This window comes from Mustela lutreola, chromosome 8 (genome assembly GCF_030435805.1).
Source record: "Mustela lutreola isolate mMusLut2 chromosome 8, mMusLut2.pri, whole genome shotgun sequence".
Lineage (NCBI taxonomy): Eukaryota > Metazoa > Chordata > Mammalia > Carnivora > Mustelidae > Mustela > Mustela lutreola.
In genome coordinates this window covers 14,439,316-14,511,404 of record NC_081297.1, presented here as the reverse complement: position 1 = coordinate 14,511,404, position 72,089 = coordinate 14,439,316, and the positions used below count along the sequence as shown (strand labels likewise).

Sequence of the window (72,089 nt, the reverse complement as noted above, 5' to 3'; positions counted from 1 at the left end):
AAAAAAAAGCATCTATAAAAGGAGATCTTTTGAATTCTAAGATTGATTTACATTTTAGGTAAACTTGCACTTGGCACAACATAGGTCCAGATTGACATCGAGGTCACTGATTTCTCTTTTACCCTCATTTGGCTGATTTTTATCTGGAATGCCGTGGATAGTTGTGAAAAATTGTGCAAGTAACTCACAAAAAAGTTTTAAAACGTGCGTAGTTGAAGCGATCACTTTCGTTCCCCATGTATCAATGTTACACAGACATATCAGTTATAGCCCAATTATTTATACTCCAGTTTTTATTTCCGTGGTGAATTATTTTTTATTATTAATATCTTAAAGCATCGCTAACGCTCGTTAAGCCCTTAGAACGTGCATAACAACAACCGGTTTAAACTAAAATCTATTGTCATATGTGTCTAAAAATTAAAATTTATCAATCCTAAGCAATACTTTAGGTCGACTATCCCCTGTAAAATTATTTCTGCTTTCCTGCATCTATGAAAGTTTACATAATACAAGTGAAAAAAAATTGTACTTACCTGCTGGGACCTCTGTAACTTTCCCATTAAAATACCCAAGAAGATACACAAAGGGACGAAAACTGGAAACAGAATGGGAAAGTAAGGAAGGGTGGTGGTAAAACAACAACAACAACAACAACAAAAACCCTACAAAGTTGAAAGACAATTGCGCTATTCTATCTCTGGGGGTGCGCTGAGTCAGGGACACATTCTGGGCTCTGTGTGCTGTGAATTCTAAACTAAAGCAGCAGGGATCCCAGCAATAAAGAAAGAAGAAGGCTTTGATTTGCCTCGACGGCCTGCCCAGAACAAGGAGCTCTCTGGGACCGGATCCGCAGAGGCACTGGGCCGGCGCCCGGCTGCACCCGAGCTCCCTGCGAGCCGCGCCGGAGCGGGTCTGTGTTCCGGCTGCTCCGGCCGCTGCGCGCTTCCCCGCCGCCGGCCCCACCCCAAGGCTCCTGCCCTTCTGGGGTCGCTCAGATTCGCCAGGTCCGGCCACATCGCAGGCAGTCGGCGTCTCAGGTTTCCATCTAAAACGGCCTGTACCAGGGGCGCCTGGGGGGCTCAGTGGGTTAAAGCCTCTGCCTTCGGCTCAGGTCATGATCCCAGAGTCCTGGGATCGAGCCCCGCATCGGGCTGTTTACTCAGCAGTGAGCCTGCCCCCCCCCCCTCTGCCTGCCTCTGCCTACTTGTGATCTCTGTCCGTCAAATAAATAAATGAAATCTTTGGGAAAAAAAATAAATAAATAAAACGGTCTGTACGGAAGAACCGTCGTCAAGGGGAAAGACAGGAAGAACCCCAGGAGCGGTGTCTGTAGGGGAAGGGCTCACCAATGTCACAGCAGAGCTAGGGACGGCGGCCGACCCTTGACACTACAGGGGGAGGGTCCCCACCCTCCGTAACACATCCATTAGGGCAAAGTGTTGGTGACCACGGCTTGGGGATGAAAGCCACGCTTTCAGGCTGAGTCGGTCTAAACCCACGTGTTTCTTGCTCCCAGTGCTCTGCCTTGTGTCTGCAGTCTTGCTTCTGGGGGTTGGCATGTCCCTTCAGCCTGCGGGCAATGAATTCCCTCCGTTTAACTCCATTTGAAAATGTCTTTACCTTGCCTTCAGTTCTGGAGGAAAGATTTTGCTGGATATAGAATTTTAGTTTGTCAGTTCCCCTCCCCCACCCCTCCCTTTGCAGGACTTGAGAGACGCCGGCCTGGTGTTTCCTGGTTTTTGTTGTTTCTGGGAGAATTCAGCCATCATTTGCATCATTATTTCTCTCTCTCTCTCTCTCTCTCTTTTTTTTTTTTTTTAAGTTTTTCTTTATTCATTTGATAGAGAGAGAGATCACAAGTAGGCAGAGAGGCAGGCAGAGAGAGAGGGGGAAGCAGGCTCCCCGCTCCCCCTAGCTGAGAGCCTGATGCGGGACTCGAACCTAGGACCCCAGTGGAAGGCAGAGGCTCAACCTACTGAGCCCCCCGGGGCGCCCCACGCATTATTATTTCTCTTAAAGCAATATTTCCCCCTCTGTGAATGCCTGTAAGATTTGCTGCACCTCTTTGGTTCTTAACAGTTTGGCTCTCTTGTGTCCAGGAGCTGTTTTCTTCATGTTTATCCTGCTGGGAGGCCCCTGAGATTCTTGAATCTGAGTTAATGTCATTAATCCAAGAAATTTCGCAACCATTATTTCTTTGGATTTTCCCTGTGTTCCACTCTCCCTTTCCCTTGGGAACTCCATTTCATGCGCGATGTTAGGTCGTTATTATTACTGTCCCACAGAACTCCGATTCTCTCTTTTTAACCTCATTCCGTCCCTCTCCACCTTTGTTTAATTTAAGTTGAATAATTTCAGTTGACTTGTCTACAAGCTCTCTGGTTTCTTTTCCTCTGCTGTGTCTAGTCTGCTGAGTCCATTGAATGATTCTCATATCTGTTATGTTTTTATTTGTTTTTGATTTTTAATTATATTTCTTTTTCATTTTATTTTATTATGATTTTATTTATTTATTTGAGAGAGAGAGAGAGAGACAAGCAGACTCCCCACTGACCCTGACGGAGGGGGATGCTGGCCTCAATCCCAGAACCCCAGGATCCTAACCTGAGCTGAAGGCAGTTGCTTAACCGACTGAGCCACCCCGGGCACCCCTGTTATGTTTTTATTTCTAACATTTCTACTTGTTCCTTTTTTATAATTTCCTGCTCTCTCTGGATATTGCCCATCTATTTATGCATTGTCCATTTTTTACCTACTAGGTTCTTTTACATAATTATTATAGTTATTTTAATGTTCCGTTCTGATAAGGCCACTGTCTGGGCCATCTCTGGGTTCACTTTTATTTATTGTTTCCTTTCTCAAACACAGCTCACATTTTCTTCCTCCTTTGAATGTGCCATAATTTTAAATATTAGATCAGGCAATTATGTGTGAAAAAACAAGGGAAAAGAAAATAGTATTTACTCCCAGAAAGTAAATGTAGGGGCCTGAGTTAATCTAATCTTTAGTTGAACTGAGTAGGGACTTTGTTGCAGTTTTGGTAGACTCAGGTCAACACCAGCTTCAGTTTTTTATTTTTTTAAAGACTTGTTTATTTGAAAGAGAGAAAGTGGGGAGGGGGGAGGAGAGAGAATCTCAGGCAGCCTCCTCACTGAGTGAGAGCCTGATGTGGGACTCCATCCCCCAACCCCGAGATCATTACCTGAGCCCAAACCAAGAGTCAGATGCTAAACCAACTGTGCCACGCAGGTGCCCAAGGCTGCAGGTATCTTGAGGGCAGGACCAGCACTTTCCCTTTAGCAGGGCATAGGTCCCTATAGATGTTTTGTTGTTGTTGTTGTTGTTGTTGTTATTGTTTTTTTTTTTTTTTGGTGCTTTTTGTTTTTTGTTTTTTTAGTTTCAGGGTTAGACTTTAGTGATTCATCAGTTGCATGTAACACCCAGTGCTCATCATATCATGTGCCCTCCCTAATGCCCACCACCCTTTTACCCCATCCCCCCCCCACACCTCTCCTTCGGTAACCCTCTGTTTCCTAGAGCTAAGAATCTCTTATGGGTTGCCTCCCTCTTTGTTTTTAATCTTACTTCATTTTTCTTTCTCTTCCCCTATGTTTATCTGTTTTGTTTCCTAAGTTCCACATGTGAGTGAAATCATGGTATTTGTCTTTCTCTGACTTATTTTGCTTAGCATCATATCTATCTCTAGTACCATCCATGTCTTGCAAATAGCAAGACCTTATTCTTTCTGATGGTTGAGTAATATTCCATTATATGTATTTACCACATCTCCTTTATCCATTTGTCTGTCATTGTACATCTAGGCTCTTTCCATGTTTTCCATGTTTTGGACGTTTGGATGTTGTGGACGTTGCTGCTATAAACATGAGGGTTCATGTCTTTATGCATTATAACCACGTCAGCAGCTTTGTAAACCATGGAAGATCACTTTCTGCTTTGCAGGCTAGCTACCAAGTTTTTGGGTCAATGGGAAATTCTATTTGCTTTTCAATTATGAGCCCCGCTCAGAGGGCCTCAGGAGATCTCTCTATGCTTTATCCTGTTGGCCGATGCAGCGGGCTTATTGAAGGCCCGTAGAGCCCAGGGGTCTTTGTCTCAGGACTCTGCTCTCCCCCAGCTTTAGGAAGCTGCCAGCCAATGCCTCATACTGAGTGAAACATTCAGAGAGGTTTCTCACAGTCCTCCTTACCCACTCCCAGGCTTTGGCATGGATGCCTCTATGTATTCAGTGAAAGCCCATGGGATAGAGTTGACAGGAGAGTGCAGAACTGATGGACACTGAGGAGCCTGGGTGGCTCAATCAGTTAAGCCTCTGCCTTCAGCTCAGGTCATGATCCCAGGGTCCTGGGATGGAGTCCCACATCAGGCTCCCTGCTCAGTGGGAGCCTGCTTTTCCCTCTCCCTCTGTCCCCCAGCTCATGCTCTCTCTCTCTGTCACTCTCTATCTCAAATAAATTAATAAAATCTTAAAAAAAAGATTATGAGACGCAGTCGAAGTTGTCTTATAAGGAAATACAGAACCTTAATGAATATAATGGAGAAGACATGCTGATAATCAATGATAAGTCTCCATTTAAAAAAGATAGAAGAACATAAAAATGAACCTAAACAACGAAAAATAAGGAAATAAAGAAATTAATGAAATGTATAAGAGAGGATTGAAAAAGACCAAAATGAGTCTTTAGAAAGAACTATAAACTTATTAAATTTCTGGGAACACCAAGTGAAGAAAAAAAGGAAAGCCTCAATAATCAAGAATGGAAATGAGATACACCTCAGATGTTACAGAAATAAAATAGTTTATAATCAAAACAAAACAAAATACTTTACACCAAAAAAAAAAAAAAAAGACAAGCATAATGGGGATGAATTTAAGAAAAACAAGCAAAACCTTAAAATGAACTAAAAAAAAAAAAGAAGTCTGTAATACTTATTAAAGAAATAAACAATAAACAAACAAAATTAAAGAAATTTTATCAGTAATCAAATAGCTATAAAGACCAAAACTTCAGGCCCATAGACTGATAAGGTCTATCAAGCATTAAAGGAAGGAATAACACTTTCTTGCATAAAAATCTTTCAGTTAATAGCAATAAGAAGGGGGAAGACTTATTTTGTGAGACTAGCATAACTTTGACATTAAAGCCCAACAAGGATAAAACAGGAAAGGACAATGACAGGCAAACTAAATTGAGTAATCTGTAAAAAAGATAACCATTATTACCAAGTAGGGTTTATATGAACGATGTGAAATTAATATTAGAAAACCAATAATTTTGTAACTATATAGGGTGACAGATGTTAATTGGACTTATTGTGGTGATCATTTCACAAGGTATACAAATATTAGATCATTATTTTGTGCACCTGAAACTGTATATTATGTTACATGTTATTTGTACCTCAATTTTTTAAAAAAAAGGGAAAATTGATTGACAAAGGTAATACGTCCTATAATAATCTCAACAGATTCAGAGAAAGTACTTGATAAAATTCATGATCATTTATGATTGAACCCTCCAGCTATTGTGGAATAAAAGCAAAATTATTTGTAGATTACCAGAAATCCTTCCATAAACTTTGTATATAATAGTGAGTCATTGAAGTTTCCCTTGGAGTTAAAGAAGAGACAAGAATGTTCATGCCACATCTTCAATTTAACATTTTAATAGTGCTCTTAGGCAGAGCAATAAACCAAGTGAGAGACATCAAGTTTTGATGATTGGAAAGGAAGAAATGAAACTGGTATAATTCATATGTGACACATATGAATTTTTGATAAAACAATATAATATACAGATGAAATATTAGAGTTGTGTTTTTCATAAAACAATGTAATATACAGATGAAATATTAAAGTTAACAAGGAAGTTGAATGAGATAGAGCTATATAAAATCAGTACACAAGTTTCAGTTGTGTTTCCATAAACCAGGGAATTCTTTTTTGTTGCTCCTACTGTTCTTTTTTAAAAAGATTTTTATTTATTTATTTTAGAAAGAGAGTGAGTAAGAGAGAGCATGAGAGGGAACAAGGAACTGGGAGCCCGATATAGGACTCGATCCCAGGGCTCTGGGATCATGACCTGAGCCAAAGGAGGATGCTTAACCAACGGAGCCACCCAGGTACCCCAAACCAGGAAATTCTTAAAAATATACGATTTCCAATAACATCAGACAAAGCCAGTTTTCTAGGAATAGATCTGACTAAAGCTATAGAAAGGGTATATGTATAGCAAAAATAGCAAACTTAAGAGATATTCACAGATTTAAATATATGAAATATATTTACGTGTACGTGTGTCCATGTACATGGACCTTGCTATACAGAAAAAGTGGTAGGGGCGCCTGGGTGGCTCAGTGGGTTAAGACGCTGCCTTCGGCTCAGGTCATGATCCCAGGGTCCTGGGATCGAGCCCCGCATCGGGCTCTCTGCTCAGCAGGGAGCCTGCTTCCTCCTCTCTCTCTGCCTGCCTCTCTGCCTGCTTGTGATCTCTGTCAAATAAATAAATAAAATCTTAAAAAAAAAAAAAGTGGTAGACTAGTAGGAAAGTTCTTACAATAAAAGTGTTCAGGTAATGGGATGTCCATATGGAACAGAATGAAATTGAACCTCTAACCTCGTATCAGATACAAAAGTCAAAACCAATCAGATGAAGGCCAAAATGGAATGGCAGAATTATAAAGTTTTAGAAGACAATATGAGAGGATCTCTTCACTGCCGCAGGAAAGGGAAGAATTTCTTAAACAAGACCCCCCCCCCCAAAAAACCCATAAAAGAAAACACAAATTGCATTACTCGAAATGAAGAATTTCATTTAAAAACATCATAAAATAAGTGAAAGCACAAGCCATCGTGTATTTCAATGGTCACTGACAGAGGACTAGTATTCAGAGCGTTTTGAGAACTTACACAATGTGAAAACGATCGAGAACCCTAAAAATAGGCAAAAGACCTCAAATAAGCACTTCACCAAAGGGGAGATCCAAATGCCCATAGATGTGAATAGGTGCTCAATCTCATTAGTGATGGGGGTGTGTGTAAATTAACGTCATGAAATACTACTTCAGTGTTATCGAACTGGTGCTTTTCTGTTTCATTGTTTATTAGCTTGACTTGTACCTTTTAAATATCTAGACGAGGATGTGGAACTCCACTTGTTGGAAATGTTAGCTGGGATCAAGTGATGAGGACTTTTTAAAAAAGATTTATTTACTTTGGGGAGGGAGGGGCAGAGGGAGAGAGAGAGAGAATGAGAATCTCAAGCAGGCTCCTGCTGAGCACAGAGCCACCCTGAGATCAGGACCTGAGCCAAACCAACAGTTGGACCCTTAACTGACTGGGCCACCCAGATGTCTAGATGAGGACTTTTGGATAAACAATTCTGAATTGCCAGAAAACTTGATGGATACTTTTTGGTATCCCCAAAATATATTTTTTCCCTTGAACCATTTGGTTGCAACAAGTATGTTGCTACATGACTGAAAAAATGTTATGGTCTCACAATATACCAAGAGTTGGCAAAGATGTGGAAGTACGAGAACTCATACGTAGCATAAATGAGTGTCTAAATTGGTAGAACTGCATTGGCAGATGGTTTGACACTGTAGGATAATGTTCACAATATGTCCACCCTATGACTCAGAGATTCCACTCCTAGTTATACCCGAGATATATGTACAAGAATGTTCACAGCAGTGTTGATAAAATTACCCCAAACTGGGAGCTCGTGGGTGGCTCACTCAGTTAAGCTGCTGCCTTCAGGTCAGGTCCTGATCCCAGTTCCTGGGATCTAGTCCATCATCTGGCTCCTTGCTCAGCGGGGAGCCTGCTTCTCCCTCTGCCTGCTGCTCCCCCACTCTCCACCCCTCACCCCCTGCTTGTGCTCCCGCGCTGGCTCTCTCTCTCTCTTTTTCTCTCCGTCAAATAAATAAATAAAAATTTTTTTTTAAATTGCCCCAAACTGGAAACAGCCCAAAGAGTCATCATTGGCAGAAAGGATTAATAAAGTGTGGTATTTTTACAAAGTAGAATCTTAGCTAGTAATGAAATTGGATGAATTATAGCTACATACAATATAGAAGCAGGTTACAAACAAATTAAGAAAAAAAGCAGGACTAAACAGATCATTCCACCTAAGACATTTAAAAACAGGCAACACTAAACACTTATTTATGGATGGAGGCTTACAGGGTAAAAATATAAAGGAGAATAGGAAATGATTAGCATAAAAGTCAAGTGGGAGGTGATTCGCATGACAGTGGAGATGCCCAGAGCTCTCTCTGGGGGAAGCAGGGTTTAGGGAGTAGGTAGGACTGCTGGGTGGGTGGCTGCTAAGTTCGGAAATTTCTATTTTGTGACCTGTAGGATGGCTGCGCTGGCATACGGTTTTTTAGCTATTTGTTCAACTATGCACATACCTTTTATATGTGGTAATATTTCACAATAAAGTGCGTGTGCAAGAGAGAGTGACGGAGGGAGAGAGGCAGAGTTGATGGATTCTTGGTTTGGTTTAATGTGGTCCCAATAAATTTCCTGTTCGCTGAAGCAGGCATTGGCCAACCACGATAAAATTTTTGCTATCTTAAAAAAAGTGGATTGAGGATATAAAAAATTGAGGATGTAAAAATAACCATGTAGTTATGAGAAGTCATGATTGTTTAGTTCAAAGATAGGACTGAAATGTTACAGAGTTGGTGAGCTAAAACAAATTGGTTTCATCCAATGACATTCTTGCCTCTCTTGATCTGTGCTCAAGTTTTGTGAGTTCATAGGGACTCCTGAAATGTCTCCTCATTTTCGCCTAGAAGTAGATGGTACCAGAAGTAAATGGATACTTCTATCCAGCTGCCGCCCCTCTGGGTTGGAGGAATTGAATGAATCACATCCATTCATTCAGAGTTTTAACTCTGTCTTTGAAGTTATGACTTTTCAAAGTATAGTCGTAAAAAGCAGTGACAGTATAACTGAATTGTGCTTGTAGAAGTTAAAATGTGTATCTTCTTAATTCAGAGCCTATATACTGCTAGGGGAACACTGCATTCTTGGTTTTGTCCTTCACAGTTAGAAAGACAAGCTATAATTGTGTAGCTATATATATATATATATAATTCTACCTTTAAATAGTACCAAGAGTTAGTTGCAAAACTTGTAGCTTCCCTGAAAACAAAATGAAACCAGAATGACCTCTGTACACAAAAACACACAAAACCTTCATTGAAATGACTTCCTCTAAGTGGAACAAGTAGGGCTCCACATTCTCAGAAAGAAAAAAAAAAAAGATCTGTACATTCTGTATGCAAACAATTACTTTGAATACTTGAGTATTCAAGTAACAGGAAGTTAAGGGAACTCAAAGATCCTTTCAAGAGAGAATGAATAGTTCAGAGAGTCAATGCAGGGAATTAGTATATGTATTCGGGTCATGACATTGCTCCTTTAGAACAAGCTGTTTTCATATGTTTTTAAAATAATCATCTGGAAGAAAAGCACATTACATCGCAGTAATATGGTTTAAATTAGAGTGCCGGGGTAAAATTAGGCAAGAAAAAATTTGTTTATTATTTTATTTAAAGACTAATTTTGAAAAATCCTCCCAGGATGATTGATTATGGTATGGAAATGACTTTTTAGGAAACAAATGCTTTCCCCAAATATTTGTGTAAGGCTGGTCCTTTTTGGTATGGAGAATACCAGCCAGTTCAAATGTTGTTCTGCAGAAAGATTTCGGCCCCTTTTCTGCAGACTGCAGGCCTGGCTACAACCAGGTTGTATCCCCCAGTTTTCCTTTGCGCTTCTACAACTAAGACAAATCCAGGTAACTGGAAGGAAAGTACCTTAAGGTAGGGCTGATATTTTTGTGTCCTTACAGGGTACAGAACTCTGGATTAAGAGCTAGATGATCTGGATCACAGACATTTAATAGTTGAATAATTTAGAGCAAGGCACTCAAACTTTATTGGTCTGGGGATTTGTTTGTTTGTTTGTTTGTTTCTTGGGTTTTTGTTTTGTTTTGTTTTGCTTTGCTTTGTTTTGGTTATTTGTTTTTTGGTTTTTTTTTTTTTTTTCATCTATAGCCTAGGATGAAATTACTTATCTTGCTTACATCACTGGGTTGTTAAAAGGATCAAATAAATAACGTTTTGAAAAATTACTAGTGATGTCTAGAATCATTTTTTTTAAAAGGTTTTATTTCTTTATTTGCTAGGGAGAGAGAGAACACAAGCAGGGGGAGCGTCAGGCAGAGGGAGAAGCAGACTCCCCACCAAGCCGGGAGACTGACATGGGACTTGATCCTTGGACCCTGGGATCATGACCTGAGCTGAAGGCAGAGGCTTTAACCCACTGAGCCACCCAAGCATCCCTGTAGAATCATCTTTACTGCACTCTAGAACAATTCTGTGCTGCTTGTTCCCCCACTCTGTGCCAGCATCCTTTGTCCTTGGCTTGGCTCGACCTTTCTGTTGAACCTGCAGAGCGTATCATGGAGCCAGTGATAGGATGGCAGCAGTAGAGGTGCAGACAAAGGGAGAGGCGGAACCTGAACAGAGTAGTCCCAGCCACTCAGTTGCTCCAGGTTATTAGCTATGCTCTTTGTTAGAGACCTAGTGGGGGGGGGCACACTTTCTGAAAAGTATTGCACAATGTCAGAAATGTGTGTGAACAATTGTTTCTTCTAGCTCCAAGTTCTTTCACTCTGATCTCTAAAATTAAGATTTAGGGTTGGTATGGAGGAGGGTCTCTTACCTGGGGCAATCACCAGCTGTGCCAGAAAGAGCTCCATCCACATTATGGAATCATGAAATGAGTTGAATATGGTGGAATTTGGTTTACTAAGCAGTGCTTGAGACAGGCGGGATTGTATCAATTTCAAAATGGTAGCACTTGACAGAATGTAATGGTTGTTTTAATGGGGTGTGGGGGAGAGTATGTCCTGACAGTGTTTTTCTAGGCTTTTCTGGGGGCAGATCACAAGCTTTGCATTGATATTACAAGTGCATGGGTTATATGCCTGAACATATAATCATAGGGGTCACTTCAGAGGGAAATTTTCACATTCTTTATGAGGGTTCACAAGCTAAGGAAGGAATACTTTAAGGTTAAAGAATGTTAATACGTGCGTAGGCATCAATAAAGTTGAAACCAGGACTAACCAGAATAACTTGCCTTACCACCAAAATGGGGTTTCTCAACAATGGTGCTTTTGACATTTTGAGCTGGATAGTTGTTGCAGGAAGCTGTCTTGTGCACTGAAGGATATTTTGCAGGATCCTTGGCCTCTGCTCACTAGGTATTGATAGCACTCTCTGGCATTGCCAAATGAGAGTGGGGGCAAAATCACTCCAGCTGAAAATCACTGCACTTAAAACCGCTAATTAAATTCACTGCACAAAAATATTATTTTCCTTCTGGAAATCTGCTCTTATGAAGGAACATACTTTTCGATAGTCAACAAATTTTAGTTCTCACAAATAATTTTTATGACTTTATAGCTTACAAAATATTTCTATATACAATGTTATGGAATTAAAAGAAGGAATCATTATTTATTATTTACCATATGTGATCCAGTGAAGGACTTACTTCAAATATGTTCTTCCATTTAGATCATGGAGTGTTCCTACATGAGAGTCATTTCCTCCATATTATAGATGATCAACAAGCTTAGAGGTGGTAAGTGGCTTTCCCAAGAAATGTAGTCAGTCTTCTGACTTCAAGTTTTACTACTCTTTAACCCACATCACAGCTGCTAAGGAGGCACTGATCTTTTACATCCCAAGGTGAAATAGCAATTATGATCTATGTGTCAGAATTAGCTATCTCATAAGGGGCCCAAGTCCTTCTTTAGAGGAGTGTCACACTTTTCTGTTTGGAGTTTGACAGCCCCAAATCTGCCAAGTATCACCATTCAAAGAAAATTCAGTTCCATGTTTTGCACTGGGCTACTTAAAATAACCAAATCACTCACACTCTCTCTGGGTCAGTCAGTTACACTAGCTCTCCGTCTGGCTGGTTTGGTTTTATTACAGGGCATGCGGGTAGCAGGATAAGTAGGGTAACAGACGTTACTGAGGACTGGGGCAAAGGAGGGTGATTTCCCTGCAGCTGATAAACAATTTGGAGTTAAGTATTAGGTTCTTTCTTTCTTTCTCTCACTCTCTCTCTCTCTTTTCTTTCTTTCTTTCACATATAATTTATTTTCCCCAAGGGTACACAGGTCTGTGAATCACCAGGTTTACACACTTCACAGCACTCACCATAGCATATACCCACCCCCAATGTCCATAACCCAGCCACCCTATCCCTACCCCCTGACTCCCCAGCAACCCTCAGTTTGTTTCCTGAGATTAAGAGTCTCTTATGGTTTGTCTCCCGTCCCAGTCCCATCTTGTTTCATTTTTTTCCTTCCCTACCCTCCACAACCCTCTGCCCTGCCTCTCAAATTCCTCATATCAGAGAGATCATATCGTAATGGTATTTTTCTGATTGACTTATTTAGCTCAGTGTAATACCCTCTAGTTCCATACACATCATTGCAAATGGCATGATTCCATTTCTTTTGATGGCTGCATAGTAGTCCATTGTGTGTGTGTGTGTGTGTGTGTGTGTGTGTGTGTATCACATCTTCTTTATCCATTTATCTGTTGGTGGACATCTAGGTTCTTTCCATAGTTTGGCTATTGTGGACATTGCTGCTATAAACACTCAGGTGCATGTGCCCCTTCGGATCACTACATTTGTATCTTTAGGGTAAATACCCAGCAGTGTGGTTGCTGGGTCGTAGGGTAGCTCTATTTTCAGCTTTTTGAGGAAACTCCATGCTGTTTTCCAGAGTGGCTGACCAGCTTGCATTCCCACCAACAGTGTAGAAGGGTTCCCTTTTCTTCGCATCCTCGGCAACATCTGTTGTTTTCTGATTGGTTAATTTTAACCATTCTGACTGGTGTGAGATGGTATCTCATTGTGGTTTTGATTTGTATTTCCCTGATGTCGAGTGATGTGGAGCAGTTTTTCATGTGTCTGTTGGCCATTTGAAGGTCTTCTTTGCAGAAATGTCTGTTCATGTCCTCTGCCCATTTCTTGATTGGATTATTATAAGTTCTTTATAGATTTTGAATACTACCCCTTTATCTGATATGTCATTTGCAAATATCTTTTCCCATTCTGTCAGTTGTCTTTTGGTTTTGTTGACTGTTTCCTTTGCTGTGCAAAAGCTTTTGGTCTTGATGAAGTCCCAATAGTTCATTTTTGCCCTTGCTCCCCCTGCCTTTGGGGCTGTTTCTAGGAAAAACTTGCTGTGGCTGAGGTCGAAGAGGTTGCTGCCTCTGTTCTCCTCAAGGATTTTGATGGGTTCTTGCCTCACATTGAGGTCTTTCATCCATTTTGAGTCTATTTTTGTATGTGGTATAAGGAAATGGTCCAATTTCATTCTTCTGCATGTGGCTGTCCAATTTTCCCAAAATCATTTGTTGAAGAGACTGGTTTTTCCCCACTGGACATTCTTTCCCGCTTTGTCACAGATTAGTTGACCATAAAGTTGAGGGTCCATTTCTGGGTTCTCTGTTCTGTTCCATTGATCTATGTGTCTGTTTTTGTGCCCGTACCATAGTCTTGATGATGATAGCTTTGTAATAGAGCTTGAAGTCTGGAATTGTGATGCCACCAATGGCTTTCTTTTTCAACATTCCTCTGGCTATTCAGGGTCTTTTCTGGTTCCATGTAAGTTTTAGGATTATTTGTTCCATTTCTTTGGAAAAAAAATTGGTGGTATTTTGATAGGGATTGCATTAAATGTGTAGATTTCTGTAGGTAGGAACAATATTTGTTCCAATCCATGAGCAATGGAACATTTTTCCATTTCTTTGTATCTTCCTAAATTTCATTCATGAGTCCTTTGTAGTTTTCTGAGTACAGATTCTTTGCCTCCTTGGTTAGGTTTATTCCTAGTAGATACGCCTTTTCTTAAAAGTCCAACAGTCACTACATTTCCAGAATGCACCCCATTCTTTCCAGCTTTTGCCCTGGCTCCAATCTGCATCACATACAGCTTCATCAGTCTTTTCCCTCTAGATACCTTCACCTTTAGCTCTCCCCTAAATTAGATTCCCTTCCTTTATAGGGCAGAGCGATTAGCTCTCCACCCCCTTCTCAGGTCCTCCCCCACCTATGAGAAGATGCATTCATTCCTCTGCTGAACAAAAGGCCATCTCCTCAAATGCTCACCCTTGTGCAGCATTTAAGAACTGGCAGGCTTTACAATTTCTGCCTTTCCTTAGTCTCCACCCCACCCCCATTCTCTTCCTCCCAAGCTCTGTGAGCAAAAGAGGTCAATATAACATTTATTTTCCCATTGATAAGAATTGTCTAGCCTCCCCCATGCACATCTTGGAAAGAAGCAGTAGTCTGTCTTTTATCTTTTAAAATGCTTTCTATTGAAAAGTACACAATTCCTAAGTGTACATCTCTATTAATTTTTATAATATGACCACACCCGTGTAACCAGCGTCTAGCACAAGACGCAGAACATAACAAGCATTCCAGAAGCCTCTTTGTTCCCTCTACGAACCAGTGTAGGATTTTCTAATAACAAAGTCTGTGCCTGGTAGCACATGCTCTGTAACCAAGAGCATTGCAGTGAGTAACTGAGTTTTATTACTGTGTTGGCATACAATCAGAAGTCACCACATGAGCCACGATTGCCTGTGTTATTGGCACACAAGTCATTGAGAATGTAGTGATGGTGTTAATATCATGGTTCAGGGGTTCAAGAAGGGGGAGAAACCCCTCATATCCCATTCCTGGGCTTTTTCAGGGCCTTTCCTTTCCTAGATGGAGTTCTCTCCTAGACACCCAAGAAAACCCAATCTTCTTTGGGTTCTACAGATATTACCTATTCTGATAAGTGATTACAGCTCTCCCAACAGCGTTCACACTACTGCAGGTGAAAATATTACTCTTAGAATCACCAACACTGCCACTTGCTACTGTAATGTGTCAGTACATAGGAGTCCTGAAGTCATAGAATTCGCTGCCCCCAGTGGATCTCATCCCTGGCAGCACATTAATATTGAAGAATTCAAACCAAACCAAACCAAACCAAACCCAAAACTAACCAAAAAGCTCCCACCAACCAGCCAAAACTACAACCCCCACCCCAACTCACATGCACCAATTAGATCAGAAACTCTTGAGGGGTAGGGTCCAGTACTAACCCTTCTCATCTTCCAGATGTTTCTGAAGGGTTAAACTTTTCAACTTCTCCTTGCAGCATGCCTCTATTTCACTTTTAGGCCTATCAACAACTTTAATTACATTCTCACGGTGATTGAAGATTTACCCCAGACTTGATTCCCTAATTACCTTTCAAACATAGGGTAGGGCATTTTTTCTTTCTTTTTTCTTTTTTTTTTTTTCAACCAACGGACTTAAGTTATTGGAAACTGGCAAAACACCTCCACTACCTCCCAGTTTCCTTCAATTGTCTAGATCCACTGGGATCCCTGTGATAAAGATCTGACCTCTAGAAGCCCTTGCCAATGGACGTGGAGTCTACTCCAGTGTGGGAGGTGCCTTCGTCTGTCACTTTCAGTTGGGGACACAAGATCTTCCTTCACAGACCACGTGAATAAGTGACTCCTGAGTCTCCGAGGGCAGTTTTACTGTCACTACTCACCAGTCACTCAGCAGCTACCTTCTGACGGCTTTTGTGAGTCGCGCTGGTGATGTGAGGGGGTCCAAGCTGGCAGGAAGGGGCAAGTAGTCCAGAAATTCAGTTCGGCGAAAGTCTGGTGGGGAGGAGAGGGATAGGTGTTGCCCGGGATGTAGAGGATTTCTCTTACAGGAAATAAATCAGTCCCTGTGTCCTTTCATGTCCTCATGTGCCTGCTTTTTCTGACTTTTTCTCCTCCCCTAGGAAGTATTATGTCCAGAAGATCTTCCTTGGAACCACACCTGGCCTCCACCACCTGAATGCTGCAATAATTAAAGGATGCTCAGTGATTGGAGAAGACATCCCAGAGGTGACTTGTCACCGAGCCTTGCTGGGGGGAGGGGCACACTCAGATATGAAGTTAGCCCCAAACGTCTCTGACTCCTATTATACCCTTTTCCCTGAGTTTCAAGTAATTGGAAATTCCACCTTTTCTTTTTGCTCCCTTCTCTTCATACTGACCTAAAAAAAATTTTTTTAAATGTATTCCCCCTTTTCAGTAGTTCTTCATATTCCTTCTTTTTGTGGGGTGGGTAGGGAAAGAGGGTTGTTAAAAAGTGGTTTTATTAAAGCACGGGGACGGGGCTTGTGGGCAGAACGAGCTTTCTCTTTATGTTCCTTCAAACCTAACATTTGAAGGGTAGGAGGATGGAGGTTATCCTGAAGAGTTTGGTCCAAATTCCAGAATTCTAAGAGATGTCTTTGCTGGAAAACAAAGCGTACCCCTTAATAAACTTAAAGCGCCAGTTTCAAAACTGGGCTCCAAGCAAATAGTCCTCAACTCATCCTTCCACAGTAAAACCCCTGGGGAGTCGCCAACTCTAGTGGCGGTCCTAACTGATGAGACCGGCTGGATTAATGATCGTCATCATCGTCGTCGTCATGATTGAGGATCTGCTGTTCACTGGTCACTGTATATTCATCATCTTGAAGGCAGGTATAACTCATGTCATTTTACAAATGAAGAAATTAGGGCTTAAAACCTTGAATGACTTACCTCCGATCAACAGATAGTAAGTGACTGAATGAAGCTTTGAAACCAGGTCTGGCTAATTAGACCCTTGTGGCCTTTCACAGACAACATTGATCTTCCCCATTTTCCCCTGTAAGACAAAGCTGCTAAGCCCTCTCGGGTGCCTGGTACTCTTAGGCTAAATCTGAATTCGGAATTTCCCCCAGTTATGACCCATTTCAGGCCTGCTGTCCTCCTTCATAGTCCCATGAAGACAGCTATGTACTGTTCTCCACTTAAGGCTCTTTTTAAAAAAAAAAAATAGCTACCAAAGTAGGAACAGTTCCATGTTCTATGCAAAATGTCATGAGTTCATTTTTGGTTCTTCTTGGAAAATACCTTTAGTTTATGAGAGCCTTTAGTTTAAGAGAGCCTTCCAAAAGCAATGCCTTAACCAAGATTGATGCTGATAGTTGGGATTTTAGGCACCTTCAGAAAAGAGCAGTATCTGGGGGACTTTTAGAGGTTTCTTGAATGGGTCAGTTAGGCTCCCTTGATTGGCAAGTAGAGAAATGCAAACTCAGCATAGCTTAAGGGAAAAAATGGTATACTAGTCAAATACCGGAAATATCAGAGAGAGAATGGCGAATACATGGTTTTATGGAATTTAGAATACATCACTTTAAATGGACTTTAGCTATGCCTCAAAACATAGGTAAATCTCTAAAACAACACTGAATGAAAGTGTCAAGTTGCATTGAGTACCTCTCTAATTTGATAAAATTATAAAGTTAAAAAATCTATAAAACAGGATTAAGGATACATAACTAGGCAGTAAATATATAGTGTCATGTTGGTCATGATAAACACTAAATTTATGACAGTAATCATCTCTAGGTCGGATTTGGGATCTGGTAGGAGCATACAGATTGTCTCAAATCTGCAATGTTTAATGCCTTACAGGGAGAACACCTGAATTATGATGCTTAACATATTTGATAAAACTGGATGTTCATTATATTATCAAATTATTATTTGGGACACCTGTGTGGCTCAGTCAGTTAAGTGTCTGACTCTTAGATTTCTGGCTCAGGTCATGATCTCAGGGTTATGAGATCAACCCTCACATCGAGCTCTGTGCTGGGTGTGGAATCTGCTTGAGATTCTCTCTCTCTCTCTCTCCCTCTTCCTCTGTCTGCCTCTGCCATGTTCACTCTCTCTCTCTCTCAAAAACAATTAATAAAAATAAAATAATTCATAATTTTCTTTAAAAAAAAATAAAAAGGAACCTACTGGTTCATGTAAAAGAAAGATGTGACCATCTGGCTATGAGTCTGACTCAATGCAGAGGATCAACTGGTGGTGGTAGGAGCTCTCTGTCCCTACTTTTGGCTTTACCTTCTTCCCTTTAGGCTCTGTTCAAATTCTTATTCATGATAGTGAAAGGCCTCCCAGTACCTTCAGGGCCATGTCCTAACTTTTCAGCATCCCTTGTAAAATTGACTTCTCCCTCTTGACAGTTTTAGTAAGAGTCCTAGAATTTGAATCATGTGCCCATCCATGAATTAAATCATTTTGACTAGGGGAGTGAGCTAGGGAACTCGGCCTCAGTTATGAGCCACCCCCTAAGATTGATGAGACAAGAGATCAACTTCTCTTAAATGACATTAAAGGAGGAGTTTCCCGAGGAAATAAGGAGAGTGCCAAACAAGAAGAGGAGGAGATAGATTTAGGGTAAAAAGAAACATATATATCACAATAAACCCTTCCACAAAGAATGGTATATCTATAATTATCTTAGAATGATCCCTGTTCTGCTTGCCCATGTCTAAGTAAAGTGATTGATGGGAAAATATATCTCAGTCTCACTGAGGAATATATTTATATATGCAAACTCATAAATAAGATGCCAGAAAATATAACTGAATAGCATATAAAGGAATAATTTGCCCAAATCAATCAAGCTTTATCTTAGCATAGAATGATATAATAAAATTCATTAATATAATACATTGAATTGGTAAGTTATGAGAAATAACAAACAATAGGTGAAACTCTATAGGCATTCCCATTAAATTTAGGAACAAGTAAAAATGGTGTTCATTATCACTGTTACTTAATTTTTTTTAATGAAATGCTAGTTAATGCAGTAAGGGAGAAAGCAGATATAAAAAATATTATAGGTAGAAGGTGGGGGAAATTTTCTTACCCATAAAAAACCCAAACTAACAAAAGTAGACAGATTCGGTCCAGTTTATGAACAAAGAGAACCTGATCTAAAGGACGAGGGCACAAGCTTGCTTTGAAATTGGTGACAGTGGGAGTAGTAGCTAGAGAGCCAGGTTGTTCTAAGAATTATCTCAGAACTAGAGAAAAAGAACAAGATCCAGACCCAGGAAATGAGGCTGGCAGGAATGAGGCCGGAAGTAGGTTCCAGCCAGCTGATTGGTATTGATATTGCACTGATACCGTAGCACCAAGACTAGGGGAGCCCTGAATCCTCTAAAGGAAGAGAGTCAGTCTGAGTCCCAGACTTGCCATTTTGTGTATCTGTGTATACCTCTTGGTATTCTGGAATTATAGACATACTTAACATAAGCATGCTTAGGTGAGAGCAGCAGGGCAAGAGATTTTGAGGTGGTGCTGGGTTGGTTCATCATTGGTGGGTGAGGGCAGACAGCCTATTCCTAAATGGATACTTCTTTAGCAGACAAAAATATTTGGCTGAGAATCATTGGGACAAGCCCTGACAATGCTCTGTGTGTATCAAGGGTTGTGAATGGCATATCATAAAATATATCATTATGTTTTAAATACACTAATGAAAGATATCTGTTGAAGTTTGAATTTTGGCATGGCAGATTATCCTTTGTTACTCAATAGATCTGGCCCTCTGAGTAGACTAGAGGGCCAGAAATTCCAAAACTCAAAAGGCACTGGTCAAAGTGTCTGCTTTTGGTTAAGAGGGCATGAGCATACTTCCCTTCTTCTCTCCCACTGAATGAAGCTCTACAACCTGGAAAAAAATGTGTGGAGCAACTATTTAAGGACTCCGAAAAGTAAATAGCATATGGCTTGGGAAAGAAGACTAAAATCTGAAATACCACGAAACCAGCAGTGTTTATCATTTTTTTTCTTTTCAAAATTTCCTGGCCTCAGCTCAATGTACTGGAAATGGGCAATGGGGCACCGAAAGAGAATTCTTGAATTCTGGTGGTGACTTGAGTGGAAAACACAATTTCTAAGCTCAGAGAGAGTATGGAACTTATACCCTTTGTCCTCTTTTCAGGCGAAAAAAAGGAGGAAAACACTACATATACTGGATATATTAAAAAGTAGTAACTCTTCACATAAATTCAACAGCTTAGGTGAAATAGACCTATTTAATTCCTAAAAAAAAAAAAAAAAAAAAAAAAAAAACAACTTTCTAAACTGACTAAAGATGAAATATATAATCTGAATATATAAATATATATGTATATATACACACATATACTATATTCAAGTTATCTATCTATAGATATATGATTTTTATTTATATTATATATACTACTATAGATATAAAACTCTGTGTGTGTGTGTATTTAAAATAATTAATTCTCAGTTAAGATTCTTTTGAAAATCTCCAACCTCAAATAGTTTTATTAGTAAATTCTACCAAGTAAGTAAAGAAGAAGTAACACTAACTCTACCTCATATTTAAATTTGTTTTAAGATTTTATATATTTGACAAAGAGAGATCACAAGTAGGCAGAGAGGCAGGCAGAGAGAGGAAGGGAAGCAGGCTCCCTGCTGAGCAGAGAGCCCGATGTGGGGCTTGATCCCAGGACCCTGGGATCATGACCTGAGCCAAAGGCAGAGGCATTAACCCACTGAGCCACCCAGGCGCCCCTCTACCTCATATTTAAATTAAATAACCTCAAAAATAAAGCACCAGGCTTAGATGGTTTCACTGGTGAATTCTATCAAATATTTAAGGAAGATTTAAGTTTATTATTTATTTATTATATTTTGCCTTTTATTTTTATTATTTTTTATTATGTTATGTTAGTCACCATACAGTACTTCATTAGTTTTTGATGTAGTGTTCCATGATTCATTGTTGGCATATAATATCCAGTGCTCCTTGCAATACATGCCTCCTTAATACCCATCACCGGGCTAACCCATTGCCCACACTCCATGCCTCTCAGACCCTCAGTTTGTTTCCCAGAATCCATAGTCTCTCATGGTTCATCTTCCCCTCTGATTCTCCCCCTCCTTTATTTTTCCCTTCCTTCTTCTAATGACCTCCGTGCTATTCCTTATGTTCCACATGTAAGTGACACCATATAATAATTGTCTTTCTCTACTTGACTTATTTTACTTATCATAATCCCCTCCAGTTCCACCCATGTTGATGCAAATGGTGGGTATTCATCCTTTCTGATGGCTGTGTAATATTCTATTGTATATGTAAACCACATCCTCTTTAACCATTCATCTGTTGAAGGGCGTCTTGCCTCCTTCCAGTTTGGCTATTGTGCACATTGCTGCTATGAACACTGGGGTACATGTGCCCCTTCTTTTCATGACATCTGTATCTTTGGGATAAATACCCAGTAGTGCAATTGCAGAGTCATGGGGTAGCTCTATTTTTAACTTTTTGAGGAGCCTCCACACTGTTTTCCAAAGTGGCTATACCAACTTGCATTACCACCATCAGTGTAAGAGAGTTCCCTTTTCTCTACAACCTCTCCAACATTTGTTGTTTCTTGCCTTGCCAGTTTTTTACCATTCTAACTGGTGTAAGGTGGCATCTCAGTGTGGTTTTGATTTGAATTTCCCTGATGGCTAATGATGTTGAACACTTTTTCATGTATCTGTTAGCCATTTGTATATCTTCTTTGCATAAGTGTCTGTTCATGTCTTCTGCCTATTTTTTGACTGGATTGTTTGTTTTTTGCGTGTTGAGTTTGAGAATTTCTTTATAGATCTTGGATACCAACCCTCTCTCTGTAATGTCATTAGCAAGTATCTTCTCTCATTCCATGGGTTGCCTCTTGGTTTTGTTGATTGTTTCCTTTGTTGTGCAGAAGTGTTTTATCTTGATGAAGTCCCAAAGTTCATTTTTGCTTTCATTTCCCTTGCCTTTCAGGACCCATGCGGGTCCTGAAAGAATTTGCTGTGGTTGATATGGAAGAGGTTACTGCTATATTCTCCTTTGGGATTTTGATGGATTCCTGTCTCACACTGAGGTCTTTCAACCATTTTGAGTTTGTCTTTGGGTATGGTGTAAGAGAATGGTTGAGTCTTATTCTCCTATATATAACTGTCCAATTTTCCCAGCACCGTTTATTGAAGAGCTTATCTTTTTTCCATTGGATATTTTCTCCTACCTTTGTTGAAGATTAGTTGACCATAGAGTTGAGGGTCCATATCTGGGCTCTCTATTCTATTCCAGTGTCTGTTTTTATGACAGTACCATGCTGTGTTGGTGATCACAGCTCTGTAATATAGCATGAAATCAGGCAACATGATACCCCCAGCTTTGTTTTTCTTTTTCAACATTTCCTTGGCAATTCAGGGTCATTTCTGGTCCCATAAAAATTTTAGGATTGTTTGTTCCAGCTCTTTGAAAAATGCCATTGGTATTTTGATCAGGATGGCATTGAACATATAGATTGCTCTGGGCAGCATAGACATTTTAACAATGTTTATTCATCCAATCCATAAACATGGAATGTTTTTCCTTCTTTTTTTGTCTTCTTCAATTTCTTCCATAAGTGTTCTGTAGTTTCTAGAGTACAGATCCTTTACCTCTTTGATTAGGTTTATTCCAAGGTGTGTCATGGCTATTGGTGTTATTGTAAATGGAATCGATTCTCTCATTTTCCTTTCTATATTTTCATTGTTAGTGAATAAGAAAGCAACTCTTCCATTGACTATAAGAAACTCCCCTGTTGACTATAGATTCCCCCGTTGAGTATAAGAAAGCAACTGATTTCTGTGCATTGATTTTGTATCCTGCCACATTACTGAATTGCTGTATGAGTTCTTGCAATTAGAAGGTGGAGTCTTTTGGGTTTTCCACATAAAGTATCATGTCATCTGTGAAGAGAGAGAGTTTGACTTCTTCTTTGCTATTTGAATACTTTTTATTTCTTACTGTTGTCTGATTAGGAAGACTTAAGTTTAAACTGAATTTAATTTGGGGTGCCTGTGTGGCTCAGTTAGTTAAGCGGCTGCCTTCAGCTCAGGTCATAATGTGGGCGGGAAGTCTACTTCTCCTCTGCCTCTCCCCTTCATGCTCTCTCTCTATTTCTCAAATAAATAAATAAAATCTTAATGAAATTGAATTTAGGTAAATTATCCACACTCTTCTAGATAATAGAACATAGACCATTCTCTAACTCATTTTTTGAAGCCAGCAAACCCAAACTTGACAAAGATTGTACAGACAAAACTATAGACTTTCAGGTATATCCATACCAGGTTCACCTAGGTTTTAGATTTTCAGACTATATTGATTAATAACTCAGAGCTAACTTTATACCTCTAAAACTATATTTTCTTTTGAAGTCCTTAGTTAGCTTATCTCTTCCTGGCTTTTGGGGATTTAAGTTGTTGTCTGTTGACATCATGGCCTTATCATTCACTGTAAATATTACCGATTCACTTAATATGTCTTCATGAAAATCTATGGTCTACTCCATTTTCAAATATCAGAATGCTCACTTGGAGTTTTGAACTGAAAATATCATCATCAATGTGAAATATCTAAAATGTTCTAGTTAGTAGCAAAAATGAGCTTCATGCAAATACTTGAATAGCGGAGAACGCCTATCCATTTAGTCAGTGTTCCCAGAAGTAAATTTCGTATACCACTGGGTACTGGCATTTGAGGAAATAAACCTTTACAAGTTTAGCTAAAGTGTACGTGTTTTTGGTAATGTTATAATGTAGATAATGGAAGTTATCAGGAGATATAATCCTGATTCAATTTTCATACCTGGCGTATAACCTAGGGCAAATTACTTCAACTTTGTGACTCAGTTTCTTCTTTCTTTCTTTCTTTCTTTCTTTCTTTCTTTCTTTCTTTCTTTCTTTCTTGATTTTAGTTATTTGAGAGAGAGAGGATGTGTGGGAGAGAGGGAGAGACTAGAGAGCATGAGCAGGGGGAAGGACACAGAGAGAGAGAGAGAGAGAGAAGCAGACTCCCCGTTGAGCAGGAAGCCTGATTCTGGGCTCGATCCCAGGATCTGAGACCATTACCTGAGCCCAAGCCCAATCCACTGAGCCACCAAGGCACCCGTGACTCAATTTCTTTAACTAAAAAATGGGAGTAACATTAAGTGCTTACTTCAGTGAATTGGTGAAGAGAATGGCTGCATCGGTCAAGGTCCCAGCAAGGAACAGAACATAACTCAGCTGTCTCAGGAAACTATCATCAAGAAACTATTTACACTAGCATGGTCACATTAGAACAAGTAACAAGGGAGGAACTCAGAGATTAATGTAGTGGGAGGACTTTTCCACTCTAGACCTAAAGGGGAAGAGGCAGGCAGTGATGGTACCAGAGCCCAGTGAGAGCTGGGACTAGAGCAGGTCATCTAGAAGTCAGACAGATGCTCTCTATAGATTATGAATTCTATGAGAAAAGCAGCATCATTTGTAGTTGCAAGTTTCAAGCTTTTACTGCATCCTAAAGGACAGCATGTCTTACAGGGTATTGTCCTTATGCTGACATCTAAACTGAGCCTGCCTTCAGCTAGCTATTCCACAGTTTGTCAGACCTGCTGCTTCTGGGTGGGGCATATGATAACATCATTCAAGTCCAAGGGCCTGCCTGAGCCCTCTGCCACATTTCTTTTGCTGCAAAAATGAATTCCTTGATAGGGAGTGGTATTGCATGGGTTATAATGGGCTTGAGGTCAAATGGAGAAACCGCACAGTGGTCCTCTTCTCAGCCTCAGCTACCCTGCCCCCTGGGCCCTGAGAAAGCCCTGCTGGTGTCTAGCTCAAAGCCGAATATGCAACGACATGAATGGAACTAGAGGGTTTAGGCTAAGCGAAATAAGCCCATCAGAGACAGACGATTATCATATGATCTCCCTGATACGTGGAATTTAAGAAACAAGGCAAAGGATCGCAGGGGAAGAGAGGGGAAAAAATGAAACAAGAAGACACCAGAGAAGGAGACAAACCATAAGAGACCCTTAATCATAGGAAACGAACTGAGGGTTACTGCAGGGGCGGAGGGTAGGTGGATAGGGTGACTGGGTGCTGGACATTGGGAGGGTAGGTGTTATAATGAACACTGGGTGCTAGATAAGACTGACGAATCACAGACCTGTACCCCTGAAACAAATAATACATTATATGTTGGTTCATTGAATTTAAATAAAAAAATAAAAGGAAAAAGGAAATAATGGAGGGGGAAGCCTAATATGGCTACTCCAGCTCTTGGCCCTGACCCCTCTCAGTGTAGGGCTACAGACCAAAGTTCCTGTGCATCAATGGAGACAAGGAAATACCCAGAAGGTACAGCTGGTTTGAGAAACTCTGCTCAGCCAGGGACAAATGGAGCTTGGGGGGGGAGGGAGAGTGGGAAGGGAGGATGTGTGACCGCACCAGTAGCACCTGAACTCCAGCCACAAAGACTTATTGTACTTGGACACAGCAGCCCTGTGCACGCCATGAGTCACAATCCTCGTGTTGGTGCCTGTTAGAGTGTGCACATTTTGCAAGCGGCATTTCTATTCTCTCCACCCCGATGCTGAGAGTCATAGCAAAAAGTTGCAGAGAAGTCAACGGCCCAAATGTGATCTTTTTCCTACTCTGTTGTCCCTTTCTGGCAACATGCTGGGGGCATGTTGTGGTCAGCACAGACTCAGAAGGCCTTCCCCGCCACATTTCCAAGTGGTTTCATACTTACAACCCCTTCCCCTCCATACTGAGCTTCCTCATAGGTCGTCTCAAGCTTCAGGTCCTAAGCATCTTGCCTTTGATTGAGCTGATCATATTTTTTGAATATGGCAGAAAGAATTAATATTAGTGTGGAACCATAATAAGGTATGTCTGAAGCCTAAGCAAGAACGATTCTTTTTCCAGAGATTTAAGCATAATAGTGTATATGTGGAGTAGGGCACCCAGGCCACACTGTTGGTTGAGAATGTCATTGACCTGTTTGTTCTGTTTTGGTGTCTTGGCATCTGCCCTGAATTTCAGAACCACAGCTCTAAAAGAGTCAGAAAACTTTGGTGTCAAGGCCCCCCTTCATATGAAATTCACCATGGTTGAAACCTAACTCATTTTCCTCCCTCTTTCTGCCTTTTCCTTCTTATGGGTAGTACTAAAACTTAAAATATTAGACAAATGCTTGATATTTTTCTCTTCCCTTTCTTCTCCTTGCCCTTCACCAATTACCCCTTGCAATTTTCCCTCGTGTCTTTTGTAGGCAGTCTTCCTTTTCTAAGCCTCCTGCCACCACCATATTCTCGCCCTTTTCTGAATACTTCCTATACATAGCTAGATTTATCCATTTAAAAGATTCTATTTACCTATCATCCCAATGCCTTTGTTTATACTGAATTCATTCTGCCTGAAATGTTGCTCCCTTGTTTGTACTGATCTAAATTCTACATTTTGTCATGTCCTGCTTTCTTTGTGAAGCCTTTTCTGGTTGTTCTAAGTTTCAGTGTCCAGTTGCTCTGATCTGACTTTCCAGAACATGTATTGTCTGTATTGGTCATTTAGCCCACGCACACACACACACACACACACACACCCCACACATACACCCACACGTAAAATGCTACTTTGGCTTATCTGTGCATGAATGCTGGCTTCCTTTCTAGCGGTACTTGATAATCGTTGTGCATTAAGAGTTACTGAGGTTTCTCCGTCATATTCAAGATAGAGAGTCAAGAGACATCCCAATTTATATAAAAAGAAACTAGCAAGCAGATTTTACATCATTCCAATTTCCTGAGGCTGATTTGGGGTTTTTAAGTTGATCATTTTTCTGGAACAACTACTCTATCTCTCTATGCTAGACGTTATACTAGATGTTGAAGATAGAACAATGCAGGACAGCAGTCAGTGCTTTCCAATAATGCACGTTCTGACCAGGGAACAAACAATTCAACACAATTATCACACCATGGAGTGCACATCACAATAGATATGTAGGCACTATCAGAACACATAATAGGAACATGCAATGCCAACCTGGGGGGGCCACAGAAGTTGTCCCAGAGAAAGGGATCCCAAAACAGGAACATGGGGAATGAGTAGAAGTTGCCCACGTGAAAGTGTGTGTGAGTGCATGTGCAGTGATGGGGTGGGGAATGGGGGACAGGGGATTACTTCCAGGCAGAAGGAACAACACATGCAGGGTCCTGGAGACAAGAAAAATTTGGTTTGTTGAAAATACGAAGGGCATTTAATTCGGCTGGAACACAAAGTACAGGGTATGGGAAAGCAAGAGATGAGGTTGGAGGGACAATCAGGGCTTATGATAAGATAATAAACACTTGTGAGGGCAGTGAGGAGTGGACTGAAGGCTGAGTGACTACATTAGATTCATATTTGGGTAATACCACATTGCTTGCAGCGTAGAGGATAGCCTGAGGGGACAGGAGAGCGGAGGTGGCAGGCCAGCTGGGCTGCTGATAATGGTAGGTAACCCAGCAAAAAGTTGAGGATGACCTAATCATAGCAGTGGTGGTGACAAAAAAGTAGATACATTTCAAGGATGCGTATGGTAGAACTGCGAGGACTAAATGGGTGTAGGGAGTGAGTGAGAGAGAGAGAGAGAGTTAAATGGATACTAGTGCCATGTCATAAGAAGAAAATCAGGAGTGGGGCACCTGGGTTGCTCAGTGGGTTAAAGCCTCTGCCTTCGGCTTGGGTCATGATCTCAGGGTCCTGGGATCGAGCCCCGCATCGGACTCTCTGCTCAGCAGGGAGCCTGCTTCCTCCTCCTCTCTCTCTCTCTCTCTGCCTGCCTCTCTGCCTACTTGTGATCTGTATTTGTCAAATAAATATATAAAATATTTTAAAAAAAGAAGAAGAAGAAAATCAGGAGAAAAAGCTAGTCTAGAGGAGAAGATAATGCATTTGGTGTCAGGCGTGTTTAGCTTGGTGTTCTGCACCTGGGTAGACCCATATAGCTATGTCATGGCAGCTGTGTGCACTGGCCTAAATCTCAGGACAGAAATCTTGGCCGGAGATGTCACCTTGGGATTACTCCAAGCAAGTGGGATAAGGAAGCTATAAGTCCCAGAAGAGAGTGTAGAGTAGCATAGAGTAAGAAGTGTGTGTAAAGTCAATAGATAAAGCCATACCTAAACCCTAAAACCCAGAGAACAAAAATGTTTAAAAGACAAGCAAGAGGATGTCATTAAAAACAAACAAACCTGAAAAGTGGCCCAGAGGTAGGAGGATATCTAAGAAAACATGGTGTTGCCTAACTAGGTCAACAATGTTACATACAATATCAGTTAATCCAGGCCTGTTATTTATGAGAAGGTTTTTGGTTTTTACCTTGGTGTGAATACTATAGTGCAACAGTTCTCAAACTTTTTGATTGTACAAATGATTGTACACTCTTACAAATTATGGAGCAATCAGAGCTGATTTTGTGGCTAGATCTATTAATATTTACTCCATTAGAAATTAAAACAAAATTTTAAACTTATTAATTAACAAATAATAAACCTATTGATTACTAGTTAATGTGTTTATAAAAGTAACTATTTTAAAACAAAAAAACTTAGGACAGTGGCATTATTTTACATTTTGGAAAATCTCTTTAATGTCTGGCTTAATAGAAAACAGCTGGATTCTCCTATCTGGTCTGTCTTCAGTCTGTTTTGCTGTCACATGTTTTGTGTAGTCTCTGGAAAATTCTATTGTATTATCACAAGAGAGCAAGAGTGAAAAAAGTAACATCTTTTTTTTTTTTTTTAAGATTTTATTTGTTTATTTGACAAACAGAGATCACAAGTAGGCAGGGAGGTGGGGAAGCAGGCTCCCTTCTGAGCAGAAAACCCGATGGTGGGGCTCCGATCCCTGGACCCTGAGATCATGACCTGAGTCAAAGGCAAAGGCTCAACCAACTGAGCCACCCAGGGGCCCCAAAAGTAAATAACGTCCTAAATAATTATGAAAATAGTTTGACTGCTTTGCAGACTCCTTGAGAGGGACCTCTAGGGCTCTGGGGATTATATTTAACTGCCCCAGAGTGGGAAAGCTTGACAACACCATGAGCTTCACAAATAAACTCTAGATACTGTAGTCAAAATTAAGGCAGATAGAGTCGACTGAGTTTTCAAGGGCTATTTTGTGAGAGGTTGATGTTACCGGGTTGGTACTACTTCCAAAGTTAGGAATGGATTCAAGAATGTTCATTCAGTGAATTCACTCAACAAATATTTATTTAGGGGTGCCTGGGTGGCTCAGTCGGTTGAGTGTTGGACTCTTGGTTTTAGCTCAGGTCATGGTCGTGGGGTCCCGAGATCGAGTCCTATGTAAGACTCGGTGCTCAGCATGGAATGTGGAATTCTCTTTCCCACGCCTCCTCTCCCTCTGTAACCCCCCTCCCCCCCAACTCATGCACATACTCTTTTCTTACAAATAAATAAATAAATCTTTTAAATAAACCCAAATATTTATTTAGCACATATTCTATGCCAGTAACTTTCAGATGCAAAAGATATAACAATAAAAAGACAAAAATCCCCTCATTAAGCTTCCCTTCTGTTGGGTAAGACTACACAGTCAACAAAATAGTGAAATATATAGGGCACAGGAGCATGGTAAGGACTCTGCAGAAGTATAATGCAAAGAGGTATAGGGATTGATGGAAGGATTTGCACATTTCAGTAGTAGGGACACAGAAGGACTCATTTGAGCAAAGGCAACATTCTAGCAAAGACCTGAAGGAAGTGAGGGAGCCATTTGGTTGTCTGGCAGAAAAGCTTTTCTAGATATTTGAAAAAATTAGTTTTTAAAATTAATTCTAAATTTTATTTATATATTCTCTAATGAGATATCTATTGTACCTGGCATTAGCTGCAAGTATTAAGAAAACAAGATTTGGGGGTGCATGGGTAGCTCAGTGGGTTAAAGCCTCTGCCTTTGATTCGGGTCATGATCCTAGGGTCCTGGGATCAAGCCCCACAGCCGGCTCTCTGCTCAGCTGGGAGCCTGCTTCCCTTCCTCTCTCTCTGCCTGCCTCTCTGCCTACTTGTGATCTCTGTCTGTCAAATAAATAAATAAAATCTTTAAAAAAAATAAAATAAGATTGAGAGCTAATGTTCATTTAGTGTCTGCCATGTAGCAGGCACTTTGCTAAACATATGTGAGGGTCGGTACTTTCACGAAGATTTGCAGATTAGTGAAGAAGATAAAGCATGTACCTACAATTCCTGCAGTTATAGGGGTAGCAGTTCTAATGAGGAGCAGTAGTTGGCTTGAAGTTGCACCAACAGAGGTTTGTATGCACCTGATCTGACATTTACATCTCCCTTCCACAGTGAACTGACATGTGACCGGTACTAGTCTTTAACCTAACAGAAGCTAAGCCGGGAGGTTAATAACACCCTATCGCACCTTTTGCAGAGCACTTGAGTTTACAAAGTGTGTTCATTAATTATCTCATTTAATCTTCATAACAATTTTAAGTCAATATTATTCTAAGAAGTATTATTGGCTTTGACTGTGAGACAGGAAATAGGGTCAGAAGGCTAGATAATGTAACATGGTTATATGGTATGGTGTGGGGTTTCTGAGCACAACAGTACAGAGAGAATTCTTGAGGAGTTGTATGGTGCAGCGTAAGGAGTTTATTTAAGTAGCATGGGGACAGGACCCGTGAGCAGAAAGGGCTGTACTCTTTGCTGTATGATGCTGGTGGTATATGCTTAGTGCTCAAGAGGGAGGAGAGACGTGCAGAGAATACTAGATCATAATGTTTTCTTCATGTTTCTACACCTGGAACTACTTTTACAAGATTTCTCTGGTGCTTATCATTCAGCTCAATATTAGCCACCAGTAAGACGTATAGGTAGTCATGAGACTATAGCAAGCAGCACATATCTGAACCCTATCAAAACTATGCAGGCCGCAGGTCAGCCTTTTGGTCTGAGGATGAACACTTTCCTGCTCCGATCCCTCATCAGGTAGCACTGGGATCTAAATTTAAGATATCTGCCTTCAAGCACAAGCTTTTCCTATTGCATTGCACCTATTACGAGCAGCTGCTGAAATAAAAGAGCGTTATGCTCTGCCAGCTCGGTCCTTTCCCAAGTACACCACTGAAGGAGGGTTAGGTTAGGAGACGGGAGGTGTAACCGCCTACAAAAGGGCGAAATCACACGCGGCCCTTCCCTTCTGCGCTTGCGCAGAGGATGAATAAGCGCTCCGGAAAGACGCCCGGGACAGAGTTTGCGCAGACGCAGAGCTTCCCCAAGGCGGAACTGGGGCGACCGGGACTTCTGCAACCTAAACACCCGGGGAGAAAGGAAGGTGGCAGACGTGCAGCGCTGCGCATGCGCGGGCCCCTCTCTCAGGTGAAGGGTTGAGAACCGGAACGGGGTGGCCAGCTGGGCTCAGAGCGGAGCGGCGTCAGGATGGACGAGGACGTGCTGACCACCCTGAAGATCCTCATCATCGGCGAGAGTGGCGTGGGCAAGTCTAGGTGAGGCGGGTCTGCGGGCGGCGACGAGGGCGGCGGGGCTCTCTGTGCCTCCCTGGCCGCTGTCTGCTGGGCCGCGTCGGGAACGGTAAAGGCGGCGGCTGGTGCGGGCCGGGCTGGGGGCGGGCTCTGCGGGTTCTCCCGGGCCTCTCCGCGGCGCGGTCCTGCAGCCCCTGCCCCCAAAGCCCGCCTGGTAGTCGGCCCCGGGCAGGCCCGACTTGTCTGGATACGTTCCCGTCCTGTCGTAGCAAAGACGAAAACAATTCCGAGGGCCGCGTCTCGGTCGGCGGCTTCGCGGCCGAGGAGCTCAGGGCGTGGCGGGCGGGTTCGGGCCCGAGTGTGGTCGCGAGCGGAGCCCGGACTCGGCCCTGGGGTTCAGGTTCACTGTCACCCCGCGAGTTGCGCTGTAACTTCAGCACTTTGGTGGTTCTGTCAGGCTTTCTCTGACGACGTAGTATTCCACTCAGGAAGTTTCGCGACGCCGTGGGTCACATTCCTGGCCTGTTTCGGGGCCGCCCATTGCCGCTTCTCTCTCTGCCCCTGAGTCAGCTGTGAAAGAACTCTCGGGCCTTCTGACCGCTTGAGTAATCGCTTTAGTCGGGGAGTTCAAGCTCTGGACCGCCTTGGAGAATAAAGTGTCATTGTCCCTTCGCATTCTGCCGCATCGTTTAGAGGTGAAAGAGCGAATTAGTGTTTTGTGTATTCTTTCTTGACTTTTTCTGGAGGGAAAAGATTAATTGACAGTAGTTGAGTATCAGGTAAGAACAATGACGCCCAGTGAGTGTTGCAAGTGGGTTGTGATTTCATCCAAGCCCTAGAACAAAGTTCTCCAGGTCAAGTTCTCCTTGCCCTCTTAGGATGATGATGATGGTGGTGGTGATGATTACTAGGTTATATTCTTGGCGATCTGGATCTTTAAACAATATTCCAATTCCAGGAGCTGTAATTTCGTATTTTAGCTACATCTGCTGCTAAACTTATCTTTCAGATCGCTTCATCAAGTTGTACCTTTAAAAAAAAAAAAATTGTTTCTTTATTTGATAGAGACCGGCAAGAGAGGGAGCACAAACAGGGGGGAGTGGGAGAGGGAAAAGCTGAGCAGGGAGCCCTATACCGGGCTCGATCCTAGGACCCTGGGATCATGACCCGATCCAAAGGAAGAAGCTTAGTGACTGAGTCACCCAGATGCCCCAGGTTGTACTTCTTTAATTTGAATTTTGTTCTGTAATATGTTCTGCAGTTTTTTATACTTTAAAAGTGTGACAGTATGCTTTCTAATTTTTCTCACTTAATAATTTTCTAATTTTTCTCATTTACTTCCGTGTATTTGGAGTGAGGGACTTGTACATAACAAGGAATGAATTAATGAAATACTTTGGGATAGCAAAATAGTATGGGGAGTCTGTATGTGTGTGTATGTATGCATTATTTAAAGGACTGAATAGGGCACCTGGGTAGCTTAGTTGGTTAAGTGTCTGCCTTGGGCTCAGTCCATGATCCTAGAGTTCAGGATCCCAGAGTTGTGGGATTGGCCTTGCCTTAGGCTTCCTGCTCAGAGGGGAGTCTGCTTCTTTGCCCCTCCCCTGGCTCATGCTGTCTCTCTCTCTCAGAGAAATAAATAAAATCTTTTAAAAAATAAAGGACTGAATAAAGTACTTTTCATGATCACTGTTTGAGGGTTAAAAAGTTAATATTTTGAGCATTGTCTTAATAGGACTTCTATAGCCTCGTGATCTTTCTTTCTTGAGATGTGACCCTCATTTAGGTTAAGGCATATGAAATGGCTGATTTTGAGGTCAGGGGTGGTTGAATGTCATTTCGCGTGGTTCAGCCCAATTCAGGTTTGGTTGGCAGCATCTTCCTAAGCATATTGGATGGATGACCAGTTAACTGTGTTAAAATTTTCTGGAAGTTTAGAGTGTTTACGTAATTGAGGTTCTTTAGTGTTAAATCAGTTAGGCCAATTTATCTGTTTCCTTAGTTCCCTCCCTTCAGACAAACTTAGTTGGATCTAATCTGCTCCAAACTTTTCTCAATTCTTAATGGTGAATTTTCAGCTGCTCACTGCAAAATTTTAACCTTTGCCTCTTTCAAGAAAGGATTACGTTTAGGGAGAAAGTTGGCTTATTTTTCTAGCTAGATGAACATTATTGGTGCATGTGCTCTGCTGTGGAAAACAACCTCGAACACTTATTCTTTCTGGGTATGATGAGAATAAATGACTCTACTAACATAGAAGCCTGTTCTTTTTAAGGTGAGTTAGTAGAGTTAGTACACAAACATTTGTCCGGATATAATCTCTAAGGGTTGTTCTGACCAGTAAGTTTTTTTCTTTACAGATCTAGAATTAAGGGAAGTGAAATATCATTTGTATTGTTGCACGAGAAAGGACATCTTAAGTAATTCAAAGTAGTGGGTTATTTTTCCAGTTTATTTCAGACTGTTGGAGTGTGATGAGCATGTGTGGTAGCAGCCAGGAGACCAAGATTATGAAACTGGTGTTGCCACTTGTGTGACCTTGTGTGTGATACTTAACACTCTAGGTCTTCTTTTTTATTTGAAAAATGAGGTTGGAATAGAAATCCCTCACACCTTATCGAACATTAATGTGTAAGATGCTTTCATTCTGTGGCTAGCCATGGTGAAGTAAAGAAGTAGCAAAGTGTTTCAGAATCTGGAAGGGATTATAGAGACCTTCTGTTAATTAAATTGCTGTTCTTCTATGTCTCTGTCCACATCCTTTTTGGCCAACTTCAGGTGTAAATTAAGAAATGCAGACTATTTATGATCACACTGTTTATTATAAATTTGGTTTCCTCTAAATGATATGGAGGTAGTTACTCTTTCTACCTGTAGCTCAGTGTGGAGAGTGTTTTGTTCCTTTGACTTTGAAAATACGAATGCTTAACTATATTTCCTTTAAAGCATGGTTCTTAATCATGGAGTCTTTAAAAACTTAAACAGAGAAATAGACTCTGCCTAGAAAAAAGCATCACATAGAGTTTTGAATACATTTCCAGCTAACAGTATACCCGTGGCTAAGATCTCCTTACATTTAGAGCCAGTATTAAAATTTGTTGCTTTGTACCGTATCAGTTCCCTGCCTTTCCTGACAAAGGACCTTTAATGACAAGGATTATCATAAGGATTAGCAATTATGTAAGAAGAAACACAGGCTCAAGTGTCTGGCACATTGTTGATGTTCAATAAATAATGGCTAATACCATTGTTATTATTTGTATTATTCTGGTATTATTATTACTACTGCCACTGCTACTCTGCAAGTTTCTTTTATGTAATACTATTTAGTGTGGTGACTAAGAATGGATACTTACCTTTTTCATTCTTAAATATGAGTAACTAAGTTTTTAGTGAAATTTTTACTTTTGTTAATTTAAAAACTTACTGTTGGGAAGAGAAGAAAATTTTTTACAAGTGCAGTCTTTTAAGATTCTTGTTAGTGTTGTCACCTGACTCACATTGGAATAAACAAAGTTACAGTCAAGAGGGTACAATGTTAAGTGGAAAATCTGCTATTTCACTTTTGTGGTGCTGGTTTCATGATAGACACAAGAAAGCAAAACCAAAAAAGGGAGAGTTAATCTTTTAAATACAATTAATGGCACTGGATTTTGAATACTAAAAGGCCATTATGTGTTGCATTATACTCTGGGGGAAAAAAAACCTCTAGCAGTAATAATTAAAACCTACAGAAATATGCATAAGTTTTTTTTTGCATTTCAGACATCGGATAGCTATATCCTTGATTTTGTTAATGCATGCACGTCGGTAGAACAGTCTTGTCCTATTAAAGGAGATAATGCGAATGAAGATTGATTAATTTTATAAATCTTGGGCTTTAACAAAAGCTTAAACTGCATTTTTGAAGAGCTCCTAACAATTGACTTCCACCTTATATTAAATAAATAATTCTGGAATATATAAGATCTTTGAGTACTCATATGGTGTCTTTTTAAAAAAAAAATTTAAATTCAATGAAGTAACATATAATGTATTATTTGTTTCAGGGATACAGGTCTGTGATCATCAGTCTTATTGTATGTGCTCATTATAGCATATACCTTCCCCAGCGCCCTTCACCTAGTTACCCATCTCCCCATTCCCCTTCTGCCCAGTGAGCCTCAGTTTGTTTCTTATGATTAAGAGTCTTTTATGGTTTGTCGCCCTCTCTGGTTTCCTCATGTTTCACTTTTTCCTCTCTTCCACTATGATCCTCTGTCTTGTTTCTTAAATTCCTGCTCAAATGGTGTCTTTTGCTATTATTTCATCTCTTTCTTTCTAGTTTCTTTACTATTTCCTAAGTTTAGTCCTTCTTACTCTCACCATAACCATGGCAGTTGTCTTCGATTAATTTTCTTGCATTTTTTTTTGCTGACATTAACTTTTCAAAATGTGCAGCAGTTCTTTCCATTCTTTTTTCTTTCTTTTTTTTTTTTAAATAAAAGCTTTCAGAACTCCCTGTTCGTAGTTGATTTCATACACCCTACCTAGTATACCTAGTATACCAGAGTATACCTTCTCTGGCTCTTGTGTGATCTACCTTCACTTTTAACTGTATGTTTTCTTCCCGCTAACTGTATGTTTTCTTCCCGCTTAGGAAGTAGTCCAACTACTACTTGTTACCAGATGATAGATTTTCACAGCTTTCTGTTCACTTGAATTCAGAGTAGTGCACATCAGATTTAAACAAAAAATTAATTTGTTGCATTTCAAGAGACTGGTTTTCACCCCTTTTGTCCATGTTGCAGTATGACGTGTTACTGATTCTATTTTCTCACAAGGGTATACCATTACAATTAAAAATCAAAACCAAACCCAAACCCAAATCTTTTCACACTTGGGAATTGTGTAGGAGAGCATGGGCAGTATAGTAAGTAAACTGCTTTGCTCTTGGGATTCTTTCATTGCCTTTCCAATAATTTAAATCCTCTTTATGTATCTGCACTGAGGTAGTATTTGTGGGAGCAGATCTACATCAGCTATTCTTATCTGTGTCTAATTTATTTTTTACGGAGGCTCTTTTTTCTTTAGATTTTATTTATTTGAGCGAGAGAGCAAGCACGAATGGAGTGAGGGGCAGAGGGAGAAGCAGACTCCCTGCTGAGCAGGGAGCCCAGTGTGGGGGTTGATCCCAGAACTCTGGGATCACGACTAAGCCACTCAGGCGCCCATTATCTGTGTCTCATTTGTGACAAAATGAAATAATCATGAACATTTGTGAAATGGTTAGGAGAAAAGACAAATTTCTAATCTCTCTTTTTAACATCTTTTTTAGCCTGCTCTTGAGGTTCACAGATGATACTTTTGATCCTGAACTTGCCGCAACGATAGGTAAGCCTATGTTTAAAGTTCAGTAGAAATGCCAGGTATTTTCTTGCCTTCAGTATGTTTTATTTAATTTTTTCTACCCTCCATCTACCACCCCATTGCTTCCATGTCTTTTGAATTCTTTGTCTTTCGAGGCTGAACTAGTTTCATTACATTTCTGGAGTCTTTGTAGATCTCATCAAGCAAAAATAACTCATTTGTTGTTTCGTGGCACTTGGTTAACACCGCGGATATTACGATTGTCTGTACATACATTTTTTCTTGTACTATGGATTGCCTTTCACTTAGCAACATGCAGTTATCTGAGTATTTATTGTCTGTCAGGCACTCTCCAAAGGGTGGGGTTATAATGATGAATAATATGGACTCGGTGTCTATCATCACGGACCTACCAGTATCACCTAATAGTAGAGTGCGTTAATTCTGCGTTTTTAGCATTTGCTTCTATATCCTGCGTATATTGTGAACTCACATGTTTACTGACATTAATTATTAAATATCATTAGGAGCAATAATACCTAAATGCCTTTTTAAAATGAAATTTAGATTGCTAGAAAGTGGTTTGCCCCATTAGCTCACTAGAATATATGAGAAGATTGAGCTATTTAGTGTATGTACCCATGTTCAGGGAGTAGATGACAATGTAAATGTATCAAGAGACAACTTGCATTGTGAAAGAGCTGGGTCAGAGTAGGGGAGTGGTCTTGGCTCTGCCTTAAACCAGTTGTCTAGATCTTGAGGAAGTCCTTTAACCTCACAGTTTTCACCAATAAATGGAAGAGTTTTGGTGAGAGGCAATGTGTTTTTCTTACAGCTCTAAAATTTCATGATCTATTTAGTGGAATGTAATAAATGTGATCCTAGCATTATTATTAGGGAAAATAAAGAGTTTCTCTTAACTGGCTTTGTTTTCATTTATTGCATGTGGGGATTTGTATTTTTTTCTTTTTTTCAAACGTTAAGTAATTTCATACTAGAGAAAAGTTGTAAAAATAGTACAAGAATTCTTATATGTCCCCAAATGTTAATATTTATCACATATGCTTTATCATGCTCTCTCTAAATACACACACACACACACAGTGTTCTTGGTTTTTTTTTGAATTGAGACTAAAATTGCAGACAAGATTCCTCTAAATACTTTAATGTGTATTTCCTGAATGAACATAGATATAGTTCTGCTGTATACAGACAGATTTCATTAGTTGTCCCTCTAAAGTCTTACTTAGCAAAAGAAAAAAAAAATTGTTTCTGGTCCAGGATCCAGTCCATGATCACAACTGAGTTTAGTTGTTATTTCTCTTCAGTGTCTTAATCTGGGCAGTTCTGTGATCTTTCTTGGTCTTTCCTGGCCTTGACATTTTTTGAGTACACACCAGCTCAGTTGTGTAGAGCGTCCTTCAGTTGCATCTGTCAGATATGTCCTTGTGGTTAAATTCAGTTTATGGATTTTTTGTGGGAATTCCACAAAGTGCTTCTCAAAGCATGGTGTGTATTTGTACCATATATTTGTACCATGATTGGTGATGGGACTGGTTACTTTAGGTGATAAATGCCAAATTCCTTTAAAGTGTCACCCTGTCATTCTACCTATGGTGGTTGTCAAACTGATTTTTTTAGATTCCATCATTCTGTCTATATTTCTTATTTAGAATTCTTTAAGGAAGAGGCCTTTTTTGTTTCTTTTTATCAATATGAATTCATAGTGTCTCTAAATGTTTAATAGGTTATACCAGGCATTATTAGCCTTTGTGTGGCATATTAACTTTTACAGATCTACATTTATGTATGTGAAAAGGAATCATTTAAAGCACAAGTAATTTAAAATCTATTTTAATTCGGCTTTGATATATTATTTGTTCTTTAAGATTCTTCTTTTTTTTTTTTTTTTTTTTTGACAGACAGAGATCACAAGCAGGCAGAGAGGCAGGCAGAAAGAGAGAGAGAGGAGGAAGCAGGCTCCCTGCTGAGCAGGGAGCCCTATTATTTATTCTTTAAACAATTAGTAATAAAACTTCATTTCACTTAGTACATGCCTAGCAATGGATAGCAAGGAGTAGAAGAGTAGTAACTGGCAGGAAAATGAATTTGCCTAGAGTTAAAATTTTACTAAGGGAATGATCAATATATGATATAAAGTTATCTGTCTCCATTTCAAACCCCAATGAAATCTGGAGAGTTGGACAATGACAAATTCTGTATTGTCCTCATTATTAAAAAGCCTTTGTCTGCTTTAAAAATAAATACAAAGATTGTGATGTACATAATTTGATGTACATAATTTGATGTACATAATTTGTTCCCCAAATGGGCTCTGGGTCTTGGAAGGTGTCTTTTACATTTAGGCATCAGATTATTTTCTGCCTGAGGTTATAGCTAATATACACACGAACTCTTAAACTAAAACAATTAGTTCAGTTGCTAATGGTCTTGTAAAAATTAGTGTTTTGTGGAAAATTAGTATTTTACTGGTAAAATAGTAAGGAAAGCACACCTTTTTTTTTTCCTTTTTCTTTCTTTTTTTTATTATATTTTTAAATTTTATTTTATTTTTTCAGTGTAACAAAATTCATTGTTTATATACCACACCCAATGCTCCATGCAATATGTGCCCTCCTTAATACCCACCACCAGGCTCAGCCAACCCTGAACCCCTCTCCCCTCCAAAACTCTCAGTTTGTTTCTCAGAGTCCATGGTCTCTCATGGTTCATCTCCCCCTCCTGATTTCCCCCAACCCCCTTCTCCCTTCCTTCTCCCCACGTCCTCCGTGTTATTCCTTATGCTCCACAAGTAAGTGAAACCATATGATAATTGACTCTCTCTGCCTGACTTATTTCACTCATTTTAATCTCCAGTCCCGTCCATGTTGATACAAATGTTGGGTATTCACCCTTTTTGATGGAGGCGTAATATTCCATTATATGTATGGACCATATCTTCTTTATCTATTCATCTGTTGAAGGGCTTCTTGGCTCTTTCCACAGTTCGGCGATTGTGACCATTGCTGCTATGAACATTGGGGTACAGATGGCCCTTCTTTTCACTACATCTGTATCTTTGGGATAAATACCCAGTAGTGCAATGGCAGGGTAATAGGCAAGCTCTATTTTTAACTCCTTAAGGTATCTCCACACTGTTTTCCAAGGTGGCTACACCAACTTGCTTTCCCACCAACAGTATAACAGGGTTCCCCTTTCTCCACATCTTCTCCAATGCTTATTGTTTACTGTCTTGTTGATTTTGGCCATTCTAACTTGGTGTAAAGTGGTATCTCAATGTGGTTTTGATTTCAGTCTCCCTAATGGCTAATGATGATGAATATTTTTTCATGTGTCTGATAGCCATTTGTATATCTTCTTTGGAGAAATGTCTTTTCATGTCTTCTGCCATTTTTTCATATTATTATCTGTTTTGGGGGTGTTGAGTTTGAGGAGTTCTTTATAGATCTTGGATACCAGCCCTTTGTAGTGTCACTTGCGAATATCCTCTCCCGTTCCATGGGTTGCCTTTTTATTTTATTTACTGTTTCCTTTGCTGTGCAGAAGTTTTTTTTTTAATCTTGATCAAGTCCTAAAAGTTCATTTTTGCTTTTGTTTCCTTTGCCTTTGGAGATATGTCTTAAAGGAAGTTGCTGAAGTCAGTGTTGAAGAGGTTACTGCCTGCATTCTGCTCTAGGATTTTGATAGATTCCTGCCTCACGTTGAGGTCTTTTATCCATTTCAAGTTTATCTTTGTGTATGGTGTAAGAGGATGGTCAAGCTTCATTCTTTTATACAGAGCTGTCCAATAGGAAAGCACACCTTTATCTTTCAGTAATATAGTGAGACATTCAAGTTTCAATCTTGTATAAAATACCCTTTTAACATAATTGTTAGATTTTGAATCCGAGGACAGTACAGTAAAGTTGGCATTTTCTTCTTTTGCTTTCTGGTGGTTAACTAGAATAAAAACAAAGAGAGGGACAAACTAAAACACAAACCCCATATTTCACTAAAATAGAAGAAAGCTAAAAACCCTAGGCCACAAAATAGCTGGAATGGCTGCCAAAGGCAGTGAGTCTAAGCAGGCTGTATGTGGGAAGAAGTAGAGTGAGGATGCCACAACTGCAGAGCCTGGAACCAGCAAGAGAAGCTTCAGGAACCCGAGAGGCCCACCCTGAGATGCAAAGCCTAAATCCCTTGTTTGCGAAAGCAGAATGGGTTTTCTTGTTTGTTTGTTTGTTTTGTTTTGTTTTGTTTTTTTAAGCTAATGGCAGGAGTTTTCCTGCACCTGGTTTGATTCTAAGAAGTTGGGGAGATGAAGCCAAACAAAGAATCACACAAACAAGACATTTTTACATTTGTCTGTCTCTGAAGCGGTAGGGGAAGTAATGGCTTTTCATTGTGAAAACCTCAAGGCTGCCTATCTCCTTTGGTTGTTGAAAAGTAAAAAAACAAACAAATAGAAAAACTTAAATGATTCTCATATGAAACCTTGAACCAAAACATAGTTTTGATGGTCAAGAACTAGAACCACTGGAGCCTTCTGCATGAATCTCTTACAAATAGCTTGTCCAGAAAAATTTCACCTCTTTTAAAGATGAATTATGAAAAGGATTTCAGCTTTAGGCCACCCCGACCACTCAAGAATCAAAAAGAAAGAAAGTACCAGAAAAACAACAGACAGATGAATATTCAGCAGAAAAAATATTTCTGTAGAAAAGATGAAAATCATGCCTAGCTGTTTTGCTATGAATGTAAAACAGTTTTTGGAAGCATTTACCACTGAAAGCACAAAGCAGTGGTACAGGAGTTCGGGAAGAGATAGTGAGACTGCATGAGAGAATGCAGCGTAGGCTGACGGAGAGGAAAGAAAAATAAGGTAAGAAAATAAAACCATCACGGAAATAAAGGTGAAATTAGAAGGATCACAAGGGATAGTAGAGACTGTGAAAAACAAAATAAAAGACAATAGAAGCTAAAAATGGAAAAAGTGGGTAGAATTAACCAAAATGAATGAAAATGTTAAAACACATTGGAGAGAAAAAATGATATGGAAATTAGAAAAGGAAATTCAGCATATGTATATTTGAATCTCAGAAGAAGAAATAGAATGAGACAACAAATATTTAAATATATAATCCAAGATAATATTTCTGACATAAAAATAAATACACACATAGACAACACACACAGACACACACAATTATAAGAATATTTTGACCGGGTTTTTTGTTTTTACTTCAAGGGTATGTTTGGAAAAACAAAAGGCATCAGGTTTCTTTTTCTGCTTATGGAAATTAGTTACACTGATTTTATATAAGCTTATTAAATTGGCAGAATTTCCTTCATGTTAAAAGTTTTTATTTTTTATTTTTTTTAAAGTTTTTAATTTTTTAATGTACCTTGTTTTAGGTGACTGAGAATAAAAAATGCTTTGAGTAAAACATTTTTCAAATAAAAAAATTAGAAAATTTATTTCTTTAAATTAAAATTTGAAACAAGTTCTCTACTTTTTCTTTAAAGATTTTTTTTTTTTTTAAATTTATTTGAGAGAGAGAGAAAAGAGAGCACTTGCAAGTGCGGGGAGGAGCAGAGGGAAAAGGAAAAAATCTTAGGCAGGCTCCATACTCAGTTCAGAGCCTGATACAGCCTTGATCTCACAACCCTGATACCATGACCTGAGCTGAAATCAAGAGTTGGACATTAATTGACTGAGCCACCCTGGCCCCCTGAGGAATATATTTATTTAATTGTTTGAGAAATTGCTTTATTCTTTACTCTCTCTCCTTTCTACTTTTTTTTTTAATTTTTTATTTTTTATAAACATATATTTTTATCCCCAGGGGTACAGGTCTGTGAATCACCAGGTTTACACACTTCACAGCACTCACCAAAGCACATACCCTCCCCAATGTCCATAATCCCACCCCCTTCTCCCAACTCCCCTCCCCCCAGCAACCCTCAGTTTGTTTTGTGAGATTATGTATTTATTTATTTGACAGAGAGAGAGAGAGAACATGAGCAGGGGAAGTAGAGAGGTAGAAGTAGGCTTCCTGCTGAACAGGGAGCTCGATGGGGGGCTCATTCTGAGGAGCCTAGGATCGTGACCTGAGCCGAAGGCAGATGCTTAACAACTGAGCTACCCAGGCTAAACCTTTTTTATCTCACTGTTACTTTTTGCCATAAAACCATTATACTGTATATCTCCCTTTAAGTAGTCAACAAAAAAGCCCTGGCTTCCCACCTTATTCTTCATCTCAAAAACTTTAATCTCCATAAGGTTTTGTATGTCTTTTCTCACACCCAGCTTTCCCTCCTTCTCAACTATTAAAATATATTTACTCTGTCCTCTGGGGTAGCAGAGCCCTTACCTCATTTTATTGTTGATACTTTTAAAGTTTGTAAACTCAGTTTTGGGGATCTAGGTCCTCATAATCGTTTCTCCATGGGATCTTAAAGCTTTTATAGTACCCCTCTTGATGTCATCTTACCTCGATGTTCTCACCCTCCCTCCTTCCAAAATAACTAGCAGGTAAAGCAGGAATTTTTATATTCCTTGATGAGAAGGAAGAAACTGACTTAAGAAGGTTAGGCTTCTGCCTATCTAGACCTCAGTAAGAGAACAGATACTAAACCCAGTCTCCTAACTTCTAACTTGGTATTCTTTTAATCACGACGTAGTAATACAGAAATAAAAAGAATCAAACACAGATTTGAACAGAATGTCAAAAATGTTGAACAGAAGAAGGAAGCAACAGAATTAAAATATATGTTAATTACATGTGAATTGGTCCAATTCTAGTAACTCACATTGTCGGATGGACTTGAAGAGTACTTACATAATGAAAGGTTGAAAATAAAGGGATGAGCTAGGCAATTGCAAGCAATATAAAAACAGGTGGTAATATAATGTAATTTAGAGTAGAATTTAAGGTTAATGCACTGGATATAATGAAATAAGATAGTATGTAATAATGAGAGGCCCAGTTTATTATCAAAGTAGCTGTAACAATCATAACAAGTAGGCACCAAACATAGATGTTATGTATAAGAGCAAAACCTGTTCAAAACATGAGAGTTTGATGAAAATACAGTTATATTAGGAGACTTGTTAAATCTCTTTCATAATTAAATAGATCCAAAAGACACAGATGAGACCATAGGAAAATAGAATAACACAATTGATAAACTTTTTTTTTTTTTTTTTTTTTTTAAGATTTTAAAAATACCTACATTTACCGTGGGGCTTGAACTTGCCATTCCAAGGTCAGGAGTTGCATGCTCTATTGACAGAGCCAGCAAGACACCCGTTAGTCAACACTTTTTTTTTCTTTTTTTAAAGATTTATTTATTTAATCGAGATAGAGATCCTGGCTGGGGTAGGGAGATAGGATAGGGGTGGAAGAGGCAGAAGGAGAGGGAGAGGGTCTTAAGCAGACTCTGTGCTAAATGTGGAGTCTGACACAAGGCTCAGATTTCATGACCCTGAGATCATGACCTGAGCGGAAACGAAGAGTTGGTTGCTTAACCAACTGGGCCATCAAGGTGCCACAATCAAATCTTTTGAGTGAAGAGCTCATTACTTCAAAAGCGCATGGAACAGTTTTACAGAATCAGTCTTGGACTTCGTGGCAAAGTAAATCGTAAATCAGAAAGAAGCAGAAATTTTGTAATACATGTTCTCTGGTAATTTATTCTTTTAGAAAATATTTTTTATATTTTATATTCCTAGCATAAGAGTAGACAGTGTTTTGTTTTTTTTTAATTACCATACAGTAAAATTGACCCCTTTCTGTTATATAGTTTTTTGAATTTTAACATGTGTTATACAAATGTATATAGTTATTTAATCATTACTACAGTCAGGATATGAAGCAGTTCCATAATTCTAAAAAACGAGTGTCTTTTTAGTCATACTTTTCTCCTGCCTCTAGCCTCTGGCAACCACTGGCGAGCCTTCATCACTATAACTTTATCTTTTTGAGAATGTCCTATAAATGGAATATCTAATGTAAACTTTTCAGACTTTTTTTCACTTAGCATATTGCCTTTGAGCTGTATCCAAGCCAGTAGTTTGTTTCTTTTTACTGCTGGGTTATATTCCATTTTGTGGATGTTTTACATCCACTTTTTATAGGACACTGGATTGTTTCCAGTTTTTGGTGGTTATGAATAGACCTGTAGTAAACATTTAGATACAGGATTTTATATGAATATAAATTTTTATTTCTTTAGAGTAAATACCCAGTAATAGGATTGCTGGATCATATGGTAAATGCATGTTTAAGTTTGGAAAATAGTTCATCCATTTCTTAATAAAGTGATTGTGTCATTTTACATATCCACTAGCAGTACATAAAAGTTCCTGTTTCCACATCCTCACCTGTTACACCTAGCATGATTAGACTTTAAAAATTTAACCATTCTTATAGGTTTGTATGTTGTGGTAGTCTCATTGTGGTTTAATTTGCATTGTCTAATGACCAGTGATGTTGAGTGTCTTTAAAGTTCTTATTTGCTGGAGCACCTGGTTGGCTCAGTCCGTTAAGAGTCTGTCTTCAGCTCAGGTCATGATCCCAGGGTCCTGGGATCAAGCCCTGCATCGGGCTCCCTGCTCATAGGGAGCCTGCTTGTCCGTCTCCCTCTGTCTGCTGCTCTGCCTGCTTGTATTCTGTCTCTCTCTGTCAAACAAGTAAGTAAGTAAAAATAAAAATAAAAGTCTTTTTAAAAAGTTCTTATTTGCTATCTATTGAGCTATATTTTGAGAGTGTGTGATGTGAATAAATCTTTTGTTCATTTTTTATTTTTTCTTATTGTTGAGTTTTGAGAGTTCTTTATATATTATGCATATGAACTCCTTATTACATGATATATGCTTTGCTGATATTTTCTTGGACTGTGGCTCCTCTTGTCATTATCTTTAACAGTTTATTTCTAAAAGCAGAAGTTTATTATTTTGATAAACCCAATTTGTCAGTTTTTTCTAATGTTTTCAGTGTTATATTTTCTGCTTAACAGAGCATTGCTGTGATTTTTCTCTTTGTTTTCCTCTAGAAGTTGTTTAGTTTCATGTGTTACATTAGGTCTGTGATTCATTTTGAGTTAATTTTTGTATATAGTGTAAAGCATATGAATCGAAGTTCTGTTCTTTTCCTTTTTTTTTCCCTTGTATGTTCTAAAACTATTCGTTGAAAAGAATGTCCTTTCTGCACTGCATAGCTTTTGCACCTTTCTAAAAACTTGGTTGTTTATATATGGTGAGTCTATTTCTGGACTCTATTCTATCTCATTAATCTATTTGTCTATGTCAGTGCCTCATTGTCCTGATTTCTGTAGCCTTATAGTAGGCCTAGAAGTCATGTATTCTTAGTCTACCAATTCTGTTACTTTTTTCAGAGTTATTTTGACTCTAGTATCTGTATTTCCTAATGACTTTTGGAATCAGTTTGTTGATTTAAAAATAAAAGCCTTCTAGGATTTTTATAGGGGTTGCATTGACTCTATATACATCAATTTGGGGGAGAATTGACCTTTTAACAACATTGGGTCTTATAATCACAGAACAAATTATGTGTCTCCCGTCATTTGGGTCTTTAAAAATTTCTTTCAGAGTGGCTATATGTCTTTTACATCTTTTGTCAGATTTAGCCCTAAATATTTAATAGACTTTTATTAAAAATGTTAAAATTAAAAAAAATCCTTTGTTCATTGATGATATATAGAAATACAATAGATTTTTTTTTAAACATTTAGTTTGTATCCTCCAACCTTGCTAAACTTATAGTTCTAGGAGTTTTTTAATTTAATTTTTTTTAATCCTGTAGGTTCCATTGAATTTCTACATTTTTTTTCTTTCCAATTTGGGTTCTTTTTATTTCTTGTCTTACTGCCCTGGCTTTTAAAGAAAAAGGTTTTTGGTTTTTCTCTTAAAAAAGTGAAGAGGGCTGGGATTTGTCTTTTGTTCCTGGTATGAAGAGGAAAAATATTCAGTCTTTTACCATTAAGTGTGATGTTATCTGTGTTTTTCATAGACCCCCTTTATCAGGTTGGGAAATTTCCCTTCTGTTTCTAGTTTGCTGAGAGGTGTTATCAGGAATGCATGTTGGATTTTGTTAAGTGCATTTCCTGCATTCGATAGTGATCATACGAAGTCTGCCCCCCCCCCCCCCCCCCGAGCTGAAGGCAGAGGCTCAACCCACGGAGCCACCCAGGCACCCCCTGAAGTTTCTTTCTTTTTTTTTTTTTTTAAGTTTCTTTTTTTAGTGTAGTAAAGTCCCTATTGATTTTTTTCAGTGTTAAGTCAAACTTTTGTTCCTAGGATAACACCCACTTGGTTGTGATGTGTTGTTCTCTTATACATATTTGGATTAGTTACGATAAAATTTTGTTTAGGATTTTCATCTGAGTCATGAAGAATATTAGTCTATATAGCTTTTAATTATAATGTCTTTAGTTTTGGTATCAGGGTAATGTACAATTGATAGAGTGACTAAGAAAGTATTCACTCTTCTTCACATTTCTGGAGGCATTTGTTTAGAATGGATTATTATTTAAATGTGCAGTAGAATTCACTCTGGGCCTGAAATTTTTTTCATGGAAAGCTTTTTAATCATAGATTCAATTTCTTTAATAGATGCAGGACTCTCCAGTTACCTATTTATTTTTTTATTGTGGTAAAATAAACATAAAATTTACCATTTTAACCATTTTTAAGTTTACAGTTCAGTGGCAGTAAGTATATTTGCTTTGTTTTGCAACCATCACCACTGTCCGTTTTCAGAACTTTTTCATCACCTCAGACAGGAACTTTGCACCAATTAAACAATAGCCTTTACTCCACTTTTCCCTCAGCCTGTGGTAACCGTTATTCTGTCTTCTGCTTTTATGAATTTGCCTATTCTAGAATTATACAATATTTGTCCTTTTATGAGTAGCTTATTTCTCTTAGCTTAACGTTTTCAAGGTTCATCTATGTTGTAACATATATCAGAATTTCATTCCATTTTATGACTGAGTAATGTTCCATGATATGTAAAAACCACATTTGTTTATCTTCATCTGTTCATGAGCACTTGAGTTGCTTAGGCCTTCTGGTGTGAAGTATCTGTTTTGTTATCAACATTGCTACGCTAGTATCTGTTTGAGTTTCTGCTATTGCTTCTTTTGGCTATATACCTAAGAGTGGAATTGCTGCATGATATGGTAATTGTATTTTTAGCTTTTTGAGGAAACATCAAACTATTTTTCACAGTGACTCTACCATTTTACATTCCATCAAGCAATGCACAGGGGTTCCAGTTTCTCTATATCCTTGTTACCTTTTGTTATTATTTTTTTTTAATAGCTATCTTAATGGGTTTGAAGAATGGTATCTCATGTAGTTTTGATTTTTGATTTGCATTTTCCTAATGGGTAATGATGTTTGGCATCTTTTCATGTGCTTATTGGCCATTTGTATATATGTCTATTCAAATCCTTTCCTCATTTTTGAATTAGGTTATTTTGTTACTGTTTTTGAATTATAGTTCTTCATATATTAGTGATGCTAATCTCTTATCAGCTATGATTTGCAAATAGTTCTTACTCGTGGTTTGTCTTGTCCTCTTGATAGTGTCTTCTGATGCACATAAATTTGTAAATTTGATGAAGTCCAGTTTATCTGTTTTTGTTGTTGTTGTTGTTGCCTGTGCTTTTGTTGTCATACCCAAAAAATCAGTTCTGCATCCTGTGTCATGAAAATTTTTCCCAATAATTTCTTTTAAGAATTTTAAAGATTTAGTTCTTACGTTCATGTCTTTGTTCATTTTGTGTGTGGTAGAAGGTAAGGGTCCAACTTCATTCTTTTATATATGGATATTCACTGTTATCAGGACCATTTGTTGAAAAGACCATACTTCCCCATTGAATGGTCTTGGCTCCTTTGCTGGAAATCAATTGGCTTTCTATGTTAGGGTGTATTTCTAGGCTATCTCTTCTGTTCCGTTGGTTTAAATGTCTGTCCTTATGCTAGTACCATCTGCTTTAATTATTGTAGATGTGTAGTAAGTTTTGAGGTTGGAAAGTGTGAGTCTTTAGACTTCATTCTTCTTTTTCAGTGTTGTTTTGCTCTTTAGTACTACTTGTTTTATATAAATTTGAATATCAGTTTTTTCTTCTCTGCAAAAAAATGTTGGAATTTTTATAGGTATTGTGTTGAAACTGTAGATTGCTTTGGGTAGTATTATCATCTCAAAAATATTTAGTCTTCCAACTCATAAATACACTTTTTCCACTTATGTCTTCTTTTATTTCTTTCAGCAGTGTTTTGTAGTTTTCAGTGTACAGGTCTAAAAGTCCTTGGTTAAATTTATTCCCAATTATTTTCTTTTTGATGTTACTGTAAATGGAATAGTTTTTAAAATTTTTCTTTTTGGATTGTTCATTGCTAGTATATAGAAATGCAACTGATTTTTGCTTGTTGATTTTATATCCTGCAACTTTGCTAAATTCATTTGTTCTAACACGTTTTTTATTTGTTTGGGGTGTGTGTTTGTGTGTGTGTGTATGTATGTATGTACTAGAATTAGGATTTTCTGTATATAAGATCATGTTTTTGAACAGAAGTCATTTTATTTTTTCCTTTCCAATACGGATACCTTTTATTTCCTTTTCTTGCCTGATTGCTCTGACGAGAACTTCCAGTACTCTGTAAAATAGAAGAGGTGAGAGTAGATGTCCTTGTCTTGTTCTGATCTGTGGGGAAAGCTGTCAGTCCTTCACCAGTGAATATGTTAGTTATGAGTTTTATATAGCCTTTATCATGTTAGGGAAATTTTGTTCTGTTCTTAGTTTGTTGATTTTTTTTTTTAATCATAAAAGGATGTTGAGTTCTGTCAGATGCTTTTTCTGCATGAATTGGGATGATCATGTGTTTTTCCCCCATTCATTCTTTAATGGGATATATTATTTTGATTGATTTGCTCATAATCTACCAGTCTTATATTATAAAAGTACAACTCACTTTATCATGGTGTGTAATCCTTTTAATAGGCTCCTCAATTAAGTTTGCTAGTATTTTACTGGGGATTTTTGCATCAGTATTCCTCTGGGATATTGGTCTGTAGTTTTCTTGATTTGTAACATCTTTGTCTGGTTCTAGTATCAGAATAGTGCTAGCCTCTTAGAATGAGCTTGAAAGTGTTCCTTTCTCTTCCGTTTTTTAAAAAGAGAATTGGTGTTAACTCTTTAAATATTTGCTGGAATTTGTCAGTGAAACTTTCTGGTCCTGAGCTTTTCTTTGTTGAGATGTTTTTAATTACTAATGGTCTCTTCAGATTTTCTTTTCCTTGATAAGTCAATTTAGTCAGTTATGTGTTTTCAGGAATTTGTTCATCTAGTTTATCCAGCTTATTGGTATAGAATTGTCCATAATATTCTCTTATAATCTTTTTTTCTGTAAATTAGTAGTAATGTCCCCATTTTCATATCTGAATTTTGTAATTGGAATCTTCTATTTTCCTTAGTCTAGTTAAAAGCTTGTCAGTTTTGTTGATCTTTTTGTAAAAACAAACCAAAAAACCCCAGCCCTTGGTCATGGATTTTTCTCTGTTGTATATCAGTTCCCTGTGTCCTTTATCTTGGTTCTGATCTTTATTATTTCCTTCCTTTTATAGCACTTAGTTTGCTCTTCTTTTCTAGTTCCTTAAGGTATAAACTTAGATTATTGATTTGAGATATTTCTTCTCTTATAATATATATGTTTATAGCTATAAGTTTCCCTCTTAGCACTGCTTTTGCTACATCTCAAGTTTTGGTGTACTGTGTTTTCATTTGTCTCAAAGTAGTCTCTAATTTTTCTTACGATTTCTTTACTCTATTAGTTGTTTAAAAGGGTGTTATTTAATTTGTGCACGTTTGTGAATTTCCCAGTTTTCTTTCTGTTACCAATTTCTAGTTTCATTACATTATGATAAAAAATACTTCATATGAGTTTAGTCTTTTAAAATTTATTTACTTATTTTTGTTTTTTTAAAGATTTTATTTATTTATTTGACAGGCAGAGATCACAAGTAGGCAGAGAGAGGAAACAGGCTCCCTGCCGAGCAGAGAGCCCGATGCGGGGCTCAATCCCAGGATTCTGGGATCATGACCTGAGCCGAAGGCAGAGGCTTTAACTCACTGAGCCACCCAGGCGCCCCTCTTTTAGAATTTATTAATCCTTGTTTTGTAGACAACATGTGGTCTGTCCTGGAGAATATTTCATGTGCGCTTGAGAAAACTTTATTCTGATGTTGTTGGGTAGCATGTTCTATTGGGTCTTACTGGTTTGTATTGTTGTTCAAAAATCCTATTTCTGTCTTATCTCTTTGGCTGTTTTATCTATTATTGAAAGTGGTATATTAAAATCTAAAACTAATACTGTATTTCTCCTTTCAGTTATGTAAGTGTTTGCTTCATATTTATTGGGATCTTTCCTTTGGTGTATGAGTCTCTTATAGACAGCATATAGTTGGATCTTTTATATATATTTATGTATATATTTATATATATTCTGCTAATCTCTGACTTTAATATAATTACTTATTAGGAAGGATTTACTTCTGACCTTTTGCTGTTTGTTTTCTGTGTGTCTTACACAGCTTTTTCCCTTGTTTCTTTCATTACTGCTGCCTTTTGGGTTTAGTTGATTTTTTATAGTGACATGTTTTGATTTCCTTTTGTTTATATTCTTTAGGTATTTTGTTTGTGGTCTATTTATTTTTGAGTCAGTTCTGATAGTTTTTAATCTTTGAAGGAAATTGACATTTCATCTGGATTGTCATGAACTTTTGGTATGAACTTGTTTATAACATTTCCTTGGTAGCTTTTTAACCTCTGTGCAATCTGTAGTGATGTGATCTTTCTCATTCTTTATAATGGCAGTTTTTGTTTCTGTTTCTCCTGATCACTTCGGCTAGAATTTATCAGTGTATTGATTTTTTCCTTATAGAACCAATTATTTTTGTTTCATTGATTTTGATTTTTACTCATTTATTTTAAAATATTTTATGTATTTATTTGAGAGTGAGAGAGTACAAGCTGGGGGGAGTGGCAGAGAGTGAGGGAGAAGCACAATACCCACTGAGTAGGGAGCCTGACATGGGGCTTGATCCCAAACCCCAGGATCATAACTTGAGCCAAAGGCCACTGCTAAACTGACTGAGCCTTCCAGGCACTCATTGCTGTGTCTTCATATTCACTTATGTTTTCTTCTGTGATGTCTGATTTTTGTTAATCTCATCCCATGTAATTTACATCTCAGACATTGTCATTTCATCTCTTGATGTTTGATTTGGGTCTTTTCAATCTCTCATATGTACTTCACTTTTTCAACACAGGTTATATGTTTAGACTAGTTTTTAATTTATTGTTTGCTAATTCTAGCATCTATGTTTTTTTTTTTTTTAAGATTTTATTTATTTGACACAGAGAGAGAGAGATTACAAGTAGGCAGAGAGGCAAGCAGAGAGAGGGGGAAGCAGGCTCCCTGCTGAGCAGAGAGCCTGATGTGGGGCTCAATCCCAGGGCCCTGAGATCACGACCTGAGCCGAAGGCAGAGGCTTAACCCACTGAGCCACCTAGGCACCCGATTTTTGTTAGTTTTGAGTTAGTTTCTTTTGATTGCTTTTTAATTCTGACATGGCATATGATTTCATTGATGTGTTCTGATTTCTCATTGATGAGTGTCTCTGTATAATACAGTTGATACTATCTTTGGTAAACTTTCATGTTCCATTTACTGCTTGTTTTAAAGGTTTTATTGACTGTAATGTCTAGTTTTAACTGAACTATTCATCTGCCTTAAAAAGATTACTTTAAAAAACCTGAATTAACTATTAAAAGTGCAAGCCCAAATGAACAACAAGAAAAAGCCAAAATTACAGTTTTTCTGTGGATATTTTGATTTATAAGAAATATATATTTAGTTCTTGGCACAGAGTTTTTAAAACCCTTTGATTTTTTTTAACTGATCAAAGCAGTAAAGGTGTCTTTTGTTTTTCATATCTAGCCTCTTTCAATGATTCCTGAGTTTATCTTGGTGCTGTGACTTCTGGAAAGCCTTCCAAGGGTGGAGGCTGGTTGCCTGAAGAATCACCCATGTGATTACGGGGTTGGGATTTTTAGTCCTCCTCTTTCCTTTCCTACCTCAGGGGAGGGGAGAGGGATGAGGGCTGGGAGATTTTATTCAGTCACTGAAGGACAATGATTTAATCAGTCTTGCCTAAATAATGAAACCTTCATAAAAATGCTAAATTTACAGGTTCTGAGAATTCTGTTTTGGCAAACACATGGAAGTTCTGGGAAGATGGCATACTTGGAGAGGGCATGGGAGCTTTGTGCCTTCCGCATACTTTTCCTTATTTGTCTCTTCCATCTGGCTGTTCCTGGGTTATATCCTTTTATAATAAAATGATACTCTAATAAGTAGCTTTGATTAATAGCCAGGTGGTCAGAAGCACAGGTAGCAACCTGGATTTGGGATGGCATCTGAAATGGGAGGGCAGTAGTCTTATAGGACTTATTAATTAGCCCTTCCCCTGTGGGATCTGACTCTATCAGACTGAATTGAATTATAAGACACCGATGTCCCCAGAGAGTCGAGAATTGCTTGTGGGAAAACCCCTCACAATATGGTCACAGAAGTGTTCAGTGTTGTAGGAGAGTAGAAGAAATGCACAGGAGTGTTTTTTTTTCCCCTAGACATTCAGCTTCTGTTACAAGCTCCTTGTCATCCACATGAAGAAGTTGAAAAGACAGTTTAATCAAATCTAGTAAGAAGTTGGCAAAATCAGGTTTATTAAAAAGATTCCCAGTGTGGCTATCATTAAAAGGAAGTTAAGAGCCGCTTGCAAAACAGAAGAACCAGACTTGGTGAAGAAGCAATTTGAGCAGATGAAAGCTAAAGTTTGTGTAGGAGATTCCCCAGAGGGACGAAGGAAAGATGAAATGGGGGACTTGCAGGGCCTGGGTCCAGATGAGGTGCCCTTTCCAGGCTACCTGTGTATATTGACTTTGATGATAGGACATCTGTGGGCATTGTTTCCTAAGGACGTTATCTGTAACTTGCAGATTTAATATCCCAGAAGAGTAACTTGGAAACAGTTAACAACACGTAAGTGATACATATGACAGAGACTATCATTAGACTGTCAAGAAACATATGAAAAACAGGAAATTGTGAAAGAGAAGAAGGAAATTGGGAGAGGGGAGGTAAACACAAACATTTTGGAAACAGTGAGTTTCTTTTCTTGGGTGTACTAGCTGGTAGCTGGCAAAAAGCCAGTCTGCCCTTGAGCATGTTGTCTGGAGTAATTAGGGAAAAAAGAGTTCTTTATTCTCTGAAAAACTTGGAGAATTTAACTGGAGAGTATGTATGATGGATTATCTCTATGTATGGTTTACAGTGGCCTTAATTTAGTAGTACCTGTACCAAGTCAGAACCATTTCCCTCATCTGAATTTTCTCAGGTTTGGTTTTGTTTTTCAAGTACTACAAAGAAAATGTAAATAATTTCCTACTTTTTAAAGAAAGATTTTATTTTTATTTTATTCATGAGAGACAGAGAGGGCAGAAGAAGATGCAGGCTCCCCACAGAGCAGGGAGTCCAATGTGGGACTTGATCCCTGGACCCTGGGAACATGACCTGAGCCAAATGCAGATGCTTAACTGACTAAGCCATCCAGGCGCCCTTCATACTTTTTATATAAGTGGTGTGGCATAGTATTTCGTTATCTAGATCTAATGATAACAAGTGATTTAATAAGAGATTTTTTTATATGTTTAGCTGCAAAGAAATTTCAGGTTTTCCTTGGACTATGTTATTAGCACTGTCCTTTAACGAACAATTGCCCATGATTCTGGGTGTGGCTTTCTCAGCTCCTTTATCACCCTAGCCCAGAACACTAAACTTTTTTTTTTTTCTTAATCTTTGGCATACAGAAGAACCTGATATAATGCATATTTGAAACGCATTTTTATTACCTACTGTGTGTTTGTAATGGATCACCTGAAATCATCCAAGAATTACTGATGTATTTCCATATTGCTGACAGGTGTTCTCGTAAGCATTTAGTATATGAGGGTGCTGTTCATCTTAGTTGTGGCTCTTCTGAATTAATTGTGACAAGCTAATAAGATCTTTTCAAAGTTTCTTTCCAAGCTTCTTGAGCTAATGCTTTCCCTCTGGCCAGTGGGGTAGCCTGCACATTAATTTTGATACTCTTTAAAGACATGTGGGCAGTTACTGTTCATTTAAGCCAAATGGCTTGTGTCAACTCCTTTTCCTGGAAAGGGTTTGGTTTTTTTTTTTTTTGGAGGTGGGGGCACTATAGTAAAACCTTATGTGTCTTCTTATGGAACTCTTCTCTTTACATAAATTAGTATTTACAGCAGATTTTTTTTAAATTTTTTATTTTTTATAAACATATATTTTTATCCCCAGGGGTACAGGTCTATGAATCACCAGGTTTACACACTTCACAGCACTCACCAAAGCACATACCCTCCCCAATGTCCATAACCCCACCCCCCTTCTCCCAACCCCCCTCCAGCAACCCTCAGTTTGTTTTGTGAGATTGAGAGTCACTTATGGTTCATCTCCCTCCCAATCCCATCTTGTTTCATTGATTCTTCTCCTTCCCACTTAAGCCCCCATGTTGCATCACCACTTCCTCATATCAGGGACATCATATGATCGTTGTCTTTCTCCGCTTGACTTATTTCGCTAAGCATGATACGCTCTAGTTCCATCCATGTTGTCGCAAATGGCAAGATTTCATTTCTTTTGATGGCTGCATAGTATTCCATTGTGTATATATACCACATCTTCTTGATCCATTCATCTGTTGATGGACATCTAGGTTCTTTCCATAGTTTGGCTATTGTGGACATTGCTGCTATAAACATTCGGGTGCACGTGCCCCTTCGGATCACTACGTTTGTATCTTTAGGGTAAATACCCAGTAGTGCATACAGCAAATTTTTATAGCACTTTGAGCACTCCTCCTTTTCACTTATGAAGATTCTTAGAGGATTGGGCACATATGTTTTTGTGTGTAAATTCTTTTGCAGTTGTGCAGTAGCAAGGGATCATTGATAAAGTTATATAGAACAAATACTTTTTTTTAGGATTAAAAACAAAGAATTCATAAGACAAGAGTAAGTGGCCTTTTTATGTTTTTACCAAGCTGCTTCCAGTCAGAATCTGAGTTAGGGGATGGGCTGGCTGTGGACAGCACCCTTAATGACGGAGTGTAGGTGGCGTTTGGAGCCCCTTAGAAAACGGCCCTGATCCAGGGTCAGCCTGGATAGTCTTCTCTGCGTGAGCTCCGTGAATTCCAGCACTTGGCTTTTAATGTGCATCGTTAATCACCTTACATTGAAGTTTATTTTTCCATTAAAGTGTTTATTTTTTTTTTCAAGCAAGTATGGGTAGGTAAGTGTTCGAATTCTGCAAACATTTGGTTTTCATTTATCCTGATTAAATCCTAAGCTGCTGAACTTTAGGCACACGTTTCTTTAAGTTTTCACATCCATAACTCCAAGTATTTGGGGTATGAATTTGAGTGTTTCATCAAGTGGCTTTTCTGTTTTCTTTGTAATTGATTTTAAAAGTGTCATTTTACTGGGATGCTTATCAACGTTTTTATTTTTTTCAAGGTGTTGACTTTAAGGTGAAAACAATTTCAGTGGATGGAAATAAGGCTAAACTTGCAATCTGGGTAAGAGTTTTAAAAATGTATTTTGTATAAATATTCAACTTGTATTTTTTAAAGAAGCAGAAATTGATGTGTATAGAGTTCTAGAGGTAAACGATTTATACTAAATAACTTGGACAATTTGTTGGCTAAGGGATAAACAATAAATGGTTATGTCTTATAATTGGGTAATGAAGCAGAGACTTGTTTTACTTACCCCAAATTTTAAAGTGTGTAATCCCTCAAGAATATTTGAAACCAGAATGTAGAAAAATCATCTTGTCTGCTAGAGAGGATTATTGTTATTGAATATGTTTCTTTAAAGTTTTGAAGAAGGCAGTGAATACTCAGCTCACACTGATGGCAGTTGTTGGGGAGAAGAGGATGAAGTGATGCTCAGGAAAAAATGTATTTTTCCTGTTTTTAGTATAAATATTGAAATTTGATTTTGCCAACTTTGGATTTATTTTTTAATATCATTGCCCAGTCTTTACTCACTTCCTTTTCATTTGCCTGAGAACCCAAACATTCTGATGCATGTTGCTTTCCTAACTAGACCTTTTCATGATAGTGCTGACTGAATAAAGTAGCATTAATTGTCAAAAACATCCAAGATGCTCAGTGTCTATCTCTGTCTGCCTGTTTCTCCCCACCTCTTATCTACCTGCCTACTTCTCTCTATATATCTAAATGATTGCTAATATATTACATGTATAATTTATAAAAATATGCTCCTATATATCTGATTCTCACATGTACTATGATAATTAGATATATAAATATGTTTTTATTACCTGTGATAATATTAGAACTGCTTCTAATAAATATTAGAATGTTGAGATGTACTTCAACATGGTGATTAAATAGTAAATGTTTGGGCATCAGTTGCAGATTGAAACAGCAACTGTTCATGCACTGTATGATCTGATTCATCTTCCTGGCATTCTCTGAACAGCATAGTATTTCTAATACACATTTTATCCCAAATAACATGGAACTGTGTAAATGTGTCTCATGTTTTTCTGTTAATTTTTTTCTAACATGTAATACTTCGTACGATTGGTAGCCTGTTTGCCCCCTCCCCAAAATATAATTATGATATCAATCAAAATAGTAATGTCTAACAGAAAACAATTTGGAAAGTGTTGGACTATGCCGTAATAAAATATACTGAACAATTTAAGAATGTTGGCTTCTTCCTGTACAAAAGCGGGGGCCTGATTTTCCATGTACTTTTCATGGTTGAATTTATCACTTCCTTCTGCCTTTGCTACAGTTCTGTGAGATATGCGTGTTAGAGTTGGATCTAAGGCTTGTTGGTTTCTGTGAGATCTTTCTTTTATGCAAGAGGTTTTTAAAATTTACTTTTTAGTTCCTGTGTAATAAAAAGGTTGGCAGGTATTACCGAAGTGACATCTTCATCATAGGCATATAAATATTTTTTAAGTGAGAGGCTCAGTCTCCCAACCCCGAGATCATGACCTGAGCTGAAATCAAGAGTCAGACGCTCAACCAGCTGAGCCATGCAGGTGCTTCAGAGGTTAATGTTCATGTGTGTGCGCGTGCGCACGTTACCGACTCTGTCATATGCTGCAAATGTTTTTTTCCTGTTTGTCATTTGCCTTCAAAGCTTGTTTAGGATGAGAGTGTATATGGGGTATGGATGGGGTCAAGAAGGACTTTCTTGCTATACCAAAGCTCTAATATGTATGTGGTCAAACCATTTTTTCCCCGTGAATTTGAGTGTTAGATCGTATTTAGGAAGACCTCCTCACTCATTAGTAGAAATACATGAAACCATTGCTTCTTCTAGTTCTTCTGTGGTTTTTTAAATACATATGTAAAATCAGTTCTCTCCAGCTTGGGCACTCCTCCTAGGATCGGTCAAATAGAGTAGTTGAGTCCAGCCCGAGTACAGTACCCCACTAGAAAGTGCTGCACACACATCACGACCTAACTTGGCTCCTCTAAAGCTTTCTCTATATCGTGCCCTCACTTCTACTCCCACATTTTAATATTTAGCCTTTCCAGATCCTTCCTAGTCTTTTATTCATTTCTATCTTTAATAATCTCTTTCCTCCTTTCCTGTCAGAGAAGAAAACCTCAGATAATAAGCTTGCTTTTCTTACCTACCAGGGATGCTTTTGCAGTTACTGCAAATTCCTATCTTGAAAACAAACACAAGCAAATGTTAACTTTTGACTATTTAAGCATATAAATTTTATAGGTGTTATAAATCCTGATCCAGTATTGTGGCACGGGGTTTTTGCCCAAATTATCATACCTACTCAGACATTTTATAAGTGGATCAAAAAAAAAAAAATCAAGACTCTGCATAACTGGATTGATTTAGATATTTGTGTGTGAAGTGTCAGTTGTGCAGTTTTTTATTTTATTTTAACATTAAAACATTTTTTGCTCTAGTCTTTTTTTTTTTTTTTAAGATTTTATTTATGAGAGAGAGCAAGAAAGCATGAACAAGGGAGGGGTAAAGGCGATGGACAAACAGACTCACCACTGAGCGTGGGGCCTGACATGGGACTTGATCCCGGGACCCTGCACTTCCTGGCTGATGTACATCTTATGTTCCTCTCCCCCAGTAGGAGTCAGAAACATGTGATAGCAAGTGGTTTGGTTTTATGCATTTTCCTAAAAGAAGATACACCGAAAATACTTTCCGACCTAAAAATTGTTTACCTAAAATAAGATACTCCTGTAATTCTCCTTTTAAAAAAAAGTTAAGTGGGTTTTAACCTTGATTCTACAATAGAATCGCCTGGGGAGACTTTGAAAACTTTTGTCTTTATCATAGACCAGTGAAGCCAGAATCACTAGGGGTTGGAATTTTTCATTTCCAGGAAATTTCATTGTGCTTCTGAAGTTGAGAACCATGGGTTTCATGTGTAATAAACAGGTTCCACGTGTAATAAAAATCTTTAAAAATACCCCTTTACTGACATGTGTTTTTCTAGAGATGAGTCAGTATTTCTTTATTTTATGTAACACTTGTCAGTAAGAGAACACATCCAATTTAAATTTCAGGTTTTACAATTTTTTTAAAAAAGATTTTATGTATTTATTTGATAGAGACACAGCGAGAGAGGGAACACAAGCAGGGGGAGTGGGAGAGGGAAAAGCAGACTTCCAGCCCAATGCGGGGCTCAATCCCAGGGCCCTGGGATCATGACCTGAGCTGAAGGCAGATGCTTAATAACTAAGCCACCCAGGCGCCCCTAATTTCAAGTTTTAAATGAGCCTGAACATGGATATTTTTAATAATGCAGTTTGACGTTCTACTCTTGATATGTTGACGATCTTTTTTTTTATACTTCTTGAATTTAATAATAATTGTCACTTTTAGGATACTGCTGGTCAAGAGAGATTCAGAACATTAACTCCCAGCTATTACAGAGGTGCGCAGGGTGTTATATTAGGTAAGGTTTTACTTTGTGATACTGCTTTAAATATTGTTGTTTTATTATTGCAATTTCTGATTTTCCCTATCTGCGAAGGTCAGTAAGTTTTTATTTTTCTTCAGGGTCTCTTTATTAATTTGAAGTTATATTAACTTCATTTAATATTAATGAATATTTAAACTTTCAGAATTTCTTTTCAGTTCTTTGTCTAGCGATTGAAAGATAAAGATCCGATTAATTTATTTGGTTTTAAAAGCACATGTTGATGAGGATATAATTGAGGATTAATCCACAAATAATTGTCTGTCTTAAGAGTGTTACCAGGAACGATCTTCAGTCAGCAGTGTATTAACATTTGCTATGCATTTATAAAGGAAGAAGTGTGCTAGTTGTTTAGTTGAATCTCTTATTAGTCCTAAAGAGTATCCACAAAGCACTTAACATTGTTGATCCATAATCATACAGAATTTAAAAGCCAAATATGGATTCTCACTGTAAGTTGTAGAAAAGTACTTGTTATTAATATTCCTGGGAAACTTCCTAGAAATAAATATTGATCAATTTTAGGGAAGATTATCTTTTTATATTATGTCATTAATCGTGAGGTTTTAGGTTCATTTTATCAGTTTAACAGCAACTCTTATTTTGGTTCAGCATCTTTAGAAAACACTTTTTTTTTTTTTTTTTTAAGATTTTGTTTATTTATTTGACAGAGAATAGGAGAGCACAGACTGGGGAAGTGGCAGAGGGAGAGGGAGAAGCAGGCTGAGCAGGGAGCCAGATCCAGGACTCAATCCCAGAATCCTGGGATCCTGACCTTAGCTGAAGGCAGTTGCTTAACCAACTGAGCCACCCAGGCGCCCCTAGAAAACATTTTAAATTAATAAAGTCTTATATTAATAAGCTCTTTACATATTAAAATGCAGTGGGATGTAAGATGAAAGTGATAACAGGGAGACAATCAGGATCCTGTCCATTAAGTTTTCATATTTTTTCAAAAGTTGCAAATTCTGGTTCTTATAAGAAACAAGTTAACAGGGTCATAGTTGTTTAAATCCATGGAAGAATTTTGGTATTTTGCCACAGATTGGGATCTGAACATTTTGGTTTTTGGATCAATGTCTTTTAATTACCAATGGGAACAGCTGTTGTTTTGCTTAAGTTAATTTTCGGTTATTGCACAGGATATAATTTAATTTCTCTCAGAGTGTGTCTTAATAAAATTGAAATGTGTGTATGTGTATGTTTATTCTTATTTTTTAACACACTTGTTTCTTCCATCTGGGTTAGCAGTTTACTGACTGTTAAACATTTGAAGGCTTAGAAACAGACTTACGTACATAGAAATATTAGCTTTTAGTCACATATCAGAAATATAATGTCATTGCTTCTTATTTTTAATGCTTATTTAATAAGTGACCCTTTTTATTTCAGTTTATGATGTCACAAGAAGAGATACCTTTGTTAAATTGGATAACTGGTTAAATGAATTGGAAACATACTGCACGAGAAATGACATAGTAAACATGCTAGTTGGAAATAAAATTGATAAGGTAAGAAGTCAGACACTTTGCATCTTGACTGTATTTTGGTAGCTTTTCTTAATCTTTATATTTACCTTTCAGGAAAATCGTGAAGTTGATAGAAACGAAGGCCTGAAATTTGCACGAAAGCATTCCATGTTATTTATAGGTAGGTGTGTGAACATTTATCCTTTCATTATTAAAGAGGAATTTTAAAATGGAGTTTTTGCTAGATTTTTCTCTTTATGAACTGTGAAATGTATGTACTTAGTTCATCATTTTCTTGTGCTATGAAATAGCACAGGTTCATTTTTCCTTCTGTTAAAAAAAACAACAACAAAAAAACCAGGTCTCATTATGTGAAGTTGCATAGGACACAGATCCTTCCTCTCCAGATATGATGGCATTCAGTAAAGGCAGGCACGCAGCCCTGTAGTTGTACCGTGTGGTCCTTGTGCTGGCGGCAGTGATACCACCTGGAAGTTTGTTAGAAATGCTTCATTTCGGCCCAACTCAGCTTTTCTGAATTAGAACCTCTATTTTGACAAGATCTTCATGTGGTTTGTATGCACATTAATACTTGAGAAGCACGGTGAAGTGTAGGGTTCAGTAAACTATAGCATGGGGCCAAATTTGGTCCCATCATTTGTATTGGAGGACAGCCTTACCTCCCCGGTCATCTACACGCTGTATGTGGCTGCTTCTCTGCTTCCTGGCAGAGTTCAGTACTTATGGCAGAAACCATAAGGCATTCCAAGCCTAAAATATTGACCATCTGGCTCTTTACAGGAAAAGTTTGTTTGACCCCCTGTCTAGAAAAGTGGACGGACTATATCACTTTGGAACTTTTTTAACATTACAGGTTCCCTGGAACCTTTTCACAGGTCTGAAACGGGGCCTGGAAGACAGTTTCTAAAGACACCCTTAGTTGATTCTGATGTGAAGCCAGCTTTAGGAATTACTGATTGAGCTATTCCACTGTTAGAATCTTCTAGGAATTAAGAAATGGAAATAAAAGAACATCATCTATAGATAGAAGCTGGGTGCTATAAGTGGAAGATAATAGGGAGTTTTAGAAAGGAATTGAGTACTACCTCTTCTGCTTACTTGCTGGGTGTCCTTCATTTTGATACATTAGTTCAGAAAACGCTTACTGGACTCTGAGAATATAACAAACAGATGAGCAAAGTGGACAAAGTCCCTGAGCTCATGAAGCTCACATTCTAGTAGAGGAAACAGGCTTGAGTAAGTAGTGCTGTGAAGGAGAAGAGAGTATGACGGTGGGTGGGAGGTAATTCAGGGAAGTTCTTTGAGGTGTGCCATTCGAACTAGAATCCATAATATGAAGATCTAGAGGGAGGCTATCTCAGGTTGAGAGAATAGCAAATACTTCCTGAGGTGGGAATGAGTTTAGAATGTTTAAGGGACAGGAAGAAAGCTTGTGGGCTGGAGTATAGTGTATGTTGGGGGGAAAGGTGGTGATAATGGGAGATGAAGTTTAAAAGATCATTTTGGGCTTTACACAGGGTATGGTAAAGGAATGAATTTTATTCTAAGTGTGGAAAGCGGGGGAGTGGTGCTGTAATCTGATATTCTTTTTAAAAGACCTGTTTGTACAGAAAATGGCCCCTGAGAAGCAGAAGCAAGAGGCTTGTCATTCTCTTATAGTGGCCCAGATGAATAATGCTGGTGCCTTTGACTGTGGGAGTGGTTGTGGGTAGCTTCTGGAAGGTTGGCAGATCAAGGAGATATTTGGATGGTAAAGGTGACAGGCTCTGCTGATAGGCTGGGTATTGAGCACGAGGAGAGAGAGCAGTCAGGGATAACTCTGAGTCTCTGGCGTGAGCAAACTGGTGAACTGTACTTCCATTAGCTGTGTGTGAGCGTGTGAGGTAAGAACAGGTTTGCGTAAGGGAGTGGGGAATCAGGAATTCTGTTTAGCATAAAGATGAACCATTTTTTGGAGAACCCGTGGACATGCTGGTCATTGACCTTTAGGTGGTATTTTAAGTCATGGAATTAAAGTGGCCACAGGAGTAACTGGAAGGAAAACAGCTGAAGATTGAAGCTGGGGTGCTCCGACAGTTAGAGGTCAGCAGCAAGAGGAGGAGTCCGCCAACAAGGCTGTGAATGACATTTTGGTGAGAGGAGGAATCCGAGGAGTGTTCAGTGTCCTGAAAGTCAAGTGAACAAAGTATTTAAAGGAGGAAAGTGATCAGCTGTATCAGCTGCTAGATGTTGAATAGGAGGAGGTCAGTAGATTTGACGAGATGGAGAACGTTGGTATTTTTTAAAAGAAAATGTCAATGGAGTGGTGAGAACAAAAACCTAGTTAGTGTACAGTTGACTCTTGAACAATGAGGGGTTAGGGGTCCTGACCTTGAAAATCCGCATATGACTTTTGCCTCCCCCAAAACTGAGCTGCTAATAGCCTCCTGCTGATCTGAAGCCTTACTGATAAACAGTTAACGCCTGCTCTGTATGTTCTGTGTCTTACATACTGTATTCTTACCGTAAAGTAAGCTAGAGAAAATGTTATTAAAATCATGAGAAAATACCTTTACAGTTCTGTACTGTATTTACTGAAAAAAATCTATGTGTAAGTGGAATAGCACAGTTCAAACTGGTGTTGTTCAAGGTTGTTTAGAGTTTGAAGAAAAAATGTGAGAAAAGAAAGGGGAAATAGCATAAGTAGGTAACTTTTTTTTTTTAATTTCTTTTCAGTGTAACAGAATTCATTGTTTATGCACCACACCCAGTGCTCCATGCAATCCGTGCCCTCCGTAATACCCACCACCTGGTTCCCCCAACCTCCCACCCCCTGCCCCTTCAAAACCCTCAGATTGTTTTTCAAGAGTCCATAGTCTCTCACGGTTCACCTCCCCTTCCAATTTCCCTCCACTTCCTTCTCCTCTCCATCTCCCCATGTCCTCCATGCTATTTGTTATGCTCCACAAATAAGTGAAACCATATGATAATTGACTCTCTGAGCTTGACTTATTTCACTCAGCATAATCTCTTCCAGTCCTGTCTACGTTGATACAAAAGTTGGGTATTCATCCTTTCTGATGGAGGCATAATACTCCATAGTGTATATGGACCACATCTTCCTTATCCATTCATCCGTTGAAGGGCATCTTGGTTCTTTCCACAGTTTGGAGACCGTGGCCATTGCTGCTATAAACATTGGGGTATGGATGGCCCTTCTTTTCACTACATCTGTATCTTTGGGGTAAATACCCAGTAGTGCAATTGCAGGGTCATAGGGGAGTTCTATTTTTAATTTTTTGAGGAATCTCCACACTGTTCTCTAAAGTGGCTGCGCCAACTTATAGGTAACTCTTGATGACAGTTTCGCTTTGAAAGAGATTAGAGAGCCGGGGTGGCTGCGAGTCGGGTGTGTGGGCTGGAATGCAGGGTAGTTGGTTGCTTGGTTGGTTAGTAAGATGGACAGTAATTTCGGCAGGCTTTTGGGCTGACTGATACAATCCAGGAGTGGGGGCCCATGATTCTTCAGTGACTGAGAAGGGGTGGGATCCGATGCGCCTAGACTGCAGCAGGGGACAGTTCATCCGCTGTCACAGGAGCGAAGACAGAGCCTAAGGTTACAAGTGCCGGCAGGTTGGTGAGCCTCTTGGTAGGAATAGATCAGTAGCTCCTGTCAGATGGTTTCTGTTTTTCTTAACATAAAGTTTGGTGAAGAGCTGAGATAGAGGAGTTTTATGATAAAGGAGTAAGAGGGTCATCTCAGATAGTCAAAAATGTAATGACGAGGGAAAGGTAGGCTTGGGGGGCAGGGCTCGCTGTCCCCCATGAGTTTCTTGGGGGCCATAAATGCTCTTTTAAGGAGATCTGTGTCTCATTGCCAGCACAGAACAGTCAGACTGTTCAGCTGGGAGCCTGAATTTCCTTATTCTGAAATGGGAATAATAATCCGTTTTGGGGGGGGTTGACTTTAAGAACTAACTGAAAAATTAAGAAGGAGCTTTGGCATATCACAAAATTCCGGTCTCATATACCACTCTTCTTGTGGATAGAATTGAATAGCTCAACTTTGAGAGTTGGGGGAGGTTCACGAATATTAAACCTGTGGGAAGAAACTGCTGATTTGCCTCTGTATATACTATTGGCTGATATTTATGCCATAATAATTTTCCAGAAAAGCATAGGAATAGGACTGTAAAAGAATAGACTCTCACATTTTTTTCTTGACTTTCAGAGGCAAGTGCGAAAACCTGTGATGGTGTACAGTGTGCCTTTGAGGAACTTGTTGAAAAGATCATTCAGACGCCTGGACTGTGGGAAAGTGAGAACCAGAATAAAGGAGTCAAACTGACACACAGAGAAGAAGGCCCTGGAGGAGGAGCCTGTGGTGGTTACTGCTCTATGTTATAAACTCTGGGAAACTCCATCTCTTGCATATTTGATCAGATAGTGACATCTTTCTGTATATAAACTCTAACTGCTATTTTAGGGACCTTGCAGTTTGCACATATTTGTTTTGTATCATGGCAGTAAATATTTGCAAGAAATCCCACTCATCAGCTTTCCCAGGTACAATGTTATGGTAAGCATGCACAGTTTGCAGTCTACAGTTTTTTATGTAACATAAAATAGGTGTACTTTTTAAAGTACATTTGATTTTATGATTTACATTTATCATGTGATTAAAAAATCCACCTCTCTAGTCTATGTTGATACAAGGTCTACTTTTGGTCTTCTCTTTGCTTAACTGACTCCTATCAATTACTGAATTAATTGGTATGTAGAACTCCCAGAACCACTGGGAGGTATTCAGGTATCATCAGACCTGGCAGATTTCCTTTCAGGAATAATACAGAGCATGATTCCACAGCTTTTGTAGGATGTTTGCTGACAGATTCTCTTTTAGTACTAAGCAAAATTCTCTACAGGGTGCAGTTCAGGCCAATTTATAATTAAATCTCTGTTCTGATGATGCTTCTAAAACAGCATTGATGTTTTAAGAAGTTTGGTCTTACTTTTGAATTTTCTTCAATGAGTAGCTCAGTTGTTCACTGGAGTTTTACCTCTGTGACATGTACATTGGACTCTGACCCTTTGCGCAGCGTTTTTAGTTCTGTGGTGTTTGGCAGAATGGCAGTAAGGTTTTCTCCCATTTTGGTTTTGGAAGGAGAAGAATAGTGTGTTTATGTAACCCATGTAGTACTTACCACTTTAAAAACCAACACCTTTTTCTATAAATGTTGGTGGCGTCTGTCCGGGTATGTCTGTTGTAGTTTGTGTAATGTTTATGAACATCTGTATCTTATGACTTCCCTAAATGGCTAGTTGATATTCAGAAACCTATATCTGTGTTTTGAGGGTTGGGAAAAATAGAACACTAAATGACAATATGAGAAAGACGGATTGCTTCCAGATTTTGATGTGTGTGGGAAAATACTGTTGCATTGAAAATGTTGGTAACTTACTGTAACAAGTAGCCAATAGTTTATCAGAACCAACTTGTACAGACTAATAAATCTTTTCCACAGTATTCAGTTTTCTAACCTCTTGCTATTATACATTACGTTTTTTTTTTCACTCATATGTTACTTAATTTACATTGATACCGGCTATATGAAGCCCCCAAGTAAGTTATTTGTCCTTTCAGGCAGGTTAACCATGATAGCCTTCACTAAGATTTGATACTAATTTCTGGGCAGTTTGTTCTTTGTATACGTTGCTAATGATAGACTTTTTCTGGGTCACCTTTGCAATAACTTGTGATAGTGGGTTTATTTCAAGTTGGGTTCTTTATGAACTGTATATCTTCCACGTAAGAAAACCTTGCATTCTACTTGGTTCACGCTTGTGAGACTATATGTGATTAAAGGTTTTATACATTATATATGTATTTACTAAATATAAAGCATTTACTCCTTTACTGTTGGAGAAAGGTAGCTAACACATGTACTTACGATTTGTTTGTGTTACATTAAAGCTGTAGATTTGTATATTTATGTTGTGTCTGTATTGACAAGACATTTATTTCTGTTTATTGCTTTTTGCTCCTTGAGCTATATAATAATCTTTTTGTGCATTGGATTTTTGTGTTGATTTGGTCAAAATTTGGATACATATGAGTCACTTTTAAAAAACTAATTTTGTTTGATAGATTTATATTGTAACCTTTTATAGTTTTCGAAATAAATACAGCCTGCTTTCCCTAGATGCATTTGTGCAGGAGGTATTCTACGTTTCCCTGTTACTCTCATGGGCTGAGAGGAACATCTGAATATAGTGTTATTCAGATTCTCATCTGTTATATGGCTTTCACTCTACTGTTTTGTTGCAAGCTTATTTCCTAGTGGAGGTTTCCTAACTGAAGTAGTTACGATATCTGAAATTAGTCACTTGGATAGCTGAGGATTTTGTTAATTCTTCATTTCCAAATTATTTGAAGTAGTTTAAAAGTGCCTTTTGCAGATGGTGCAAATTGGAACAATTGGAATGTCGTGTTTTGAATTGTAGGGGTACTGACACAGACCTAAATGAACGAATAAATACTCAGTTTATATTAGATTAATAGTTAACATTTATTGGAAGCTTCCTTAGGGCAGGTGTTGTTCCAAGAGCTGGATTATTTTTATTTCATTAAACCTCATAGCAACCTTAAGAGATTGCTTTGTACACCTACTATGCTCATTTTAACGATGAGGATAATGACACATAGGTTTTCTAGGTAACTCCCAAAGATCACAAAGCTTCATCAGTGATGGAGCTGGAGTCCAGTGAAGGCATTTTTCATATGTCCATGGTCTCAACCACCGTTCCTTTTGCTAAGGCTGCCTACTAGCTCTTTTGTTTTAACACAACAGGATTAAACACATTCTGTCAATTTTTTTTTAGTCATTTTTTGTTACATGTAATAAGAGTAGGTCAGATTTCTTGGTTATACAGTAAATTCCACTGATGTAAACTAACCAGGTAAGTCATTTGATCTAAAAGTTAAGGGAGTAGAGAGACTGGTCTCTCAGTCCTTTTCCTTCTTGGAATGGAAAGAAAATCCCTGACTTCGGAAAAATACAAAATCAGGAGATGTATGGGACCTTAACTTTGTAATTGGACCTGAGAAAAATTAAATCTGTGAATAGTCTCTTTTTTTGTTTGTTTATTTAGAATAGTCTTTTGCTCAAAATTGAAATCTGGGGGACTGGGGGAATGTTTTCGTTTGAAGTATTTAATCACCATATCTACAGATTCATACTTGGAGTTGACTTTATAATTGAACACAGTGGAACTGAACTTGATTTTGATTCATTGTACTTAGCATACTCAAAGAAGTATATGTGATTCTGCACAAGTTTGGAACTGTCACCCCATAGTTCATAAAAGAATCCTTATATCACTACCTTTTCTCTCTGTGGGATGGCACAGACCTACCTCATTTCCATAATATCTTTAAACACAATTCAGTATATAGTTTTTTGTATTTTCAAGCAAACTGGGATAATCCTCTAGGTACTCTGGATTGTAGTTCTTCTCAATATTTAAGTATTACGCTTCTTTATCTTGGGTTCCATTTCATTAGTCATACTTTGAAAGTTTTTTGTCTGTTTAGATAGAGGGAAAAAGCCGTTAATCCGTTTCCGGAAGACATTACCCTAGTTCTGACCCCAGCTGTTCCTTGGGTAATTAACTAGAGACTCTATCATGGGTTTTGTCTAAGAATGTTGAAAAGAGTAAATAGGAAGACTTGGAGCTAAGGAATATAAATAGAGATTTGCCCAGGGATCTCTGATTTTTTCCCCCCAAATGGGAGCATCCAGTTTGAACAACAGCAACAACAACAAAAAAGGAGTCAACTTCTGTTGGGGCATTAAATTTTACTATTTGTTATTAGCTTTTTGTTTCATATTCAGGAATCCATGTTGTTTCTGATTGTGGTATAAAGTTGTAGAGCTGTTGTGTTACACATACATTTCCAACTATGTGCACACCTGTTCTCAGTCTTGCACCCCCCCACATCTCTCACACTTAATTCTTTTTTTTTAAATTAACCTGTCATAAGAGACAAATTATGCAATTTGTTTGTATTTCTTTGATTACTAGTGAGATTGGTACTTTCAGTATTTTATTGGATATTTGTATTTTCTTTAATTCCTTGCTCCTGTATGTTGTGGTCGCCCATCTAACATTCACTTCCACCATGTTTTCTTTGGATAATGGGCTTGCCATGCCCCCACCTCTAGGTAGGGCTGGCCTGGTTACCTTTAACCACTGCTACTAACTGTCCCTCTTCCCCCACCCCCCAAAATAAGTGATTCAAGGATAGGCACCTGACCCAGCTCAGACTGCTTAAATACAAGAGGCTTCCTTAGGAACAGCTGAAAGAAGACACCTTCTTGGAAGATAGTGTGGTGTGAAGATTCACATTTGAACTTGCTGCAACTAGTTTTTCTAATACAAAAGGAGCCGGCCTCAGGGCTGTATCCACCCCCCCCCCCCCCAAAGAATGAGAGGGAGTCTAAATTGGAGCCCTGATGCAATCTGGAACATTTGGATCAAGTTGGACCTGAAATCAGCCCTACTTATGGACCTTTTACTGATGTGAACCGATAAACTCCATTTTTGTTTAAGCCAGTGTGAGTTGGATTTTCTTTTTTCTTGGAACCAAATGTATGCCACATGAGTATGTATGTTCTTATTTTGTAAGGGCTCTCAGTGCACCGAGTTCAGTATATTGATACTTATTTGCATAGGGAAGAAAAAAGTAACGCTATCACTTGAAAAGCTATTACTCTTAAAATAACAATGTTTTAGTGAGGTTACTTTGATATATTTCTTTATAGACATTCATATAAATAAGTTGTATTCATACATGTGATTTTAAGGACCTCTTCGTTTATAGGGTCTCATGTTTTTTGGTTTAGTTTCCTTTGTCACATAAATACTCAGCTCTTACCTCTCTTCCCTGAGCTAATCAGTTACAACCTGGTGTGTATCCCCTTTTGCATTTCTCCATGCCTCCATAGTTGCCTCCAAAATGATATGCAATATGTATATATACATTGTTATATAACAAATGGTATCATCTGTGTATGTACCCCGTTTCCTTTCTCACCTTACCATAGATTGTGAAAATCCCTGCAGACCAGTTGATACGCATCTAACATCTATTTCAGTGATTGTGCAATATTAATATTCCATGGTTTGGGGTATGGATTACCAGGGTGTAACTACTGCTGTAGTGATGGGCGTTCATATTGTTTCCATTTATCGCTTTTGCAGATGGTGCTGCAATAAATATTCTGTGCACAGATCTTTTTGTTTCTGCGGGATATGTATCTAAGAGTTGGATCCATGGGTCAAACAAAATTGTATTTTTTAGTTTTGATACATTCTGTAGATGGCTTTCCAAAAATGTGTAACAAAGAACATTTCCACCAGCATTCCCCATCAGCCACAGGAAGTGTTATCAAATTTTAATTTTCGTTACCTAGTATTTGCAAAGTGTAACTTACTTCACTTCATATTTTCTGTAGAGCATGTTTTCGTGACTGTGGGCCATTTGGATTTGCTCTTTTTTGAAATGATTATTCATATTCTTTGCCAATTTCTCTGTCAGTTTTGAGGGTTTTATCTTCCATAAGCTCTTTGTGTAGTATAGCTATTAACCCGTATGTGTATGTTTTAAGCATTTTTTTTTCTGACCTGTTTGTGTTTTCGCTCTAATGATGCTGTGGTTTTTCATACAAGTTGTTGTTGTTGTTGTTATTATTATTATTATTATTATTGTACTTTACACCTTCTGGGTTCTCTAGCTCTCAGATTGTGCATGCAGTCTCCTTAGCCTCTTCTGAGATAATGGTTTTCTTTTTTCTTTCTGAACCACTAAAACTTGGAATTACTTTTGCTTATGTCATAAGATAGGGAGCCATCATATTCTCCATATGAATATCCAGTGTGCCTGCACTACACATTAAATACATTTTATTTTCCCCACTGAGCTGAAATTTTGTCCTAGATTAAATTCCCTTAAGTACTGGAATCTTCTTTGGCCTATTCTAGGGTCTCTTAACCTTAGAAGTTAATGCATTTCGGTGTAATTGGTTTTCTTTAATCCTGTGCATATTGTTTCATGCTTTAAAAAACATTCTTAGAAGGGCTCTGCAGCTTTCATCAGACTGTCTCAGGGGTCTGGTGAAACAATAGTTTTGATGTTAATGGTTCTATAATGTGTTTTTGGCTAGTAGGGTGAGCCTTTTCTCATTCTTTTTCAATTTGTTTTTTACATATGAGTCTTAAAGATCACTTTATCCTTTGCCCATTTTTCCTTTTTGTAGTTTTTTTTTAAATAACGGAGTTTTTTTCTAAAATATGATATAGATACTAATCCTTTACCATTAATATATATTGCTGAAGTCTTCTCTCAAGTCTTGATTTCTCTTGGATTTGTTTGAAATATTGCATAATTAAAATATTTTAAACCAGAAATTTAGTCATTTTCATCAATGCTTTAAAAACTGGGAATCTAATTGGAATGACATTTTTACTTGCCATTAGGAAACATAAGGATATTTTTATGTTTGTCCAGATTTTTTACCGTTTTAAAAACTGCTAGTTTTCTTTGCATAGGTCCTGAACTTTCTTAAAAGTTATTCTCAGGAATTCTTTTTTTCATTAGTGTGAATAGAATTGGTTTTCTCATTTCAGAATCTGTGTAGTTGCTTTTCTGTCTATCCAGGTGCCAAATCAGCTTGCTCCTTCAATTTAAACT

The 72,089-nt window shown here is 38.4% G+C and overlaps 1 protein-coding gene across 1 annotated transcript; it reads left to right on the top strand.

Annotated features, from left to right (window-relative positions):
* Window positions 1-31,148: 31,148 nt before the first annotated feature.
* RAB18 (RAB18, member RAS oncogene family) lies at window positions 31,149-68,465 on the top strand. The gene is made up of 7 exons (XM_059183836.1): window positions 31,149-31,366; window positions 36,660-36,715; window positions 56,372-56,433; window positions 59,771-59,843; window positions 61,260-61,378; window positions 61,451-61,517; window positions 65,568-68,465. Exons 1-7 carry the CDS (start codon window positions 31,299-31,301, stop codon window positions 65,741-65,743), a joined length of 621 nt encoding a protein of 206 aa, XP_059039819.1. The 5' UTR covers window positions 31,149-31,298; the 3' UTR covers window positions 65,744-68,465.
* The last annotated feature ends 3,624 nt before the right edge of the window (window positions 68,466-72,089 follow it).

What these genes read in the sequence shown, in the direction of transcription:
- RAB18 (XM_059183836.1), top strand. Translation starts at nt 31,299, where the DNA reads ATGGACGAGGACGTGCTGACCACCCTGAAGATCCTCATCATCGGCGAG. An exon ending in TGAACTTGCCGCAACGATAG is followed by an intron (nt 36,716 to 56,371) that starts GTAAGCCTATGT and finishes ATTTTTTTCAAG; the next exon opens with GTGTTGACTTTAAGGTGAAA. An exon ending in AGGCTAAACTTGCAATCTGG is followed by an intron (nt 56,434 to 59,770) that starts GTAAGAGTTTTA and finishes TGTCACTTTTAG; the next exon opens with GATACTGCTGGTCAAGAGAG.